A 72,089-nucleotide genomic window follows, 5' to 3' on the forward strand; every position below is an offset into this window, starting at 1 on the left:
CTTAGATAATCTGGTCATTCGTGTATTATATAATTTTGTTGAACTCACCTGGTTTTCTATTAGTGTCTTCTGAGAGATTCTGCATCTTTTTCGATGTTATTTACAATGTATGCTTAGTTGTATCTTGTCAAATCCCACTGAATATGTCTTTAAGCTTTTTTATAACTTCTTCTGCTATGCTTTTGAGTAATTCAGGTGTGTGGTTTATTTTGTAGTTTGGTACCCTCAGGAATTGTTTTGACAGAGTTGGGGGCTTTGAGAGGTGTTTCATTGTACTTTCTTCTCAAGTTTCTATTTTTTATTTGTTTCATTTGTTTTGTTCTGAAATCTGTAGATATTTATAGTCTAAATAATTTGTTGCTAGTATACATATTGATTCTGTTTCTTTTCAATGATGTATTTTGAGCATGGTTCACTATAATCCTTTTCCACACTCCCAAGATTTGACTACCCTGGTTTTTTTGGGAAAGTATTGTGCAGCACTGATAGCCCAGCACCCATGTTCTGTGGAAATGTACACTAGTTTTGTTAATGTCACAAAAGCAATCTGAGTGCTGACTTTCAGAGAAATAGCAACAATTACACGACCCTTTTAATATCAACAAAAGCAGCTACAGTACTACTGCCCAAGATAAATTGGATACTAACATACCATAAGAGTCAGTTATGGACCCACCTTTAATGCTAGAAAAGAAACCGTCAATTATTATATAAACATTAAAATAATGCAGTTATTTATTTACAGCTAATATATATTAACATAACAGCTATATATCTGATAATAGGAAAGAGTTCAATCGCAATTCTACTGAGTTCAATATCAAATAATGACAAAGCATTAGGTTATACTACTAAAGATTTAGAGTAGTTGGATGGAGATATACAGTAGGCAAACTTTGAATTTTTAATCTCTATGATGTGAGCAGAGAGCGGTGATACAAAGAATCTTAACTGGAAGTAGAGTATCTCAGTTACTTTTCTCTTGTTCCTGAGACAAAATATCTGACATACAAAATTAGAGAAGCAAAGGCTTATTTAGCTTACTGTTTGTAGAGGTTTCAGTGTATAGTCAACTGGCTGCAAGGCAGAATTGCATGACTGGGGGAAACTATTCATGTTGACCTCAAGCAACAAGAGCAAAAGGACAAAAAAAGAAGGAAAAGTATGACTCCTTTCCTCCCTTATATTGTATGCCAACTGTCTGCCCCTGGGCCGGCACAGCATTCACACTGCCAATTCCAGCAAATAGACAATGAACCACTTGCAAATGATAGACAGCTACCTTTGAAAGGTCCACCTCCAGTAACTGCATGAGACTTTGGGAGGACATTTAAACACAAACCATAACAGAGACAAACAATAACCAGCATGAACAACTTCTGAACTGAAAGCCCAGAATACTTGATAAAGGCAGTGAATCAAGAAACAGTTGTAAAAATATGTTTTAAGTGAAAATAATAATAGTAATAAATAGTTGTTAAAGAAAATTAGAAACCATCATTTAAATATTCCATAGCCAACTGCGCAAAATCAAGTAACTAAAATTTGAGTTACCCTGATTTCCCAGAAATGCTATTTATATTTCCCATAAAAGAAATGCAGAAATTAAACTCTGCATGCATGGCAGCATAAATCAATAAGAATTTAATCAGCTATAGAGAAATCAACTTAAGTAGGTATTTGCCTTAAATAGAGTATTAATGTATAATAGTTAATCACATAAAAGGTCAAAGTGCTTTCTCCTATATGGTTCATGCTAACAGTGCTATATCAGCAATGACATAAGTTTGTTACCACTCTCAATTTAACACCTCCCAGTTTATAATCTTTTTGTATTTATAGTATTTTTAAACTTTTGTATGCTGATATATTTTCCCCAGAAGCAGAAGTGATTTATTCTAAGGATTGAAACTTGGAAGCAAAACAATAGTTTACTTTTATAAGCCATAATGAACTATTTGAGAGTAAATTATGTATTATAGATATAAAGTGTGATGCAACTAAAAATAAAGTTCTAGAACCAAGATAAATGAAAACTCTTTGGTTTCAGTATATAGAAATAATCTGATTTTAAGATAAACATTTACATGTGTACATTTGTGTGCATATTTGAGTGCTTTTATAGACTAAAAAGGATGAGCAAATCTGAAAAACTAGGGAAAATTTTGAAACATGAAAAATAATAAAACCTCAAGGTAGATGCAGAAGGAAATTACAAGAAGAACACAAGTATAGAACAAACATTTTTTCCTCCAAGAGTAGCAAGAAGTTAAATTTTGATATTAATGCAAATTCTGTAAATTACTGGCCTAATGTTAAGTTATTTTGCTTTATCTAAGCATGTTTATTGACAAAATGATGTCATTATTAAGCTGAGAGTAAAAGGGAATAGGTACAATTGGATAAAAGGGGCATAAAGTAATTGTATGTCAGCTGATAGCAATATTAAACAATGTAGGGCAAATAATAACATGTTTCTAGTGCTATTTTGGCCCCAATTGTGTTAGTAAATATTAATTTATCCAATCGACAGCATTATGTTCTTTTTGCAAATGGTTTTACAAACTGAATACAGGTATAGTGAAGGAAGACTCTTGAAATGTTCACGTTTTTTGTCAGTTATGATTTTGTTAGTTGAATGTGGGAAAATGGTGAGAGTTTAAAGTTGAGAAAGCTTCCCTGAATGTTGTACGGTTAAGCAACTGGTAGCTAAGAGGGGAGAGAAAGAAGATGACTAAGTTGATATAGTGGGGAAAAGCATAATGATCAGCGTATCTAGGTTATTCTCAGGTCAATAGTAATCTCAGTGGTCTGAATTTGTAAGATTTCTCTTTTTTTGTCTTTTTTCTTTTCTTTTTCTTTTCTTTTTTTTTTTTTTTTTTTTTTTTTTTTTTTTTTTTTTTGTCTTTTTCATTTTTATTGGTACCGGGGATCGAACTCACAACCGCCTGCTTGCAAGACAGGTGCTTATGCCGCTGAGCTAAATCCCCAGCCCCTGTCTTTTTTCATTTTTATCAGTACCAGGGATCAAATTCACGACCACACACTTGCAATGCAGGTGCTTATGCCACTGAGCTAAATCCCCAGTCCCAAGATTTCTCTTTTGAAATGATAGAAAATTTGAATTTTTTTAGTACAAGGAATTGAACTCAGGACATTACCCTTGCCAATCAGGCATTATGCTGCTGAGTTATACCCTCAGCTTGAAACTTGAAATTAGGAATAAAGTAATCTTAAGCATTGATCAATCTTAGAGGTGAAAGAAATGTAAATTTGAACAGACAGAAGGTCTGAGTTTGAGAAAGACAAGAAAATGTGAGAGTGAGATGCCTGACATATAAACCAATGAATGATGCACTGACCCAATACCCCAAGATGATTGTAAAATGCATGTGCAGAAAACATGTGTCATAAAGAAATTTAAAGACAGATTATTGTTAGGTGTTCTCAAAAATCAGGTACTACAAGCCCTGGGAAATTTGTCAAATTATGTTTGTCAAATTAGGAATCAACTTGATGACATGATCCTCAGAGTAATGGCATCTTATAACTTCAGAATGGAAGATTTCAAGGAAGAATGAACATACTTGTATTTCAAAAAGTAACGTTTTTAATGATACATTACTTTTTCTATGGCAGCTGCAACAAATTACCACAAATTTGGTTTGTCTTAAGAAATTAGTCATGTTGTGCATAACTGTAATCCCAGCTACACAGAGGCTGAGGTATGATGATCGTATAATTTTTGAGTCTCACCTAAGCAATTTAGTGAGACTCTGTCTCAAAATAAAATAACAATAACAATAAATACAGTTGAGGATGTAACTTAGTGGCAGAGAACCCCTGCATTCATTATCTAGTACTGCAAAAAATTATAGTAGATTGTAGCTGAGGATATATTTTAGTTGTAGAGTGCTTGCCTAAGATGTGTAAGGCCCTAGATTCAAACCGTAGCACCTCAATAAACCAGTCAATCAGTAACTCTTTCACAGTTCTGGGTTACAGACGTCCAGTTTCTCTGGTCCGAAACCAAGATTTTGGCAAGGTAATGCTATCTTTAGTGTTTTGAAGCGAAACTCTCTTCCCAGTTTCTGTTGGTTGTCTACATTCCTAGTCATGTAGCTACACAATTCAGATTTTTGCTTTGTAGTCAGTTTACTTTCACTTTGTGTACAGGGTTTTTTTTCTGCCCTCTTATATAAGAATACATGTGATTAGATGTAGACTCATGCAGATAAACATCCTCACATCAAGACCTTAACTTAAACATATTTTTTGTCATATAATAGTCACAGGTTTCAGATATTAAATGTGTATATCAGGAAAGCCATCATTAAGCATATGATAGACAGCAAAAAAGAGTGTTGTGAGTAATTGTATAGCACATAAAAGCACAAACAAAGCTGTCCCAGACAAACCAGAACATATGACTATCCTATTTGGAGGCAAATATGACAGTTTCAGATTTCTGAAATGCTATTTCATAAATAACCATAAGACAGGAATCATGGAAAATAGCTAATATTCATTCAAGAAAACAGATTACAGAACAAACTACTTTCCATAACATAGGGGCAGGAAGCTGCTACCCCATTCATTAATGGCGTGTTCACCCTAGTGAATACAACTCAGTACCAGGGTGTATTGATTTCATGAATGTGTAGTAGGTACTTTAAGTAGTCATATACATTATTCCTGGAGAGACAGTAGTTTTATGGAAGATGTGGCCATGAATGCTTTATGCAAAGGTTGAAATTCAAAGAAGGTACTGTAGTTGAATCATATATATATATATATATATATATATATATATATATATATTGTAATGAGAATACCTGATTTTGAAATATTTTGCATTTCTTCATTGAAGAACTTTCACTAAATATTTTTTTTGTTTTCAGGGTTTGCAAGGAAATGGAATATAGGACACATAATTTATAGAATAATTTTATAATATTCACCCCCAAGAGACACATGCAAAAGAGCATGGGAGATCTGTCCACACACTAGAGACCCAACTAATCCAGGTGATGGCCTGAATATCACAGCAATGTCCGGCATAGGTCTAGCTGAATACCTAAAGCACATGACAATGCCCTCCGTGAGTCCAAGTGGAGGCCTAGAGCCATGTCAATATCTCATGCAAGTCTGTAACAAGGATCTTCCCTGGAAAGGCCCAAAGGTCAGTGATGGAAAATAGAAAGTCTGCTCCAGCAGGACAGAGGATCCTATGCCAGTAGGCTGAGGGCTCTGGACTAGAGTCAGGAAGTGACACTCAAGGTAAGAACAAGAACCTCCCCCCACAAAGATAACTGCAGCCACCTCAGCAACAGTACAAACCCACGCTCCTCTGATGATGACAACAGCCGAGTTCATATCAGGAAATCCAGCAGAACAAGAACAAGCATAGATGTTCCCTAGATTTTATTTATAATTCAAGGTCCACAACATGAAAAGACATCACATGTGCAGATTTTTATATATACCATCATAGACAAGACTCAGAACCCACAATGAGGAGAGTTCACTTTCCTTTTAGCCACCCTTATCACCCCAAACTCTACCCTATCCTAACCCTCCTTACCAGTAAACTGCTCCCAAGTCTAGAATGGGAACTACAGCATGTGAACACTGGGGAGGTCCATTCCATTTGCCTGAGGCCATCATTCCTTTTTTTTTCTTTCTTTTTTGTTTATTTATTGTTGTTGCTGTTGCTACTAAGTAGTCTCCAAAGTATGGAGATACAGAGGACAGATTTTGAACAGTAAGAATCCAGCACACTCTCCAGCTCTGTTTCTTAGGTATGAAGACTGGTGAGGCTGTCATTCCCTCATACAGGGTACAGTGAAGGTGCTGGTGCTGAGCTAGGTGAACAGGGAAGCTGGGCAACAATTCCATTAACTCTCTTGGAAGTGGGAAGAAGAGGAAAACTCCAAAAGGCACTCAGGCACTGGCCTTCAGTTGTCAACTTATTTCCTGGAAGAAAGGTCTCTTTGAGGGGCTGTAGCAGGACTTGTGGTACCCAGAAATCCTACTCCCACTTGGTGGACTATTATAGTCCACTGGGTAGCCAGGAGCTCATTTTAAGGGAAACTTACTCAAGGTCAAAGCCAGAATATTGTCTAAATCAGGAGTTCTGGGAAGGTCACAATGATATGGAGATACAATGGATAGTGTATGGTGAATTTTGTGCAGTGGTTTGTTCTTCTGCTTTTCACATATTTTGAACAAAGAGAGTGGGTCAAGCGGGATCTAAGACTTCTTCCAATTTTAATTCTATGGATTCAAGTTGACAAGATAAACTCAAGTACACCAAGGTAACAATAATGAGAAGTTCTATTTTGTGTTTTGAAGATTAGGAAAAGACAGCTCCAGTTTGGGGCAGAAAGGGAGAAAACATTGTAACTTTTAAATTGAAAGAAAATACAGAGGGAAATGGAAATGTTACATGAAGTCCTTTTCTGTATTACATCACTATTTGTATTTAGGTTCCACGATCCAGCCCAGAATCACAACAGTGAAATTCACTTGTCAAGTTTCAGGTTCATTTTCAAAGAAATGTGCGTATTTCTTAGACTTTTCACTCTTAGGAGTGGTACTGTGGGTGACTTCAAGATGGCACATGTGCACGGCAGAATCTTGCTTCTAGTCAGGTACTTTTTTCTGAATTTTTGAGATGTCCTTCAGAAACATAATGATCTGCTATTGCAAGGTGACTACTATATGCATGGATCTTTTCAGGTAAGTCAAGTGGATTATTGTAATTATATAAGACAAATTCTCCTCCATATATGACAAATCTTCCTTAGTTAAATATGTACACAGGAATGTTATATCTGTACAGCTCTCGGAATGTATTGTAAACACTGGGGACACTCATTCATGTTATTCTGCCTCTGTCAACTTCAGCAGTGATTCTTTCATATACATGACCTAAAGCTAATTCCTAACTGTACCAGAACTGACTCAACTGCCAATTTCCATCTATTATTCCAGCATTGTATTTATTTTTCCTACCTGCATCAATGCATTGCTTCTGCTCAACATCAAATTCTTTGAGAGTTGCAAAATTGTATTCAGAAAGCTGAAGTGTACCATCTACTTCCTATCCATGCATTTCATAAATTGCCTATATTCACCATATATACCCAATCATTCTGCTTTTTCACTAATATGGAGTTCACTTATTATAGACTTTTCCACATTAAAAAATGGACACCAGGATATTTACTGCAATATTTTCCAGATGAAGATTTTCTTCCACATCTCAGTTCCTCGAGTTTTCAGTAGGGATCACAATTTGGAATAGTTTCACTAAAACAACTATAAATTCTATCCATAAAATTAACAAGTTAATAAAATGTAAAAATATACATCAGCGGATAAAATATTCTGAAACTATCTAGGAAAACCTTTAGAGATTTCATTAGATTTATTTTTTTTTAATTTGGAAAAGAATAAAACCAAATCAAATAAAACAGAATACAGTCAATCAAAACAAAACAATGAACCTGGTACAGAACTTCAAAACAAGATAAAAGGAAATCAATAATGACTGCTATAATGTCTCTTGTCATTTTCAAAATAAGTGCCAATATTATAAAGCATAATAAAATCAAACAAAACAGAACAGAATAAAGCCAGTCAAAACAAAACAATGAAAGCAATACAGGACTTCAAAACAAGATATGAAAACAACAGTGGCTATAATAATACCTCTCGTTATCTTCAAAGTAGCTGCCTATGCCATTCAGCATAATGCAGTCAAACAAAACAAAATAGAATGGAATCAATCAAAATAAAACAATAAAAGCAATACCGGGCTTCAAAACAAGATAATAGAAAACAATAACACATACCATAATGTATTTTGTTACCTTTGAGATAGTAGTCCATGACTTCAAATATAACAAAATCAAACAAAACAAAGCAGAATAAAACCAAACTAAACCGAACAATGGAAACCATATGGGTTTCAAAACATGATAGTAGATCAACAATGGACACTGCCTTCCCTTTTTAGACATTTCCTCCCCTTTCGCTTTCACAATATCTATTGTACATTTTGGATGCCACTAACTATTTAACTATTTTTTATACTAGGGAGACAACATGGTGTTCACCCATGTGACTGAACTATTTCATCCATGAGCATGATCTCAAGTGGTATCCATTTACTTACAAAAGTCTCAAGGTAAAAAAAAAAAGTCTCAAGGTTATCTTACTTTCTAGCTGAGTATCTTTCCACTATATAAAAATGCCATGATTTTCCTATTCATTCTGCAGTTGGGCAGAATTGCCCTTATTTTTTTTTTCCTAGTTCTCTGTCACATTGTTTTCTCTCTTTTGACTGTCAGTCTCTGAATTTTCTTTTGGGTTAAATGTGTTTCTTGTATAACATATATTGATGGATCTTTTCTTTGGATTCACTTTGCCTGTGTTTTTATTATTGAGTTGAGATCATCTACATTAAAGGTTATGACCAAGATGTGCTGGCTCATCTCTACCATGCTATTTTCCTGCCATTGATTATCTACATTTCCCCTCCATTTAATGGTCTTCCCTGCTTGGTGAACCCTCACTGCCACCATTCCTGGAACCATGGTTATTTTTAAGTTTCCCTAGAGAGTCCTTCAATATTCTTTGTAGGGTTAGTTTGGCAGTCATGAATTCTTTCAACTGTTTTTTTTTTATGGAAATATCTTGTTTCACCATTAATTTTGAAAGATAGTTTTGCAGCGTATATCCATCAGGCTTGGAAGTTGTTTTCTTTGAGGACAGGAAATATTTCATTCTGGGCTCTTCTTGACTTGATAGTTTGTGTTAATAATTCTGTCCTGATTCTCATGGGTTTTTCTTTATAGGTGATCTGGTCTTTTCTTTAACAGTTTTAATATTCTTTTCTTGTACTGATTATGGTATCTTGATTATTATATGTCTGTGTGTAGATTTATTTTGGTTTTGCTTATGGAGTTCTGTGTGCCTCACTTATCTGTATGTCACATCCTTTTCTCATGTTTGAGCAGTTTTCTGCTATTTCTTCTGTAAATAGAATTTTAATGTCATTTGTGTTGATCCCTGTTTTTTCACTGACACTTATTATTATTAAGCTATTTCTCTTTGCATTGTCTTGCAGACATTGAGCTGATATTTTCTGGTTCCTTGTTATTTTTGAGTGATCTTTCTTTTTGCAATCACAAGCAGAAAACATGTCTTCAATTTTTGAAAGTCCATCTTCAGTTTCTTTCAAGCAGTTTTTCCAGTTTTCAATGAAGATTTTAATTTCCTGGTTACCTCTTTGAATCTGTTTCATGTATTTTAAACCTTTTTTAATATTGTTCAATCAATATTTTCCTATGGCCCTCTATTTTTTTATCTATGTCTTCTTTAGAAGTGCTTACAAATTCATTTACTATGTTTTTCACTTCTTCTTTTACCTGAGATAGTGTTTGTGATCTAATTTCTTTTATAACCTCATGAAGTTGTTTCTTACTTCAGTTGCCATCACTTCAGAAACTTCAGGCGTGCAGCTCTTGATCTCTTCCATGTTTACATCTCCTGGAATTTCTCTGCTTGGGTTGAGGGCCAGAGACCGCCTTTTGCTTTTTCATCCTGACATATTCCTGAGTTCTTCCAGACAAGTGGGTAGTGGGGTCCCAGATAGTTCCTGTATTCATTACGATTTCTCCAAAGTGTGATTGTTTGATTCTCTTGGCTGGTGCTGGCTGCAGATATCTGATAGTGGCCATTGGGTGCACTGGTGCCAAGCTGGCTGCTTCTTTTCCCAGCTTACACTGGCTCCCCAATGGCGGCTGCAGTGCCTGTGAGGGTGGGGTTAGTTACTGCCAGGAGGACCTGAACTGATTACCACTGAAGGTCTCCCTGATGGAGGATGGAGTGCATCCATTTCGCTTTCCTATTGGAGAAATTAGAGACAACACACACACACACACACACACACACACACACACACACACACAGTTAAAAAACAAAGAAATTTCAAAATAACTTCAAGAAAAAAGGTGAATGCATGAGCAAAAAAATGACTGAGATTCATTTAATATATGTTTTAGTCCTGTTTTATTATGGGAAATATTTTATCCCAGCATTATTTCCTCCACACAAATTTGGAAATGATCACTTGCTCATTCTGGGATAATAGCTCTGTTTCCAATCTCTCTGAATTTTTACCAGTTTTAGGTAGGTATCTTTCCTACTCAATCATAATTTATATTGAATCTTGTCCTTATCCTGGTTGAGACATCATGTCTTCTTTGTTTAATGAATTATTCCATGTTGAGATGGGCCAGCGATGCCTTTAGGGACCACTTATCCATTTCCAGCTAACAAGATGAGAAGGTTTCTTTGATCCCTACATGCTTCTTATAGTAACTTCAGCAGTTACAGGAAGAAGTCTGGGATTAGAAATCAGAGTCTTCAAACCAGTACATCCTCATTTGAGCAGTGAAAAGAGACTGAAAATGCCAGCACAAGCACCAAGGAAATGAAATAACAAGGAGAACATACCATTTTTTTAAACCAATAAGAGACTTCCATTTTTATTGAGAAAATGTATTCCACTTTTGCTTTTAAAGTGCTTTTATTGTATTGAAGTTGTAATTGTGCAGAATGTTCTAGGTGGTACTCTGAAAGAAGAAATAGTGTAGTTTATAATCAAATGAGCTGAAATTTGTTCCATATCCCTTAAATAAAAGCTTTGCTTTTCCTTGCACATTGTCTGCTTCACCACATTAATGACAAGGGTGCAATTAAGGCAGCTGTGATTCGTACTTGTCTCATAAGGATTACTTGATAAAATAAGAGAAAAAAATGGTCCTGCATCTGTCATATTTTTATGCTCTTTCTTTGCCTCTCAGAGTCTATTGAATATTAACTCCAGAAGTTAACAGCTTTGTGGAATGCTGGGTAGGAGTATGAATCATATTTTAGTCATTATTTGAAAAAGTAAGTTACTGTAGGTCCTTTGTCAAGTTTTTTGCTTTTCATGAGTACACTAACAAGGTTGTTTGTGGTAGATCATATTAATTCATAAATGAAGATGTAGATTTTCAAATACAGATAAGTAAAATCCTATGTTAATTTTCTATCATCTTACATGGATAATATATGACTTTTGCACAGAAAACTCACATTACAGGGTTACCCGAATATATATAAAACTCTCTGAGTGCAACAGAGAGATCATGAATTTTTCTGCACATTACTCATATTTTATATTTTGTCTTTCATGTATTTTCCATAAAGAAAAATCAGAGAAAGTGGCTTTTTATGGTGGAAAAGCACGGCATTGTTGCCATATGTGGAGCACTTAAAAGTTATGTGATAAAACACAGCTGTGATTAAATGACTGAAAGGAACAGCAGGGTTGTTTTGAATGGAAAAAAGGGTGGTTTTCCCCTAAAGCTGTACTGTCTTAACATTAAAGATAAGATATAGAGAACCAGGTTTTTGTCTAGCAAATATAAGATCAAAACTACTGAATATGTTTTTGAAGTAGATCTGGTTTATGAGGTAAAATACGAAAACACACTTGGAAATTTTTATCCCTTTATCTGCCTAGTATCTGCACGTTAATTTTACCACTAATTTGAGCCCACAGAAATGGTATGTTTAAAAATATACAATTTTTTAAAAAACAATTTGGTACTGGTAATTGAATTGAGGACCTTCCTTGCACTTGCCAGGCTAGACTGTCACTGAACTATTTCCCTGTCAAAAAATACAAACTCTTGCAGAAAACAAAAGATTACTGGAGTAATAATCACTAATATTTTGATCAGGAATATGACAATAGGAATACGCTGCATTTTGAATATTCATATCCATATTAGGACAGAAAACGATTAAAATTTTTCACTTATTAACCAAAATCATTTTCTGAGGGACACATTTGTTCATTAATATTATGAATTACCCATAAATATCCCTTATTATTATTTTCTGTGCAAGTAGAAATTGAACAGAAGAGAAGAATAGTAATTATTTTAATCTATGGCAAGATTGGTGACTTCAATGTGGAATGTATTGTGCCAGAGACTTGACATTTCACAGAAATATAGAATTTTGCAATAAAAATCTCATCCCCACCCTCATTCCCACAGTTCTGTGTATTCACGAGGACAACATCACATTGATAGGACCAAATCCTTTTTTGCTAGACTTACTCAGGCTTTATTCTGGATCTTTGGAAATAATATTTGTTTCTGTGCTCTCAATAGGCATCCTGGCATATTGGAAATTTTAGTTGATTTTTTTTTCAAACTGGCCATTTGCTTGCAGTCTTTTTCAGTTAATGCAGTAAAAGAGAATTGTATTGTCAAACATAGCAAAAGAAAACCAGTAGCGCAGTAACAGGCATCTTTTGGTGCACACTCCCATATTGTCAATTTGATTGCTCCTTAAACTGCCTGAATGTTGAGAAACTTCTGTCAGCAGACCCCTCTGTGAACAGGGATAAGCAGATACGTGAGATACTCGGAGAGCATTCTCTACATGGCCCTAGAAAGCTCCTACTCTGAATCAAATATGCCCCAATGTTGACTTGACAAAATGGTTCCCTTTATTGTCTTTCATTAGGAAGCAGCGATTTTCTCTTCCTTTGGTACTGCATAAACCCAGGTGTTTTGATTATGTCAGTCATAGTTGAAGTATTCCAATATGCAGATGAGTTATGTTGTATGGGCTAAAAGTATTTTAGTAATAGAATATCTTGAACCTGACTTAGGACTTCAACTTGCCAAGTGCAGTGGAAATACTATGGGGAAATCAGGAGTTGGCATGAGAAAAAGAAAGGCAGTCCTAGATTGCTATGGTGGAAAATTCACTCAAATAACTGGTATTTCCCCTTTTCATGATGTCACTCAATCCTCACTCTGGCATATCTTGTTCTGCAACTTGTGTTTCTGTTGAAAATGTATGACACTCTTGCTCTTCTCCAGCAAAAGAATGTGCTTTGACATTTAGCCAGGTTCAGTGACTCATAAAACTTAATTGATGGAGGAAAAATATCATAACTTTCACACGGACACTGCATTCTGAAGCTATATTACCACATTTTGTTCATTAAGTTGAAATAGAATTCAGATGTTATTTGGGTGAAGCATTTCCCTGTGCCTCTATTCAATTGGTAAAATATTTTGATTTCATTCTCAAATTATTGCCTGCAGATGTTTCTGTCCACAGAGTAGTGGATTGTGAGGACTTAGAAGAAGGCAGAACTTTGTAAAGAATTCCTAATTAAGGGACACTTTGCACTGCCTCTACTTATCTACCTTACCCTAAATTTACAAATTTTTCCCAAAATTTATGCCTAAGACCCATTTTGAGAGTAAGAACTCAAAAAACATTATTTCCTAGTCATTAGGACTCATACAAAAAAGACAACAGAGCCTATATTATTAGAAACTCATTATATCCTCTCTGACCTATAAGCCCTACGGTTTTCATATAAAAGAGAAGACAAATGCCTTTCTTCTTCCATATTTACAGTGATTGCTAGATTTTTATGGTGTCAAGCTAGAACTTTCCAAGTTCTTTCTTTAATACCTTTAGTCATTTGAATATCACATTTTGCAAGAACCTCTCCTCTTAGCCAAATCTCTTACAAACATCAGCATGCAGCTGCAGGTTAACTTTTTATTTTCTTAATTATCTAACAACTAGGTGACTATTTTTGTTTGCAAGAAGCAACTTCTCATGCTTTTGAACCCTCCAAGTCCTAATAGCCTTTACTTGATCCACTCTCTTTTTTTTCAATCCTATGTCCTGTCACATATTCACTTTTCATCTTGCCTTTGTTATTATTCTCCAGACAGTTGTGGGCTGGGGATTTAGCTCAGCAGCATAAGCGCCTGCCTTGCAAGCAGGCAGTCGTGAGTTCGATCCCTGGTATCGATAAAAACGAAAAAGACAAAACAAACAAAGAAACAGACAGTTGTGATATTTGATCTAGGTTGAACCTCACCCTTACTCATTCATGTATAATGCCATGCTAGAAACTTTCTTCATTCAAGGTTCTTACAAAATTAAAGGTCCAGAAAAAGAATTATCGGTTTATTTATTTTCACAGTTTAAAGAATACATGAGTATTCGACATACAATGAAGCATGGAGAATTCAATAACACAGTGGTTAACATTTGCTACTGAATTATTGCCTAAACACTTCATACACAAACCCATGCACATTTAATCTTACTACCAAAGTATTATATTCCTTGCTATTATTTCCTAAAATTATTGACTACACACCTGCCATAGGTCAGATACTGTACTTAGAACTATAGACCATATAAAGTGCAAAAGGCAGAATACCTACTTTAAAGGAGACAACAAACTATCAGCAAAGACTGGCAACAGGAGTTAAAAAATGGTGTGTCATAAGTAACTTGAATTGGAAGTGTTATTTTTTAAACTTAAAAAAATCCTACTATGGTGATTTTTTTGTTACAGAATTATAGTTACTTCTTACTTTAAGTAATTGATGATTTAAATATGATATATTCATAAATCATACAAGTTATGTCAAAATTATCATTCCAAAACATTTTTAAACTTCATTTTGTATATTAGCCTTTTTTATACTCAGATAAATCAATTTTAAGATCTCTTTTTCCCATAGACATGATCTTGTAACACAGCTTTATTATCACAGTTGTTCTCATATGTGTTACAACACATTACCTGAGGCACTTAATAACATAATATTCCCAGGTTTCAGTATGATTCTGATTAGACACCGAGAATCTGCACTTTTTAAAAAGTTTTTCAGATGTTATAGTAGCTATATCTGAAATCTTGACAATCAAGCATCTAATAACATAGCAACCATTCTTCAAATAATAATTGTATTTCTAAATATAATAGTGAAGTAAGAAATTTTTCTAGTTGGTGAAATTTCTGTCTTAGAAAACATCTTTCATCATTTCCCTTCAGAACACCAGAGAAGGGGCCATGTTTAAGCATGTCTCCTTTTCGGACTCATACTGACATGAATTTCAAAAGCTCAAAGCCCCATCTTAAAACAGTAAAAATGTCTTTAAACCTAAAAAAATGAAAATGTAAAAAAATTTCAGAGGTTTATCACTGGCCGTAAATTTATTTTAATAAATTGTGCTACAGAGAAAAATAATGTTGACACTAGACTTAATATGAGTGAAATGCTTATGATTTCTAAATCCTAATCTTTGAACTTTTGAAAAGCAACCAAATGTTCATCCAGTAAGCTTTTACAATGATGGTTATTAAACTCAAATTATATAAGGGCAAACAAAGCCTAAAAATTATCCTGTTCTTGGACTCTTAAAACCAGTACCCTTGGTTTAAAATGGAACCAAATCTAGTTTAAATGTATTAACCATGGTTTGCATAGAAAACAATAGTAGAGATTGATAAGCAGAAGCATACAGAGACTCCCTGAAAGAGACAACTTAGATGCCAGAATTAAACATCTTGGAGAGGTCCGGACAGAGGTAGATGGATCCTTTCGACCCAAGAAGAAACTAAAGGGAAAAGAGCTGGTCAAACATGCAGTCCTGGGGCTACCATTTGAGCAGCTAAGATTAGCGGCCACAGCACTCTCACTGAAGCTGCCCAAACTCATGCCTCTAAGACTTGCCGGAGCCACCCAAACTTGCACTGCTGTGACCCACTGAATCCACGGTCGCGTTGAAGTGAGAGGTCAGCGAGCCCAATGGAGAACAGAGCCAGTGTGGATACCTGCATTAACCCGCAGTGAGTGCAGGGAATAAGACCCTCTCACGGGAAAGGTATAACCAACTGGAGGATGTGTTGGAATCAGGCAGGATGATCAGGAACAAGGAACGGCAGTAACTTCAGTTGGTTGCCCCCTTCCCAGAGCAAATTGGTGGGATCTGCTTGGCCTGGGTCACACCCCTAGCCAGGACCCATCTGCACTCGTGGCACACACTAATGTGGTAAAGGTCCCCAAAAGTTGACTGGGCTGGAGGGGAGGAACCAGGATACACTGCTCCTGCTTGAATCTCAATGACCAACAGCAAACTGGGGAGGGCAGAAATCCCTAGCCAGCATGCTTCAGAAGAACCATAACCAACAAGGAAAGGGCATGGGACCTCCACTATATAACTGTATGGAGGAAACCAAAAATATGACAAGAGAAATAAATAAGAAAAAGCCCCCAGCTCACAACCCTGAGAATATTGATCCAGGAGAGATAAATACAAAATGGACTGAGGGCAGCAAACATGCAATATCAGACATGGCATCAGTGGACATAAAGAGATATCTTTGGAACCTCATAGATGAGTTCAAAGTGAAATATTTAATCAAGTAAAGCAAGATATAAGTATATTAATGAAATAAATGCTAAGCATCTCTCATGAAAACACAGATGGAAGAATGGAGGAACACTAAAAATGAGAGAAACATTCAATGAAGAATATAAAGAAAACCTAGAACACATGAAGCAGATTCAAAGAGATTACCAGGAAATTAAAAATTCCATTGAAAGCTGGCAAAATGTCTTGACAGAAACTAAAGTTAGCCTTTTGAAACTTGAAGATAGATTCACAATGTGTGATCATGAAAAAAAATACCTCTTAAAGATAACAAGGAACGAAGCAATAATACAAAGGCTAGAAGACAAGAGCACCTATAATTTAAGAACAGAAAATGTGAGCGAAGAAGAAGGAGTAAGCACAAATGAATTACAAAGGCTAGTCACAGAAATAATTAAGGAAAACTTCCCAAGCATAGGAAAATGAAATGATATCCAGATAAATGAGGCATACAGAACTCCAGCCAACTACAACCAAAACAGATCTACATCCAGACATATAATAGGCAAGATCCCAGAAATTCACCACAAGAACAGAATATTAAAAGTGGTCAGAGAAAAGAAACAAATTAACTATAAAGGAAGACCCAACAAAATAATGACAGACTTCTCAACACAAACTATCGAATCAAGAAGAGCTTGGAGTGAAGTAGTCCAGACCCTGAAAGAAAATAACCTCCAGCACAGATTGATACACGCTGCAAAACTGTCTCTAGAAACTAATGCAGAAACAAAATGCTTCCATGACAAAGAGGAACTGGGGTAATTCATGACCACCAATCCAACCCTACAGAGAATAATGAAAGACATTCTAGAGAGAGAAAAAAATGTCAGTATATCAAGAACAGTGGCAGAGAGGCCTCAACAAATGGAGCAGACAGTGGAATGAAGGAGAAAGGTAGACAAACAATGGCAGAAAAATAGCATAGCAGAAATGAGGCAGAGAAGGTTGGCTATAATCTCCAACATAGATGGCCTTGGTACACTAAAAAGAAAAAAAGAAACACAGGCAGAGTAGATCAGGAGGTAGGGTTGACTGAGATGCTCTTTATAGGAAACATAATTAATCTGAAAAAGGGTTTATGGACCAAAAATCAAATATGAGAAAACAATGCTCGATGTGACAAGGAACCAGGGAGAAATAGGGGCAACTTGACCAGCACCTGCAGATAGGTTGGAAAGACAGGATACTTATGTGCAGTAGAGAACTGCTTAGCTATAATGAAGGAAAACCTTGAGGCATTTGTAGGTAAAGGAATACAACTTGAGATTAAGTCCAGGAGTGAGAAGGTTCCACTTAGGAACCACTTAGTTAAATAGCAGGTTGCCTAAGTGGTTCCTAAGTGGAACCTTCTCACTCCTGGACTGAGAAACAGGCAATAGTGGACACCGCACCAATAGATATAAAGCGCCATATAGAGAGCCTCATAGACCAATTCAGGAATGAAGTTATCAACGACCTGAAGCTAGAAGTATGCAGAATAGTTAGAGAAATGCTAAGCACCACCCAGGAAAAAACAGATGGTGGAATGGAAGAACAGAAAAAGAGGGGAGAATTGTTTGATGGAGAAAACAGAGAAAGCATAGAGTACGTGAAGCAAGTTCAAAGGGACTATCAAGAAACTAAGAAGTCTATCCAAGACTGGCATAACAACTTGAAAGAAACTAAGGACAGACTATCTGAACTGGAGGGCAGACTTGTAATATGGGAGAATGAAATGAAAAACTTCTTAAAAATAACAAAGAAACACAGCAATAATACAAAGACAAGAAGATGATAAGAGGAGCCATAACTTAAGGATTAAGAACATAAAAGAAGAAGTAGGGACACAAACAAGTGAACTACAAAAGCTACTCACAGAAATAATCCAGGAGAATTTTCCTAATTTAGCAAAAGGTAAAGATACTCAGATGTATGAGGCATACAGGACCCCAGCTACCTACAACCCAAACAGGGCAACACCCAGGCATATAATAATAAAAATTCCAGAAATTCAATACAAGAACAGAATATTAAAAGCTGTCAGAGACAAGAAGCAGACCACTTACAAGGGAAAACCCATCAGAATTACAGCAGATTTCTCTGCACAAACCATCAAATCATGAAGAGCGTGGGGGGAAATAATTCAAGCTTTGAAAGATAATAATCTCCAGCCAAGATTGAGATATCCTGCACAACTGTCCCTGGAAATTGATGGAAAAACAAGGTGCTTCCAGGATAAAGAGGAACTGGGGGAATTTGCAACCACCAATTCAACTCTACAGAAAGTATTGCAGGATATTCTAAAAAAAGAAAAATACAAAGAACCCAGAAATAGTGGCGGGGAGGCCACAACGAATGGAGCAGAGAACAAAATGAAGAAGACAAACTGACAGCTACTGACAGAAAAAGAGCTCAATAGAAATGAGACAGAGAAGACTGGAGGATAGGAACAGCTATTTTGGAGAAAATGACATCTTAATAGGTAATACTGATTTAGTATCATCTTGTTTTGAAGTCTCATCTAACTTTTGTTCTTCTGTCTCCAATGGTCTAAATAGGTTGTATCTTATTGTATTTTATTATGTATGATAGTATAAGCAAAAACCTTTTAAAGACAAGGAGATTATACAGAAACCATTGTTCATTTTCTGTTAGTCGATTCTAAATACTCTGCAATGCTGTCATTCTCTTAAATGGTTTTACATTGTTTTGATATACTTAATGCTACAGTATACGAAGTTGTACTCAAGGACTTCAAGTAAAGAGTCAATATGGTAACTACTTTTGGGTCGGAATTATCTGGTGGTGAAACACTATTCTGCTTAAATGGTTATGTTTTGATCTGAGCTGTTTTGCTGTTATGCCCTCTTTTATCCCAATCTCCACTCCATTATTTACTTTTTTATTTTTATCCGTTTAATTAAAGGGAAAAAATAGCAGGATATATTATAGTAACCCACTTTGACTTTCTATTATCTCAATTTGAAGCCCTGTATTACTCTCACCATCTTGTTTTTGACTGATGTTCCCCTATTCTGTTTTGCTGGATAGTATCAGGTTCGAAAGTTTAGGCATCAGCTGTGAAGATAATGAGATTCATTATAACGCCCATTCTCATTGACTTTTATCTACTTTTGAAGACCTACAATGTCTCCAATGGTTTGGTTTTGTCGGTTTTGTTCTTTACTGTTTTGTTCAATTGTATTATAACTAATGATATAGGCAATTCTATTAGAGATAGCGGGAGGCATTATGGTAACCACTGTTGACCACCTTGTATTATGTTTTTACATTATCTATTATGTCCACCCTTTTGACTTGACTGATTCTGTTCTGTTATGTCACATTTGGTTTTACTCTCTTCCAAAAAAGCAATAAGAACCGTGGGAGCAATGAAACCCAAAATGTGTAATAGTCATTGTACAAAAGAAAGGAAAAGAAAGTGCTCTAAACTATATAACTGCATGTATATTTAAGTGTATAAGATAGAAAATGATATCACAGAGTTTTATTGGATCATTGAACAGAACTGTTTGCAGTATCATTGTTGGAATGTCCACTCTACAAGCTTTAATTTTGTGACTTGAACAATTATTTCTAAGATGACAATATGTAATCCATTAACTAGTGATTTCCTACTGTTCATTTTTTTCCTGTAAATCTGTATAACTTGTACCCTTTCACTGTTTTTTTTTCTTTTCTCCTTAAATAAAATTAAAAAAAATTAAAAAAAAATAGCAGGTTGCCCTCCCAATCTAAAAACTGAGGGAGTTGGTGGGACCCAAAATGTGCAGTGCACCCTGTGGGAGTGAAAGGGGAGGAACAGTCTAAAAAAAAAAAGCAGAGGATATTGCTAATAGTGTATCAGGACTTAAAACCCACATTATTCACACTGCTCTATTTAGATAGATTATATTCTGTTCCAGGTGGTCTACTTGTACTAAATTTGAGGGCACAGACAGCTATCCTGAAAATAGCAGGGTATAGTACAATAATCATCCTTAATTTCCTATTAACTTAATCTGAAGCCTTGTATAACTTACATTGTTTTATCATGACTGATGTTAGTTGAATCTGGTTTGTTAGATTGCTGTTTTGAATTGATAGATTTTATTCCAATCTGTTATAATTGATAATATCAAGTCTGAGAGTACAGGCAACTACACTGAAGATGGCAAGATTCACTAGGATACCCATTCTGGTGTGATTATTTCCTGCTTTTGAAGTTTTAGACTGTCTACAATGTTTCCTTTTTATTAATATTGTTATGTACTTCTATATTCAATTATACTATGCCTTATGATATGGACAATTCTATTGAAGATAACAAGAAACAACACAGTAACCATTGTAGATCACCTTGTACTGTGGTTTTATATGACTTTTTCATTTCATATTTTTATAGTAATTTGTTTTGCTTTGTCTTGCTTTGTTTTGTTTTTCCCTCTAATATGTAAAGGATGGAAATACATGTAGAGACTCATGCATGCATAGAACTTCTTCTAAACAGTTTATGAGAATCAATTATATAATGCTTGATGAAATGAACAGAAACTTTGGAGAAAAAGAGACACTAAGATACCCAGTGCTGATTCCATAGCATCATCTGTGAAATCCAGCAATATGATTATTCTTTGTTCAGAGTGATTTTAGCCCATTTGATTTTAATTTCAACATACATGAAGGTATGGACAGCTATTTGGAAGAGAATGAGAGACATTGTGACAGCCATTTTTGACTTCCCTATTGTCTAATCTTGAAGACCTAAAATGCATTCCTCATCTTATTCAGATCAGTTTTATACTATGTTGTTTCATGTGAATTCTCTGTATGTGAAAATGTGGACAACTATTTGAAAGAAAACAAGAGACAATATGATAGATAGTGAAGATCTCTGATTGTCTTGCTTTGAAATTTATGTCTCTTACATTGCTTTCTTATGTTCAGTGTTGTTGTTTTTAATTTTACCCTCTTTAAAATAAAAAATAAAAAACCAATAGTAGTCAGAAGCATTTATTATAAAATGGGCTCTGTATCAATTAAAAAATGTTATCAGTCTCTTGACATCAAGCAGATGCCACACCCACAGATGGCTAATGGAAGTGAAGCTAATGTACGGGAATATATGGGGAATATTAAGGAAAACTAATAAGGAATATTGAAAAAATGCATTGCTAGTAAAAGAAACCATAGAGAGCAACTATGTCTGGAGATTCCAGAGAAATCAGCCACTGGCATTCCAAGAAATCCTGTAGCTGTAGAGGTGATTTACCCAACAGTAATTCGAATACTTGGAAATGGAATGCAGACATTGCCTAATTTTTTTAAAATTTTATTTAAGGAGAAAAAAAAAGCAGTGAAAGGGTACAAGTTATACAGATTTACAGGAAAAAAATGAACAGTAGGAAATCACTAGTTAATGGATTACATATTGTCATCTTAGAAATAATTGTTCAAGTCACAAAGTTAAAGCTTGTAAAGTGGACCTTCCAACAGTGAGACTGCAAACAGTTCTGTTCAATGATCCAATAAAACTCAGTGATATCATTTTCTATCTTATACACTTAAACATACATGCAGTTATATCATTTAGAACACTTTCTTTTCCTCTCTTTTGTACAATGACAATTACACATTTTGGGTTTTGTTACTCCCACAGTTCTTATTACTTTTTTGGAAGGGAGTAGAACCAAATGTGACATAACAGAACAGAGTCAATCAAATCGAAAGTGTGGACATAATAGATAATGTAAAAGCATAATACAAGGTGATCAATAATGGTTACCATAATGCCTCCCGCTATCTCTAATAGAATTGCCTATATCATCAGTTATAATAAAATTGAACAGAACAGTAAAGAACAAAACCGACAAAACCAAAACATTGGAGACATTGGGCCAGGAAAATAAATAAATTGATAACCTCTGCTCCCTGGAATTGGGATATGGAAGTGTGTAGACTCTTGGGGAAAGAGCAAAGAGTTCATTTGGAAGACATAGACTAGAATGTCCACCACTATTAAACATTCTTTTTTACTGCCTTTGATTTGTGCAAAAATATAAATTATTTTAAAACAACATGAATTATTTCTCTTTCTTGCTTTTCTGTTTGGTGACATTGCTTACTAATTTTACCAAGTTATTTTCCAAGACTGACATAACATCTGTGACAAAATGAATTAGCCTTGAATAATATTCATTCTCAAAGTTTCTCTTCTTTACATTGTTTCAATTGTACCAAGTAAACCTATAGATAAAAATAATGTGTCTTCCCAGACCTTTTCCCAAAGATTTTTCACCTCCTCTTTAATCAGCATTAAAATTTCCTAACAGGAATTGAGATGGAAAACTGCTTTGAATAACTTCTATTAATCACGCTTCACAGGATCCTAAAACTAACTGTGATCTCCTGGGAGTACACTCCCAGGTATGCTGAAGGATAGAGATTTCTTTTCTAGCCTAAAGATGGTAAACATGGGTACTCCCTCTAGGAACATGATTACTTCATAGATGAACTTGGGATTGGGATTGGGATTGGGATTGGGATTGGGACCAGAAAACTCTGATAAAGTAGCTTTGGAGACTACTCACTCTTCAAAAGTAAATCTAGAACTAGAGGTAATTTGGATTTGGAACTCGGTGCTTTCTAATAAGTTAGAAATAAAATTTTGGCTTTCAGAAACCTACATTTGTATTCCTGGAAGTTTGTCACAATTGGGATCAAGCCCCTTGGACTCTTGAACACTGAAGTGCTACTCATAGTGACAGTCTCTATACTTAATTGAAAGGGGACCAGGAAACAGCACATATTGTTATACTAAACAGATATTTTACTGTAGCCTCTTTTTGCTCTTACCATTATAGGCTAGATAAATCTTCAAGTAATAGAGTGCTAAAGGCAAAAATATTTATCTTAGAAATGTGACTTTAAACCAAGAACCTTAAGCTCTCAAAGAATCAATGAATTGAAAATATTTTTCTTTGAAAGAATGAACAAAATAGATAAACTCTTACCTAAACTTATCAAAAGAAACAGATAAAGGGACTTACATACATGCAATTAGAAATGAAAAAGGCAAGATAATGATGAGCATTGTTGAAATCCAGAAGACAGTAACTATCACAAAAACCTGTATTCCAAAAATTGGAAAATCTTGAAGAAATGGATGGAATCCTAAAATGATATGAATTACTAAACCAAGAAAATGTAAAAGCTTTTTAAATAATCGAATAATAAGCAACAAAATTCAAGCAGTAGAGAAAAAAGCCCTACCAACTTAAAAAAATGTCAAGGACCTAATTGACTCTCTTCTGAATTCTTCAAAACCTTTAAAGATATTCAATCAGAAATTCTCAAACTCTTTAAACAATATTAAAAGGAATGTAGTGTTTCCAAACACTTTTTGCAAACCAATATCACTCTGAGCCCCAAACCAAAGATCCAACTAAAAAATAAAATTACAGGCCACTCTCCTTAAAGAACACAGATGCAAAAATCTTCAGTGAGATTTGACAAAAACAATGCAACACATTATCAAAAAGATCATATATTATAATTAGGTTTCATTCCAATGTTACAAGTATGGTTTATCAGATGCAAATCATAAATGAAGTACACCACATAAAGAGAAGCAAGAACAACCACATGATCATATCAATAGAAGTAAAAAAAGCTTTGGACAAAATTCAATATTCATTCACAATAAAAACTCTAAAGAAAATAGGTATAAAAAAAACCTTAGCTGAATCTGGTGTAAGCCACTTAACACAAACCAAACTCCAACAATAAACTAAATGGGTAAGTACTGAAAGTTTTTCTCTAAAATTAGAGAAAAACCATTCTGCTCAACGCAGCATTCAGAACAATAGTGAATCAACAGTGAAAGAAATCAAGCAATACAGGCAAATAAAGGATAATGATGAGAAGTAAAATTATCATTATTTGAAAATGATACAATGTTCTACATGAAAGATTCAAACATTCCAACAAAGACTCTTAGAATTAACTAATTTCAGCAGTATAACAGGATACAAAAACAATACACAAAAATCAATAACATTTATCTACACCAATAGTAATCTCAAAGAAAAGGAAATTATGAAAACAATATCATTTACAAGGCATTAAGAAAAATAAAATACCTAGAAATTAAACTGACCACGCAAGTCTAACACCTACACAATGAAAATGGTGCTGAGAAAACTGGCTATCTATATACAGATTTAAGTTGGACCCATAATTCTTGTCATGTACCAAAATAAAATCAAAATGTATCAAGTACCCAAACATTAAAATTGAAACAGTAAACCCACTGAAAGATAAAATAGTTAAAATTCTAGTCGTGGGTCTAGGCAAATGCTTTCTAAACAGCACTCCCACTGCACAACAAATAACAGCAGTATTCAACAAAAGGGATTATATCAAATAACAAAAATTCTGCATTGCAAGCATAAACAGAGTGAAGAGACAGCCTACAGAATGGCAACAAAATTGCCAGCTGTTCCTCAGACAGGGAACTACTATCTACTATCTAGAACACATAAAAAAAATTAGGCAACTCAAAATAAAAACCCAGTCAAAAAATGGGCAAGTAAATTGAGCAATTCTCAGAAAAAGATGTAAAAATAGCTGATAAATATATGAAAAAAAAATGTTTGACATCTCTATTAGAGAAATATAAATTAAAAAAATGCTAATTATAAGCCTCATATGAGAAAGAAAGGCGATCATCAAGAAATCATATAATATCTAATACTGGCATGGTGGCAGTGATAAAGAAAACCTACATTGCTGGTGGGAACATGAACAAGTACAATTATTATAGAAATCTGTATGGAAAGTTCTTAAAGCACTAAAATTAGAAATTCTATTTGGCCCAGTTATTCTCCTTCCAGTTATTGCCCCAAAGAGCTGAAGACATCATATTGAGTGACACGCACATTCCAATGTTTGTAACAGCATAATTTGTAATAGCTAAATCACATAAGCAGTCCAAATCAAAGGATTAATGGTTAAATAAAATATGATATCTATACTTAGTGGACAATTACTGAGCTATAGAGAAGAATAAATTTGGGTATTTGTAGGAAAATGGATGCGTCTTGAAAACATAATTTAAATGGAATAAATCAGATATACAAACTTAAATACCATACAATTCCTCTCATTGGAGTAAGGCAAAGTATAACTAAAGGGCAAAATAAAATAATGATAAAGGAATATAAGGAGATAGATCTTTTGCTATTGGGAAGATGTCAAAGAGAATGGGGATGAGGTAAGCATCAAAGGAAAGAGGACATTAAAAAATTTGAACCATGTCATGTAAATTCCCCAAATACAATGATACAAACATTATATGTCACAAACATGAACTAAATAGTACTTGTAATAATAATAATAGTAATAATGATGTTGATGATGATGAAAAAGGGTAAAGGGATTGTTGGGAGCCGCAGCCCCGAGCCCGGTCGCCTCACTTGGCGGACGTGAGGCCTGTAGTAAAGAGTAAAGCCTGAGGTAGATTACCCCTCCCATCGAGCACGTTGGTTTCCTGCTTACCGCGTAAGCAACCCGCTCAACAATATAGTCTGCCTGGCAACTGATGATGTTAGCCAATCAGCTTGCCTTGCTCACTTTAACATGATTGGACACTGTATCCGTATATATACTGGTGCCACCCCTGGGGGGGAAGGAGAAGCCCGGAAGTAGAAGCCCAGAAGGAGCCGCGGGGAGCGGACCAAAGGAGGCTTCGCTGGGAGTGATCCCAGGGCAGGCTGTACGGAGAAGAAAAATAAAAGAAAAGGTTGTCCACTGCCAGACTTTGTCGTGTGTCCTTCCTGCCGGCCAGGAGCGACATCGACATTTGGTGGCCCGTACGGGGACTGATCACCCCCGAGACGTGACAGCGGACAACGCTCCAGTACAGAGCTGCGAGACAGGTGAGTTGGGGATAAGCCTGGGCTCTGGGTGGCGCGCACCTACAGGGCTTTTAGACTCCCCTCAGGCTCACGCGTAAGTGGCGGATTCCTTGGGCCTCACACGGTGAGTAACATATTTAAAAATGGGAAACATGCTAGGTAGTAACATTAAGAGCGAGGGTGGTTGTGGAGAAAGCTCTCAAGAGCTTACAAAAGTACGCAGGGTATTTGAGCAGGCCCAGTCAGGGAGCTCCCGAGAGGGGCCCGTCAAGGGGAACAAAGATGCTAAGGAGAAGGACGGGGCTCTAGCCTCGGAGTCGTCTGACTCCGAGGACGAGGGAAAGTTGAATGGCAAGGAGGCCAAAGAGACCAGCTGTCAGGAGCCTAAGTCGCTCGATAAGGAGTCGCAGGGTTCTTTCCCAGCGTTGCGCCGTGAATTGCGCTCCGCTCAACTTGGTCTGCGGAGGAGTAGAGAGCTCCTGAGCGCTCCCCGGCGCGAGAGGGAGGCGAAGCCTTCCGCCCCACCTTGGGGGCTGTTCCCGGAAGCGATCCCTCGCCACGAGGCGGCCGCCCGGGAGCTCCCTTCCCCTTCGCCAGAACAGGAAGTGATACACGGGCCCCCATTTTCCGCCCAATCACGGCCGCCGTCTTATGCTCCGCCGCCGGCGGGTCGGTATTTTTACAGGCGGCTTTGGCAGGGGGGACGTTTGTCTCATGAGGTACATCCACCACCTGGGATAGATAGTGGCCCCTACGGGATATTTCCTGTACAAGTAGCTATGGGCCAGGGACGTAATGCATGGGAGCCTTTTGAGATAAAACAGATTAGAGAACTTAAAAATGCAGTTACAACCTTTGGGCCGACTGCGCCTTACACCATTGCCATGCTGGAGAACCTGTCTTCTGGGCCCCTCACCCCCGCGGACTGGATTCAGCTGGCAAAGGCGTGTCTGCCCTCGGGTAGTTACCTGGATTGGCGAGCCTGGTACGCAGAGTTCTCTGCAGAGCAGGCTGAGAAAAACGCCAATCGGGGAAACCGGGGGTGGAACAAGGAAATGCTTATGGGAGAAGGTCGGCACGCTGATGATCAGACTCAGTTCCCCGGCGCTGTCTATAAACAAATCAATGCCATAGGGCTCCGCGCCTGGAAGCAGGTAAGTGGTGCCGGAACAGCCTCCTTGTGTCTTTCAAAAATAATTCAGGGTACCACAGAGCCATTTGTTGACTTTGTGGCCCGAATGCAAGGTGCTGCCGATAAGATATTTTCTGATCCGGGAGTGGCTCGACCGCTGGTAAGGCAGCTGATTTTTGAGCAATGTACAAAGGAGTGCAAGGCAGCGATAGCTCCTCATAAGAACAAGGACCTCAACGCCTGGATTAGGATATGCAGAGAGATAGGGGGGCCGCTCTCCAACTCGGGAGTGGCTGCTCTCCTGGCCGCGGCTGTACAGCAGAGGGGACCTCGCGGGTTAGAAGGGAAATGTAAGGCTAAAGGGTGTTTTGCCTGCGGGGAGCCAGGACACATTAAACGTCACTGCCCAAACAATACAGATGCTAGGCCTCGCCCTAGGAATGAAGAACCATATGTTTGTGGGCGATACAAGAGGGGATCACACAAAGCTGAGGAGTGTAGGTCGGTCTTTGATGCTCAGGGCAACCGTATTTGTGGACGAGATGTTAGAGGGCCAAAAAACGGCCAGAGGGGGCCCCCTTCACAGGCGGGCCCCCGCCCCAGAGACAGGACAGCTCAGGATGGCAGCCTTCAACAAGGGCCACCCCTGGGTCAGCAGGTGTGGACCTCAGTGTCGCCTCCAGACTTATATTAGTGCCTGATATGGGTGTTCAAGTGGTTGAAACCACCTTTAAGGGACCGTTACCCGAAAATTCCGTGGGTCTGGTGATCGGGAGATCCTCCACGGCCCTTCGGGGTCTCATAGTAGTCCCGGGGGTCATAGACTCAGACTACACAGGACACATTAAAATTATGGTTCAATCTCTTGTGGGTACTATGGTAATCAATAAAGGAGACAAGATAGCGCAGCTCTTGCTGCTCCCCAGTCTCCACAGGAGATTTCCCTCAAAGCAAAAAATTAGAGAAAGTCAAGGTTTCGGTTCCTCAGGGGAAGTCTTCGAGGGACTCCATATAATACTTGATAAAAGGCCCATGCTCTCACTTAAGGTCAACGTCAAGAGTATAACAGGGCTCCTAGACACAGGAACCGACCATTCCATTATCTCTAGAAAGGATTGGCCCTCCAACTGGCCCACCAACACTGCAGATAACACGCTGCAGGGCCTGGGGATGGTGTCAGCTCCTCAGGTTAGTGCTTCAACCCTGTTCTGGTGCGATGAGGAGGGTCATCAGGGCCATTTCCAACCATTTGTGTTGCAGTTGCCAGTGTCTCTATGGGGAAGGGACATCCTCACTCAGATGGATGTCACGCTTACGTCAAACTGCTCCCCCCAGGCTAAGGATATACTCAGGAACCAGGGATATACCCCCGGCAAAGGCTTGGGCAATGCCCTACAGGGTCGGACATCCCCAATACCAGTAGAGAACAAAAAAGGTAGGCAAGGGCTGGGTTTTTCTTAGGGGCCGCTGAAGAAGCTCTCCTACCCACTTTGATCAAAATCACCTGGAGGTCAAATGATCCGGTTTGGGTACCTCAGTGGCCCCTGCCTAAGGAGAAGCTATTAGCCTTGTCAGAAATAGTCAGTACACAACTTAGATTAGGACACATTAAGCCGTCAACCTCCCCATGGAACACCCCCATTTTTATAATTAAAAAAAAGTCTGGCAAGTGGAGGCTGCTCCATGATCTAAGGGCGGTCAACGCACAGATGCAGTCCCTGGGGGCGGTCCAGAGGGGGCTGCCAGCTCTCTCAGCCATCCCTCAGTCCTGGCCAGTTTATGTTATAGATCTTAGAGACTGTTTCTTCTCAATCCCCCTACATCCAGAGGACACTCATAGGTTCGCCTTTACTTTACCCACCATTAACCAAGAAAGCCCTGATCTCAGATACGAGTGGATAACGCTGCCCCAAGGTATGGCCAACAGTCCCACTATGTGTCAGATTTACCTTGATTCCCTACTGGCCCCCCTACGGAAATCCTTTCCCAAGATAAGATGTGTGCATTACATGGACGACCTTTTGCTCAGCGGCAGGGACCCAGACATGCTAAATAATATGCTCGGCCAGTTGGTCGAGGCCCTGAGACAAGCTAATCTGCATGTTGCCCCCGACAAGATTCAGGGAGGAGAAATGGTGACCTACTTAGGCACAAAAATCTCCCCTATGCTAGTCTCTCCACAAAAGGTCACCATTAGGACGGATGGCGTTAGGACCCTAAATGACATACAAAAACTATTGGGAGACATTAATTGGATTAGGCCATATTTACATATACCAAATTCAGATCTCAAACCCCTGTTCGACCTTCTAAAGGGAGACCCAGATATAGCCTCCCACAGGAGGCTCACTCCTGAGGCAAGAGCTGCCTTACAAAGAGTGAAAAAAGCCTTAGGTGGGGCTACCTTACACAAAATTGAACCAGGGCGACCCTTTGATGTCTGTTTGCTACAGACTAGTCTACAGCCCACAGTGGTGATTTGACAAAAAGGACCATTACTGTGGATACACCCTAAGGTCTCACCTGCAAAAGTCATAGAACATTACCCGGAGGCAGTCGCTTCATTGGCCCTTGAAGCGCATGATAGAGCTGTCCAACATTTTGGCTCAGGACCACAAGCCATCCGAGTACCCTATACCGCCAGCCAGATCAAGACCCTGGCTGCCTGCATAGATACATGGGCCATTCTGAGATGTGTTTTCCATGGGGATATAAACAATCAATACCCTAAAGACCCTATCTTGTCATTTGTCACTCAGCACCCTATAATTTTTCCAAAGGTTACTGCCTCTGAGCCATTAGTCCCAGCAACTACAATATACACAGATGGCTCCAAGACGGAGATAGGCGCCTATGTGATCCTAGACAAGCCCCCGGTTACCATACAATTTGAACCTGATCAGCCTCAGGTGGTGGAACTGCAGATCGTTAAAATGATTCTTGAACGGTTCTCAGAAGCCATTAATATTGTCTCCGATTCTAGGTATATGGTCAATGCTATGCAAGTGCTTGAGACTGCCGGTTTAATTAGATCCACTTCCACAGTGGCTGGGCTGTTCCTGTCTATCCAGACATTGCTTCAGAACAGACACCATAAGGTCTTCACCACCCACATAAGAGCACATACATCCCTGCCAGGGCCTATGGCACAGGGGAATGCGGCTGCTGATACTGCCACTCGCCCGTTATGGATTTTTACCTTACTAACACCAATCGAGCGAGCCCGTGCCTTCCATGATAAGTTTCATGTCAATGCCAGGACACTAGCAAACCATTTCCATGTTTCCAGAACAAATGCACGAGATATCGTGTGACTATGTGACTCCTGTGCCACATACAAACCTGCCATACCGATGGGAGTAAACCCTCGAGGTTTAATCCCTGGTGATGTTTGACAGATGGACATCACACATATACAGGAGTTTGGGACTCTTAAATATGTTCATGTTTCCACAGACACCTGTTCTCACGTCATATTTGCAACAACAAAAACAGGTAAAAAAGTGTCTAATGTGATCAATCATTGCCTGGCGGCTTGGGCCGCATGGGGCAAACCAAAAATATTAAAAACTGATAATGGACCAGCCTATATAGGCAAAGCCTTCAATGAGTTCTACAAAATGATGGAGGTTCAATTAAAACATGGTATCCCATACAATCCCCAAGGTCAAGAAATCATTGAGAGGGCTCATAAAAGCCTCAAAAAAATTTTACAAAAACAAAAAGGGGGAGTAGGCCAAGGCCTGGCCCCAAAGGCACGATTATCCATGGCACTATTCACACACAATTTTTTAAATTTAAATAATGATAATTGCTCCCCAGCCGTGGAGCACTGCAACCCTTCCCCCAACCATAAAGGGTGGGTGAAGTGGAAAGATGTCCTGACAGGACAATGGATGGGCCCGGATCCAGTGGTCAGCTGGAACCGAGGCGCGGTTTGTGTTTTCCCACAGGAATCGGGACGAGAACCACTGTGGGTACCGGAAAGACTGACACGGGCGACAAAGCCCTCGACTGAAGATCAGACCTGCCCTACCGGAGATCCATCACAGACCAACCAACAAGATGAATAAAAATAGCGGTAGCCCGAAATGGACAAGAAGATCCTCAGGCATATGCATGACTCGCTCGCCTAGCCTACGACCGAGTCTAGGGGCGGTGAGCTTCCCACACTCCTCCTCTAAAAAATTATGACATAGCTGGGTAGGAGAGTCAATGACGGGTAAGAGCGTACTCCCCCGGTGCGACTCAACCTAAGCCAGGCCCTACCCCATCCTGCACGTAAGCCGCTGGACTGTTAGATGCTGCCCAGGTCTAAATTTCTCTCCGAGGGGATTTCTTTACGGAGAGAAAATGAGTGCAAGCTTGTGTGCATCCAGGTTCCGTCCAGTTTGTGCCTGGCCCTAGAAAAAGGACGAGGGCCTCAGGGCCTTGGCCGACCATGGGACGGCCGACCAGGGTCTAAGCCAAGGACCTACGGTGGGCCTACGCATAGGGCATAAGCCTCTGCACCCAGTCCAGAAAGGGCTACGATGCACACATTCATAAAAAATAAAAAAGGGGGAGATGTTGGGAGCCGCAGCCCCGAGCCCGGTCGCCTCACTTGGCGGACGTGAGGCCTGTAGTAAAGAGTAAAGCCTGAGGTAGATTACCCCTCCCATCGAGCACGTTGGTTTCCTGCTTACCGCGTAAGCAACCCGCTCAACAATATAGTCTGCCTGGCAACTGATGATGTTAGCCAATCAGCTTGCCTTGCTCACTTTAACATGATTGGACACTGTATCCGTATATATACTGGTGCCACCCCTGGGGGGGAAGGAGAAGCCCGGAAGTAGAAGCCCAGAAGGAGCCGCGGGGAGCGGACCAAAGGAGGCTTCGGCTGGGAGTGATCCCAGGGCAGGCTGTACGGAGAAGAAAAATAAAAGAAAAGGTTGTCCACTGCCAGACTTTGTCGTGTGTCCTTCCTGCCGGCCGGGAGCGACATCGACAAGGGATCTAGAAACAGAGGAAGGTAGGTTAGCAGGAAGTCAAACAATAATAAAAAAGGATATAAATATATGTACCTACTCCTTTTATATATATACTCCTGGTGGTGAAAGTAAACTTCATGTACTGCAAATATTTGCTAATTCAATAAAATTTTTAAAAATTTGTTCCTGTTGAAGACTTCCTATTTATCAGTTGGGTGTAGTGGTGTATGCCTGTAATTCCAGCACATGGGAGACTGAGACAGGAGGATTGCCGTGAGTTCAGTAAGGGTCAGCCTGAGCTACAAAGTGAGTTCAAGTCCAGGTTGTACTGCAGTGAAATCTTATCCCAAAAAACACTTCCTACTTATTTGTTAAATATCAGAGAGAGAAACTGATACAGAGACAGAATAAACATACTCAGAATGGTACTCAAAAATATAATGCTGATATTAGTCATAAGAACTGAATAGTAAATCCTTCTGCTAGTCCAGGAAACTAAAATGCTAGGACTTTCCTTTATGTTTTTTTCTAAAATTCTTGAAACATTGACATGTATTTAATATTTACACAAGATATTTCTGTGCAAAGCATGATAAAAACATCATTGTATCTTAGGCATCCGGACATTTATGATACCCTAGAAGTCAAAAAATGACTCTCATATGACTGAAGATTTCCTATAGTGGAAAGGGAGATGGCAGTGTCTCCTCTCCATGTGGAGCAGTATGTGCCCTGTGGAAGCCACACCACAGAAGCTCATTGAGAAGCCCTCAAACATCCAGTAGTAAAGCTAACTCAGGAGGAACTTTGGGAGGCTCTACTCTAAGTGATGTACACTGTCTCCAGAAGGTCGAAGCCTACTTTCGGGTATAGTCTTTTTTTTAAGAGGACTCTGTGAGTTTTAAGATGACTCAAAGTAACCAAAGCCAAAATAGGTAAGTTTTTTAGAGAAATAACAATAACCCTAAAAGTCATCTTTTATTGAACATTTTAAGTTTGTGTGGATTATAGTACCGAATCCTAATATAGTCCACAAAGCATAATTCTCATTGTCCCCACAGAATTTGTGCTATTGAAACTGCAATTCTCAAAACTCTAGAGTATGACTGACCACCACCTACCATTAATTCAGAGCAGCTTTTGCCAGGTCATGATGTGAAGGGCTTTGTGTGATTCATGTAGTGAAAACTGATTCCAAAGTTGATTTCACTCAGCTCCCCACAAACATATGGGTTTTAGTGTTTAAAATGAGATATAAACTTAGGCTTTTCTCTTGAGGTATTCTATTCTCATTTTCCTACAACTGACTGCCTCATTTAGTTCCCTGTAGGAGATTGTCCATGTGACCATTTTGGTTTCCCAAGAAATATTCACTTAGAAGAAGTAAAATATAAAGTGGAAACTAGATATTGCCCAGCTATATATTTCAGGAATGGAAACGGTGTAAAGAACATTAACAATACAATTTGATAAATGCTAGAAATTTCCTGAGGTATTTAACTCAGGTTGCATCCTCTAAATTTGGCAATAATTTAATATTATCTGTCAGTAAAGCATTCTATCAATCAATATAAAATAATTTAAAATTCAGTTTTTCTGTATTTTTTCCACCCTTTGCCCCAAACATTGGCTTCTTTACACTTAAACACTGAATCAAAAATGAGACAGCTATTTGTTGATATCTTCATGTCCAATTCGTAGATAGAAAGACAGGGATTGAAACACATGTGGGTCAAAAAAATATAAGCTCCTCCAGAAAACTACAACCCATGTGTCATTTACCAGAACTATACCAAAAGGGCACTTTTGTTACAGGGAGCCTGAGGAAGTAAGTGTTTCAACTGGGCATATTGCTGCATCATTCTAGTAGTATTTAGCAGTATCTTTTCTTCCTACAGTATGAGATATGATTGACTTAGCTTGTGTATTCTCTTTACCAGATGCATAAATCTGCCATTTCAGTAAGAACCCCTGGTTTTTCACTTTTTAATCACTGTTTTTACTTCTATTACAATGGGGTCGTTCTCATTTATTTCCTACTTCTTCCTGTGTTTTCTGTGGTGGCTGTTTACAATATTAGCAGAACATTGTAACTCCTCTTCATTTTAAAATTTTGATTTTCTATTTACTCAGTGAGTTAGGCTGATTCAAATTGCATGTCCCCCTATTTTCAAGTTAACACTTCCAATTTTCCAGTCACCTTCTCTTAAGTTCTTCCATTGTATTCTCCAGTGTTCCTGTACTGTTATTGCTCTTTTAAGAAATTGTTTCCATTAGTTTTCTGATAGCTCTTTTAGTTCTTACGTATTGTTCCATTGCAATTTTAATCTGCTTTGTAGATGCAATTTTAAGATGTTTTTCTATTCTCTGTAGGAATATATATTGTTTCTTTCATCTTTTAACCTACAGTACCTTTATGTGTAGGTAGAGATTTCTCATTTCCTGTTTTTCTGTATTAAAATAAGATGGATTTTCCTAGACTTCTAGTACAAAGATTGAGTGAGGATCCAGGTGGACCAAAACAGCATTCTCATCTTCACAGGTCACATTTCTCTTCTTTGTCTCTATAATGAGTGTCTCAAAATACAGTCTTTTATATATCTATCCCTGTTCTGACTCTCAAAGTCACACACAGTTGAGTTCAACTTCCCCTGCCAACCTGATCTCCTAGCTCCCTTGACAACCCTTCTTTTCATTGTCATTTATTCGTACAAGCCATTTTTTGCTATCTGTCATTTATAAGCTCCATTTTGAACTTGTGTCTCTCTTCCTTTCACAGATGTTTTGAGGTGATCACACTAAATTGCACTTATAGTGAGCTCTTCTCAAGCTAACTGCTCTCCTTTGGGAGGCAACTATTTGCTGAATGTGTGTGAGACCTGCTAGGCCTTAGAACTCCTCTGCCCTCTCTGCTCTTAACCACAGTGCCTTCACAATCACGTGAATTCTCTATGGTTACACTTTTGACAAAATGCATATGCAACTCTGAGTTTGGTTGTTTATTTGCTTGATCTCTTAGTTATGCTAAAAATACAGTCCTAGGGTGCATGTATCTCTCTGTGTGTAAGCTCTGCTTCTTTTTTTTTCCCCATACTTTTTCCAGGAAAAAGGAGATACTCCAAAATTAGTGATTTGATTTAAAGAAGCTCTCAACTATAATTTTCTTACTTTGGTTTCTAATCTTCTGTAAATTATCAGAAGAATAGGAATCATTTATTAAGGCTACTAAGACCCAGGCTCAGGAGTAATTGCCATCATTATCACATTTTCCTTTTCAGTAACTAGGTCAAAGAATGTTAAGTAATTAGCTTGACCTGCCACACAAATGATTGAAAGATCCAGGAATCAAAATCAATGTGTTATTTTTTTTTTCAAATCCATTTTACTCAAGGATAAGATGAAAAAAAATTACAAGAAAATTCCAAAGCATGTCAATCAAGGGGCAAAAATGGTACATGCATTGTTCATTCTCATCCACAAATCATTTACCCAGAACACAAGACATCTGCATTCAATTGTCTGAACAATACCAGCACAAATCTTTCTCTTCAATGAGCTATGAGAAATCACTAATATAGTATCCTAATTATTTATATATACATATGTGTACACATATACATTATTTTTCTTTCCGCTTGTCACACTAACAAAACAATAAGATGTTTAAATATGTGTGTCTTATTTATTTGATTATGAGTATATTCTCAAGGTACATACATTTATCTATAATAGTGTCCAGTTTATCATTCTTTATGGCTCAGAAGTACTCCATGGTATAAAAATACCACATCTTTTTTTATCCATTCCTCAGTCAATAGGCATTTAGATTGTTCTCAAGATCTGGCTACTATAAACTGTGCTGCTATAAACATGGGTGCATATATGTCACTGTGCTTTGATGTTTTTATTCTTTTGGAAAAATACCCAGAGGGGTATATCTGAGTTGAATGGGGCCTCCAATCCTAGTTTTTTTGAGGAGTATCTACACTGATTTCTATGGTGCTTGAACCAGTCTCCATTCCCACTGATGGAGGAGAAGGGTCCCTTTTTCCCCTTAGCCCCTCCTGAGTTTGTTATTGGTTGATTTTTTTATAATAGCCATTCTTTCTGGGGTGAAGTGGAAATTTCAGTGTTGCTTTAATTTGCATCTCTCGAATGACCAGTGGTATTGAATATGTTTTCACATATTTATTTACTGCTTGTATTTCTTCATCTGAGAAGTGTGTATTCATCTCAGATACTCATTTTTGAATTGGATCTTTACATCTGGGAAGACTGACTCTTTTGAGTTCTTTATATGTTCTCGATAGAAATTTGAATTGGATCTTTACATCTGGGAAGACTGACTCTTTTGAGTTCTTTATATGTTCTCGATAGTAATCCTTTGTCTGAGGAACAGCTGACAAAGTTTATCTCCAATATTGTGGATTGTCTCTTCACTCTGTTGGTAGTTTCTCTTGCTGTGCAAAAGCTTTACAGTAGGATGAGATCCCAGTTATTAATTCTTTGTGATAGTTCCTATACAATCAAGTTCATAAAGTCTTTGCATACATCAATGTCTTTAAAAGTTTTACCTACTCTATCTTCCAGGGGATTTAATGTTTTAATATTAAGAACTTTGACCCACTGTGATTTTGGCTTAGTGCATGGTGCAAGGTATGGATCCAGCTTTAATCTGCATGTGTAAAGCCAGGTTTTCCAGTACCATTTATTAATGAGGCTATCTTTCTTCCAGTGAATGTGTTTGGCACCTTTGTCAAAGATAAGGTGGCTTAGCCTGTCTGTAGTGTTTCTGCAAAAACCAATGTGTTCTAAATGCAGAGCTCAAAACCTAATCCCATTAGATGACGTGTCATTTTTTCCAACAAATTCAATTTTTCCAGGATTAAAACTATCTATGCAACTTTTTCTGTTCTTTATACGGAAGTTCATACTGTCTCAATCTTACATGGACCAATCATATAAAGACCTTAATTTATAAAACGCTTTGTGATTGCCTGAGAGCTTCAATATGGTTCTCATTTAACATTGAAAAGGAAACTCTGACACTTAATGTTAAATAAGAAATGATTAATATGTCCTATATTGCAGACATATGTTTTAAAATAAAAGTGGAGCTATTTATTTTTTGTTTAACTCTTGAACACAATTCTGAGTTAAATATAAACCTAAGAACAAGTGATATATTTTAAACATTGGAAATGCTAAAGTCCTATATTACTATATCAGTTTACATAAGTTGGTCTCTTTAATAATGTTTGACTATTTATGTGTCAAAATCATCATAAATTTGTAAGCAAAATATTGTGCTTCGGTAATAATCCATGTAACAACTGCTGTTTCAAAATTTTACATTTGTATGTTTTAATGGCAAAGTTTGAAACAAACATTTAGCAAGCACATATTATATGGCACAGATATTTAAATTAAATGAATACAAAGAAGTTCTCAATGTAAAACTGATAATTAACAGGGACATATATTAGATGGTTAAGTGCATTTGGTATTGTAAATGCACATATTTCTATAATATATGTATATATATACATATATATATCATGCATATTATTTTATATTCATGACAAAAGGGCCCTTAGTCTTCATTTTACAGACAACCAAACTGAGGATCAAAGAAGCTAAGGAACAAGTGCCACTTGACTTATCAGTGTCAATGCTGGAGATTGCAGGGAATGCAGGATTCTCTGACTTCCAAGACCTTCCCAATTTACTGGGCTACATCAAAGACTTAAGATTTAAAATAAATAGAAATTTAGTTTTGCAAATCTATAAAACATAAACAAATAAAACTGAATTTTTATTTAGTTTCTAATAGGAATATTTTTGTACTGGGTTTTGAACTCATGACCTTACACTTACCAGGCAGGCATCATGTCTGCTGAGCTATATCCCAAACCCTAAAATGGGAAATTTAATATTTTAGTGAATTCTGGGATGTGACACTAAATCATCATTTTAACCCAATCATCTAGATTTATTTAGGAAGTAGCTACCCAGTTAAAATGCCCTAGACAATATCTGTTCTTTTTGATCATAGTATTTCCCACATTAGTTCAAAGACAAAAGGCAGAAGTAGCATTGCTTGGAAGTCATGTACACTGAACACTAGTATATTCTGTCATAATATCAAATACTCCCTATGATGCAACAGCATTAATTTGTGTTCCACCTAATATAATATTTAGTAAGACCAACTTCATAAAAATAATAGGAAATGATCACTTTTAATTTTTCTCTACACTATTAAGTGGACATCAGCTGAATAAATGAACTTGAGGTGAGAAAGATAATTTCCAGCTAGTTCCCTACAGGCGCATGATGACAGGTTTTATGGGGCTCTAATTTATATAGAAGGAAGGATAATTTCATTTTTCCCAATATTTGGAAAATTTTGAGCTCCAATAGTTATCATAGGGAAGAGAACTGAATTGTTATTGGGACATTTATCATACACACATGCTTGACTTACTGCACATAGTTCAGAATATACACCAGTGTACTTAAAGTATAAAAAAAATACAAGTTATTTAAAATGACAAAGGAGAAATAATGGCACTTTAATAGTCTGTGAAAATACTGAAATGCTATCATATTTTGAAAGTGAGTAAATGGCGTTTGTTGTTAAAACTAAAATTCTTACTTTTGAACATAGTCGAATTTTGTTTGCTAAATTACATTTTTATAAGAGACAAACCTTTAACTGCAAAATTAATCCATACCCCGTTGAAAACTATTTATTCAATTGTAATATAATTAAATGCTGAAGGTTAGGTGATAAGGACAATAAAAAATATATTTCAAACACAGATCCACTTGTCAAAGATTTTACCAGTCTGGGAACACATGACAAAGAATACACACATTTATGCATATATAAAACCCCTCAATTGTAAATTAGACTGTTTCTTGCCTCTAATCAGAATTCAATTGGCTTCACATTTCCATCAGAGTAAAATGCCAAGTCCTTAGCAGAGTCTATAACTCCCTACATGATCATCATCCCCACACCCACCCTCAGCATTTCTTCCATTAATTAGTTCCTTGATCTTTCAGTTCCTTTATCTTTTCTATCTTATCTTCAGTTTACTCCATCCTCAAAGGATTCCTTGCTACTCTAATAAAATGCAGCAAAGTTCCAACTGGTATGTTGATTTGAGGGCAAAGAGTTTCAGTGAGGTTTGACTTTTCTAAGGTGGGAAGTAACATAAAATTTAGAATTGGAGTTTAAATTTCAAATTCATATATTGCCTATCTTTTAGTATACCATCCCAATTTTCTTCCATCCAAATCTAAAATGAAATGCCGTTAAGTTCATAATAAAAAATATCTTACAATTGCTTTCATTGCTGACTTAATTTGAGCTATAAAGCTATTAAAACAAGTAAAGCATTAAGAACTTAACACTGATAACTTACAGATGATCTTGTTACAATTTTAAGCATTTCTAAACAACGAATGGAGTTAGAGACTGTCTTAGCTCATTTATTTGTTTCTAGTACTAAATATCAAAGACAGAGTAATTTGTAAAGAATGAACGAATGTTTATTCAACTCACAGTTCTGAAGGCTGGGAGGTTCAAGATCAGGTAGTTTTATCCATTGAGAACCTTATTTGTGGGGACTCTACAGAGGTTGAAAGACATGCAGGACATCACCTGGAAAGATATACAAAGTTTGTGAACTGGGCCCCTCTTTCTTTCATATATAAATATATATATATATATATATATATATATATATATATAGTCTCTATCATTACATAGCCTCTTTAATCCTAACTACCTCTCAAAGGTCACCTTTAAATACCATTAACTTATGACTTTGGGAGTTAAGTTTCAGAATGAATTTTTGAAGAAACAAACATCCAAATCATAGCAGCTAGTTATACACTGTGGACATCTTTTAACAATTGCCTGTGTATGATTTGAACTGGTAAAAACTTTTCTCAAGCATGCTGTTCATGATATCAGATAAACATAAATATTAGGTATTAATTATCTAGTTTTCATCACATAATACTTTCTTGAACTACTTTATTGCTTTAATTTAATTTTTAACTAATAGAATGTTTCAAATATATATTCCATATATATTCTAAAATGGCTAAATGAGATAAGAAATTTTGTATTACATCACCTAGCTCTCCTTTTTAGAGTCAGAGCAAGTAAAATTAGCATCTTTCTATTTTTTTTTTTAATTTTTGTTGGTGGTGTGGAGCAAATTCAGGTCCTTGCAGATGCCAAGCATTCATTCTGCCACTGAGTTACAACCCAGGCCAAAATTTTTCAATAATACCAAACTTCTTATTGACCATAGTCACAGTGTCAAAAGTTATACAATTTTAGTTTAAAAGAATGAATATATTTCAGAGATCTATTGTCTAATATGATTAGTATAGTTAGTAATAGGTTATATTATTTAATTGAATATATTTTCTAAAAATAATAATAGAACAGTTGCTAAATCTCTAGGCTTCTTTAAGGTATAAATATTGCAATTTCCATGACAATTTTATTTCAGAAACTCATTTATAGTAGGAGGACAAGATGATAGATCCACTTTGAAAGCCAGTTTGACAATTTCTTACAAAACTACACAGAGTCTTACTATTCAATGCAATAACAACACGTCCTTAGTATTTATTCGTAAGATCTGGAAACTTATGTCTACACAAATACCTGCATACGAAGAGAGATTCAACATAGCTGAATAGAGAAGGAACCATTTTGAAACTACTCATAGAAAGTGAATAACCCAATCTCTGCTAATGAACTTGAAAATGTAATTAAGGCCTTACCCACCAAGAAGAGCCCAGGCCCAGATGGATTCACTGCAGAATTCTACAAGAAATATAAAGAAGACCTAATGCCGACACTCCTCAAACTATTCAATGAAATTGAAAGGGAAGCAATCCTTCCTAAGTCATTCCTGGAAGCAAATATTACTCTAGTACCAAAACCTGAGAAAGACCCAACTATAAAAGAGAACTATAGACCGATCTCCCTAATGAACACAGATGCAAAAATCCTCAATAAAATATTGGCAAATAGGATCCAGCAAATCATCAAGAAGATTATACACCATGACCAAGTGGGATTCATCCCAGGAATGCAAGGATGGTTCAACATACGCAAATCAATAAATGTAATTCACCATATCAATAAAGCCAAAAATAAGAATCACATGATCATTTCTATAGATGCAGAAAAAGCCTTCGATAAGGTCCAACACTTATTCATGATAAGAACTTTACAGAAAATTGGAATAAATGGTCTTTACCTCAATATAATAAAGGCCATTTATGACAAACCAACAGCCAGCATCATACTAAATGGCCAAAAATTGAAAGCCTTTACTTTAAAATCGGGCACAAGACAAGGATGTCCTTTATCACCACTCCTATTTAATATAGTACTGGAAGTACTAGCCAGAGCAATTAGGCAAGAAAGAGAAATAAAAGGGGTAAAGATAGGAAAAGAAGAAGTTAAGTTGTCATTGTTTGCAGATGACATGATACTCTACATAGAAGACCCCCTAAACTCCATTGAAATACTCTTAGATACAATAAATAAATTCAGTAATGTGGCTGGATACAAAATCAATACTCAGAAATCAATAGCATTCCTATACACGAACAACAAAATTACAGAGAGGGAAATAAGAGAAACTGGACTATTCACATTAGCAAGCAAAAAAATGAAATATTTAGGAATTACTCTTACGAAAGAAGTGAAAGACTTATACAGTGAAAATTATAATACACTGAAAAAGGAAATTGAAGATGATCTCAGAAAATGGAAAGACATCCCTTGCTCATGGATAGGAAGAACAAACATTGTGAAAATGGCCATTCTCCCAAAACTGTTATACAGATTCAATGAAAACCCAATAGAAATTCCATCAACATACCTTATAGATCTAGAGAAATCACTCCTAAATTTCATCTGGAACCAGAAGAGACCTAGAATCGCAAAGGCAATTCTAAGCAGCAAAGACAAAGCAGGAGGCATCACAATCCCTGACTTGAAGTTATACTACAAAGCAACAGTAGTAAAATCAACATGGTATTGGAATCAAAACAGAGCTGAAGATCAGTGGAATAGATTAGAAGATACAACCACAACTACGAACACACTCAACCACCTTATCTTTGATAAAGGAGCCAAGCAGGTTCACTGGAAGAACGACAGTCTCTTTAATAAATGGTGCTGGAAAAACTGGCTCTCCATTTGCCGAAAACTAAAGCTAGACCCATGTCTATCACCATGTACTAAATTAAAATCTAAATGGGTCAAAGATCTGAATATTAAAACAGACTCACTAAATCTATTGGAAGACAAAATAGGTAGAAACCTTGGAGACATAGGAGTAGGTAAAGAATTCATGAACAGGACTCAAACCGCACGGGAAATACTTCCCAGAATCAATAACTGGGACCACTTCTTATTAAAAAGTTTCTGCATGTCAAAAGAAATCTCCAGCATAGTGAAAAGAAAACCCACAAACTGGGAAAAGATTTTAGTGAACTCTCTCTCAGACAAGGGCCTCTTGTCTAAAACATATAAAGAATTAAAGAAACTCAGACCTCCAAAATTCAAAGATCCAATCCAAAAATGGGCATCTGAGATGAATACGCAATTCTCAGATGAAGAAATGCAAATGGCAAATAAATACATGAAAAAATGCTCATCATCATTGGTCATTAGAGAAATGCAAATTAAAACCACACTGAGATACCATCTCACTCCTGAAAGAATGGCCAGGATCAAGAAAACCGACAACAAATGCTGGAGAGGCTGTGGGGAAAAAGGAACTCTCCTGCACTGCTGGTGGGAGTGTAGACTGGTACAGCCTTTGTGGAGATCTGTCTGGAGATTTCTCAAAAAGTTGGGACTAGAAATCCCATTTATTCCAGCTATTCCACTTCTAGGCATATTCCCAGAAGAACTGAAAGCATCATACCACAGTGATATATGTGCACCTATGTTTATAGCAGCACAATTTGTAATTGCCAGATCTTGGAAACAACCCAAGTGTCCATCAACTGAGGAATGGATAAAAAAGTTGTGGTATTTCTATACAATGGAGTATTATTCAGCTATAAAGAAGGATCACATTGAGATATTTATCAATAAATGGTGCAGCTTGAGACCATACTCATAAGTGAAATAAATCAATCTCGCATGTGTGAATACCGAATAGTTTCCCTAATGTAAGTAATGATTCAAATATATAAAAATATGTGGTAATCATGATTCCCCATTAGGTGGCCTTGAAGCCTTATAAAGTTTTCACTCATTAATTAGAAAGGCTTTATTCTGGGCTTCTTGATTTGAAAATATTTGAAGCTAGAGTATATGAAGTTTTATCCAAATATTTCAAGGAAAAAGACACTATGGTAACTACTATTAAGTCAGGTTATATGGTGGTGAAGTACTAGGTTGTTGAAACAGTCATGCTGTGACCTCTATTGTTATATTGTTATGTCCTGTTTTATCTCAATCTCCCCCTTATTGTTTTAAAAAAATTATTTAGTCATTTCTTATGTTTGTCTTAATTAAAGAAAAAATTCAAAAAAATTAGGATATATAAATAGTAACTCTTTTTGATTTCCTATTAACTTGTTTTGAAGTCCTGTAGTACTCCCACGATCTTGTTTTGACTGATTAGACTCTGTTCCATTCTATATGGTAGTATCAAGTTTGAAGACATAGGCAACTACTTTGAAGACAATAAGATTCACTAAGATACCCATTCTGGTTTGACTATTGTCTTCTTTGGAAGTCCTGTAATGTTCACAATGCCTAAGTTTTATTGGTCTTGTTCTCTACTGTTTTGTCCAACTTTATAATATCTAATGAGATAGACAATACTTTTTAAGGAAACAAGGGACAACGTTGATAACCATTGTTGATAAACTTGTACTATGTTCTACATCATGTGCTATGTCTATCCTTGGTATTGACTGACAGCTTTGTTTTGCCATATTTGACTGTATTCTTCCCCCCCCAAAGTAATAAGCACTAAGGAGTAATGAAATCCAAAGTGTGTGAATTTTGTTGTAAAAAAGAGAGGGAAAAAAAAAAAGAAAAAGAGCTCTAACGGATATAACAGCAAGTGTGTTTAGGGGTGTTAAATAGCTGACTGTATCAATGTTTTTGGATCATTGAACACAGCTGTTTGCAGTCTACCTGTTTGAATGTCCACCTTGTATTCTTTGATACTGTGATTTGAGGAACTATTTTCAAGATGATAATATGTAATATACTAACAGGTGATTTCTTACTGTTATGGTTTTTTTTTTGTTTGTTTGTTTTGTTTTTGTTTTGTTTTGTTTTGTTTTGTTGTAGTTCTGTATTACGTGTACCCTTACACCACTTTGGTTTGTTTTGTGTTTTTCTCTTTTTCCTCTTAAATAAAAAAAAAAAAAAAAGAAAGTCAACTAAGAACACAGGTATTTGGAAGAAATGGAAGGAGGTACATCCTGATGCCAAAATCAATCTGAAATAAGACATGTGTAGATCAAAAAATAGATGTAGGACTTAATAAAACAGTAATCCAGCTCACAGGGCTGGGAATAGGACACTTGCTGGGTGGAGCAGGACTGCCATTGTGGGCGGGATTTAAAAAACTGATGGACTGAACTAGTGTGATTAACTCAGGCCACACCGCATAAATTTGGGATAGGCCTCTTGCTTTTTTACCTTCTTCCAAACAGATGATGCTATTTTCTAGCAAAAAATCCGGCTAACATACACAAGGATAGCTGACTAGGGAGACTGTCCTTTGTCCAATGGCTTCCAGGACTGTTTTGTTGTGTTTTGTTGTTTTTTTCTGTATGCTGGAGAGAATAACTGGAACCTATAGGAATAGCAAAGTTAGGGACCACAGTGAAGGTGACAGTGAGGGTAATGAGTGGAAAACAGCATGACCCTTTTTGCTCCACAATGAGTGGCTTGAAAAAGTATGCCAACACATGGGATTTAAGCAGATTTGAGCCAACGCACAGGAATAAATGGGAGGTTGACACTCCCTCTAAAGTAGAGGAGATTGAATGAATGAGATGATCTGTCTCCCTGGCAGTGTCAATAGTAGTGAGTCAGGAAGGTTGGGGACCAAAATTGTGGTGGTGAAAGTAGTGAGTGGTTTTATTCTGTTTTGTTTGATTTTATTATGTGTGATGAACAGCTACTTTGAAGAAAACAAGACAACATGTCAGTCATTGCTGATTTAATATCATCTTGCTTTGAAGCCCTACCATGCTTTTGTTCTCCTATTTCCATTGGTTCTGTATGTTGTGCCTTATTGGATTTTAATATGCGTGATAGTATAAACAAAATTTTTATGGAAAATGAGATATTATAGTAACCTTTGTTCATTTTTTGTTATTTGGTTTTGAATGTCCTGAAATACTTTCATTCTCTTGAATGGTTTTATACTATTTTGTTATGTTTGGTACTATTGTATGTGAAGATATGCTCAACTATTTCGAAGAAAGAGATATTATGGTAGCTACTGTTAATATCTGGTTTTCTTGTTATGAAGTGCTATATTGCTTACATTGTTCTGTTCTGATTTGCTTTGTTATGTCCTCTTTTGCTTTATTATCTTTAAAATAAAAATTATTAAAAAAAGAAAGTAATGAGTGGAACAGCACAACAGTTCCTGTCCTCTGACAAGTAGCTAGTGAGCGGGACACCAGCATTCTGGATTTAAACAGCTTTGGGCCATGTTGCAGTAGTGGGACATTGCCACCCCTGTCCACTCACTAGGAAATGGAGGTGGGACTAAGCAGCCTTGGAATGTCTCTGTAGTAGTGTAAAGAGCAGTGAATAATCCTGTGGCACTCTACCCCACCCCGCCCTGCAAGGAGTGGCCCAAGGGAACAGAGGCATGTGAGTAGAAATAGAATAGAGAAGGCTTTGCATGGGCTGGGATGACCCAGCTGTACAGAGGCCTGGGAGAAGCCTTGGGCTGTGTCTGTCTGAATGCATCACAAAAAATGAGACACTGATGTACAGACAAACACAGTGAAGATTGAGCAGGCTCCCAAGGACATACCAAGGGTTACTGGCTGAAGAGTGGTCCCAGCCCCCACATTTGAAGGCCAAGATCAGTCCCACACATAGCAATAAACCTACTGCAGTCTTAGCAGGGTTACCTACCACAGATCTGGACTCTGACTTGGACACTACCACAGAACAATGGACACCGGAGAAACTATTCTCTCTGTCTCTCTCTGTCTCTCTCTCTCTCTCTCCCTTCTCTCTCTCTCTCTCTCTGTCTCTCTCTCTCTCTCTCTCTCTCTCTCTCTCTCTGTTTTGTTTTCCCATTTATGTCTCTTTTTCTTTCTTAGGTTTTTGCTTTTATTGTTTGTTTTGCTCACTGATTCTTTCTCTTCCCTCAACTTTCTTTCTTGATTTATTAGATATAATTTTTTTTTATATATTTTCAAGCAAGTGAATGCTGTCTCTGGTTTTTCTGGTTCATTTTAGTATTTTTCTGCTTTCTCCTTCTTTTTTTTTTTTTTTTTTTTTTTTTTTTTTTTTTTTTTTTGCTTTTGTATCAGGGATCGAGCTCATGACCTCGCATTTGCCAGGCAGGTGCTTATGCCACTGAGCTAAATCCCTGGCTTTCTCCTTCATTCTTAATCTCCTGTCCTATTCTCCAGTTTTCCAAAGTTTGGACAATCATCCTTTTTCCTCCATTTTTGTTTCTACTATATTTTTCTTCATTTATCCATCACTTTGTCTCATAAAAAAGGTAATAAAAAAAGACTCAAATATTCATGCAAATAGGATTGAAAATGGTAAATTCAAAATGGATCTGGCAGAAATTTAAAAGACCATAATATGAATTTTGAGAATGCTTATTAAATAAAACAGAAGAAATGAACAGACTCCTAGATATATATGAAATTTCAAAGCTTAATAAAAAAGATATAAAATTCTAAATAGCCCAAAATCATTCAATAAAACTGAAGGTATAATTAAAGTCTTACCAACAGTTAAAAGCCCAGATCTTGATGATTCACTGTTGAAATATACAAGGAATTTAGAAAATATATAATGCTAGTACTCCTAAAACTTGTCAATGAAATTGCAAGGGAATAAATATCCCCAAAGTCATTCCTAGAAAGAAGTATTAAGCTGATACCAAAACCAGAGGATTCAACCAAAAAAAGAGCACTACAGGTCAATCGCCCAAATAAACATAGATGGAAAACTCCCCAATAAGATACTGGCAAACAAAATACATCAAACTATCAATCATCTTGATGATTTAGTGCATCAACCTATCATGACTATGGGAAGTGACTGAGCTGGAGATCGATCACATATTCATGTATACAGCTAGGCCAGCCCTGAGAACACAGAGTGCTAGAGGTGGACAAGCTGAACAAGTTCCTCCAGTCCCCAAAACACAGGGTGTCCAAGATGAACCAGGTAAACATGTTGATAGGCAGAGAGACTTCACCTGCCATCTACCTGTTGAGGACATAAATAAATGTGCTGTAGTCATTTGGTGATTCCTCTTCTTCCAGCAGGAGATGGGGTTCCACCTGACCTCAACTTTCTGCATTCTAACTCTTGCCTCCATTTCTTCAGCCTCCATAATCCTTCCCCTCCATGAATTTCAGGAGCTATGCTAGACACTGCACACAACCAGGTAGCATTAATCCCAGGGATACAGAGATGGTAAAATGCATACAAATCAATAAATGTAATACACCATATCAGCAGAGTGATAGACAAAAATCACATGATCATCTCAATAGGTACAAAAAAATCATTTGATAAAGTCCATCACCCAATCATTATAAAAATGCCACAGAAAATTGGAATAGATAGTCTTTAGCTCAATTGGATAAAAGCCCTCAATGACAAACAATCAGCCGACATCATACTAAATGGCTCAAAACTGAAAACTTTCAATCTAAAATCAGGAGCAAGACAAGGATGTCTACTATCATGCCCTTTTTCAATTTTTATTTTAAAGAGGATAAAACCAACAAAATCAAGTCAAAACAAACTGATGTAAGTGACACAGGACATCAAAATAACATGAAATCAACAATAGCTACCATAATACTTCTTGCTGGCTTCAAATTAGCTGCAGAAGCAGGGCATGGTGGCTCACGCCTGCAATCCCAGCATTTGGGACACTGAGGCAGGAGGATCATTGTGAGTTTCAGATCACCCTAGGCTAAAAGTGAGCTCAAGGCCAGCCTGAACTGCATAGAGAGATACTGCCTCAAAAAGACAAAAAAAAAATTAGCTACAGATACTCTCAGAAATACTGAAAATCAAACAGAACCAAACCAAATGGAACCAACAAAAACAAAACAATGAATGCAATAAAAAAAACTTAAAAACAAGACAATAGTAAATACAAAATGGCTACTATAATACATCGTGCTACCTTTGAAATAGATGGTCTTGCCATCGGATGCAACAAAATCAAACAAAATATATAGAACAAACCTCAACCCCAAAAAACATTGAAAATGATATAGGAATTCAAAACAAAGCGATAGAGAATTAACAATGGTTACTACCCTTGGAAGGAATCGCCCCCTAGATGCCACATATCCTCTGAATAGATGATCAGACCATTGGCCCTAGACTGGCAAGGTCATTGAAACACCAAGACACTACAGTCATCAAATTGCATTTCACCTCAATAGCTATCATTGCAGAATGTGTTTCACCAGATCAGCTAATCCTTTATGGGGAGGGAAGTTGGGCTCTTCTTCTTTGCCATCCCATCTACCAGAAGGGGTTGGAGTCTGGGTGTCCCTACTCTGGCAGTGGCCTGTGCATGGTGCTGGTTAGCAGGGAGGGCTTGCCTCTTGGTAAGGCTTTGTTCTCTCCTCCCACCTATCCCTCTTATTCAATATAGCTCTGGAAACATTAGCCTGAAAAAATTGACAAGAGAAAGAAATGAAACAAATAATTATAGGAAAAGTATGCAAATTATCATTATTTATAGATGACATGCTAGTCTACACATGAAATCCAAAAAGCTTCACCAAAAGACTTATAGCTTTAATAACTAAATGTAGTCATGTATCAGAATATGAAGTTAATGCTCAAAAATCAATGGCATACCTATACACAAACAACAGACACTCAGAGAAATAAATTAGGGAAAGCACGCTTTTCATAAATAACACTGAAAATAATGAAATAATTAGGAATCAATCTAACAGAAGCAGTAAAGATTTCTACATTGAAAACTATAGTGCCCTGAAAAAGATGATTAAAAATGATATCACAAAATGGAAATATATTCCTTGTTTTTGTGAGTAGGAAGAATCAACATTGTGAAAGTGACCATACTTCCAGAATTGTTATATATATATTTAATGCAACTCCAATAATAATATTAATAATATTTCTGACAGAATTAGAGAAAACAATTTTAAAATTTATTAGAAACTACAGGAGACCTAGAATGGCAAAAGCTACACTAATAATCTCTGTTAGTTCATCAAAAAGATGAGTTTTTGCTTCCATTGTTCAATTGTTTGATCATTTTCATGCCTATATTTTGTAGTCTGAGCGACTACTTCGAAGATGACAATATGCTCCCTTTTTTTGTCTTTTTGAGACAGGGTTTCTCTATGCAGTTCAGACAGGCCTTAAGCTCACTTTGTTAGCCCAGGCTGGTTTTGAACTCCCAATGATCCTCCTACTTCAGTCTCCCGAGTGCTGGGATTACAGGTGTGAGCCACCACACCCGACGAAGATGACAATATGTAATATATTATCCAGTGTTAATCTCCTATTATTTTGTTTTGAAATTTTCTAACATCATTTTTATACCTTTCTGTTTTTAAAATTAAGTAAAATAATAAAAATTCAGGAGAATATAAAGGGCAAATATTAAGGAGCAAATATTTGGCCCAAGATAAATATATTGTAGTAATTTTGTGTGACAACATACTGAACTGCTTATAAAATGAAGATTTTACAAGACTTTAAAAATATCATTTTATTCTGATAAAGAGTTATGAGAAATAAATTGCAAAAAAATTCAGGGGAACAAAAGCCAGTTAGGAAGCATCACAATCCCTGACCTGAAATCATACTACAAAATTATTATGATTAAAAAAGAGGCATGGTACTGATAAGAAAAAACTTGAAGACTAATAAAGCAGACTAGAAGATGTATAAACAGCATCAGTCATACTCAGCCACCCTACCTTTGGCAAAGGTGTTTACCATGTTCATTGGAAGACCGACAGTCTCTTTAATAAATGATACAGAAAAAAGTAGCTATACACATGCCAAAGACAATAATTAAATTCGTGTCTCTCATCATGCAGTACACTAAAATCAAAATGGATCAAAGTTCTAAATATTAAAACAGAAACACTAAATCTTCTGGAAGATAGTATGGCAGAACTCTTGAATGCATAGGTACAGCCAAAGACTTTGTGAGCAAAACCTAAAGTGCAAGAGAAATATTACAAAGAATCCAACTGGGATCTGGTCTTATTAAAAAGATTTTGCACAACAAAAGAAATCGTGAAAGAATGAAAACATAACATAGAGAGTGTAAAAATTTTCCTGTTGTTCTTCATGCAAAGGACTAATATCTAGGATATACAAAGTCAAAAAATTTCAGACCCCTCAAATTTACAGCCCCAATCCAAAAATGGGCATTTGAAATGGTCAGACATTTCTCAAATGAAGCATTAGAAATGGCAAATAAATATATGAAAAAAAGTTCAGTATCATTTGTCATTTAAAATATGCAAATAAAATAATGTGGAGAGTCCATCTCACTCAAAAAAATAGCTATTATCAATAAATAGCAACCAATAGCAAATGCTGATGTGATTTGGGGGGAATAGAAACCAATTCTTCATTATTGAAGATAGTGTAGACTGGTGCAACTAGTGTCAAAATCTGTATGGGGACTCCTCATAAAACTAGGACTAAAAGTTTCATTTCACCCAGCTATTCCCCTGCTGAGTATCTTCTGGAAAAAATTAAAAACATTATACCATAGCAGTATATGCACATTCATGTTTATATCAGCACATTTTGTAATAGCTAAATCTTGGAAACAGCCCAAATGCTAATCACCCAATGAATGGATAAAGAGGATGTGTTTATTTTAATATAAAATGAAATTCTACTCAGCCAGAAAGAATATATTTGAAACATTTATAGGTAAATGGACTTTGAGACCACATTCTTGAGTGAAATATATTGAACACACATCTGTAAATATCAATTTGTTTTTGTGGTGTGAGAAACAAAGTGTAAGTAAGGATCACAATGCGTACTAGATATGAAATAGGAATAAAACCCTCAGCCGGGAAAGGGAACAAGGGAGGTGGGAGATAGAAAGAAAGGGAAAATGAAAAAAGAAAGAAAATGGAAACAAAATTTTGTAAATATGGGAGAAGAGGTATTGAATGGAGGATAAGAGAATGGGAAGAAAGAGGAACTAAGATAAATAATGCATAGGTACAAAGCCTCTGCTGAAACTGACAATTATGCATATATAAAATATACCAATAAAATTAATTAATAAAAAGCTTGCACAGGTATATTAGGAGGAACTCTATTCATAAATGCCAAAATTTAGATGTTCTTTAGTAGGTGAGTGGAAAATAACTGGCACACACGGTAATGAAACATTATTTGGTACTAAAAACAAGTGACCAACCTAGTTATGAAAAACTTGGATGAAGCTTAAATACATATCACTAAGTGAAAGAAGGCAATGTGAAAAAGCTCCACACTACAGACATTGAACTATATGATGTCCTGAATAAAGAAAACTACAGTGGCAATGCAATAATCAGTGGCTTAGAGGAAGAAAGGGATAACAATTTAGGCACATAAAGTATTTTCAGGAGTTGAAATTTTCTGTATGATACTGCAATAGACAAATTCATTATATTTTTATCAAAACCCATAAAACAAACAGCACCAGGATTGCACTTCAATACAAAGTATAGAATCTGGGTGACAGCATATCAAAATAGGTTCATCAACTGTGACAAATGTACTATTACTCTGGTAGGGGACATTGACAGTGGTGGGGATGTACAGATATGGGGTACAGGGACCACATGGAAAGTCTCTGTAATTGTTTCTAAATTTTGATGTTAATCTAAAACTTCTCTAAATAACTGGTTTATTTTTAAACATTCAATTTCAGCACAGATACCTCTGGGAAAATTCTTCTTACCAAAAGACTAAAAATTTGGAGTTTATCACTCTACTGGCAAATTAACCTTAGGATATAAAAAAGTTTAAAGTACTTACTAAAAATGAGGAGTAAGTTATATATTTGAAAATGCCTAGCAATATGTAACTGCAGTAGGTATTCAACAGTTATGCATTGAAAAATCACTACAAAATCTATATGGTTAAATAGGGACATTTTTTAATACAAAGATTCTGAGTTACCATGGCTGAGTGGTGTATAAGGCTCTAAATTCAAAGCAGTTTCTCAGGCAAGACCTATGCTCCTGTGGCAAGAATTTCTTTGCAAACCAATATGTCTGCAAAGATCACACTTGCTTAATGGTACTTGGAGAAGAAAAATTTCTGGAATGAAAGAAGAGTTGGAAAATGATGAATACATGGTTCCATTGTTGGAGACCCCAGCGTATACAGATATAATGAAGGTTCTGTGTAAATTGAACCACTGGGCTTTGTACAACTCAGAATTCTGTAATCGTATAAGACTATAGGACATTATTCACTTCCTGATAAAAAGCAGAAAATCTCCCTAATATTTCACAGTATGCCTTTCATAGATTGTTCACCTATATAGATTAATAAAATTAAAATTGTACAATTATATGTAAGAATAATTTAAATCCAATAAAAATATTTTAAATCTAAAGTATCCAGCATCATTATTCTGATTCCCTGTAAGTAAAGGAACTGACAAAAGTGAGTGACAGATGAAGCATTCATGGCAATGACCTCACCTAACTACACAATAAGAAGAATAAGCTGGGAACAAAAGTAGATTTTAGATTCTCAAACTGCAAGATCATTAGAGAGTGCCGAACACACAGTATCTCAGAGTGTTTGGCCAGATGCATGTCAGAAATGATTAGCAAAGGAAACAAAAAAAAAGTCCTTCACTTTCTTGACACAAACTGTCAGGTAAAACAGTATGAGATTATCTGTTTCTGCTGACTCAAAAATGCTCTTTGTTATATGTCTTTTCTTCCCAAAGCAAAGCAACCAGGGTGTACTTTATTCAAAGTTAAATGTAAAACAGGTATGGATGCCTAGATCTACCCTTATCTCATCCCAAGTCCTGGTGGAAGACAGTTGTGATTATCTAAATGTGTCTACCTTTTAAAAAGTGTAAAATTACATTAGTTTCCCAGTGTGAACTAGATGTAAAGAGACCGGCAATATTTTTAGAACACATAGTGTGATATTGCATTAGCACTTCATTTTCACATGTATGACCAAGAGGGAAAGTCCATTGTGAATTAACTCTTGTTATGGTTTTTATCTGGAATTACCTCCAAGACGTCATGTATTTGGAGGGTGAGTGGATCATGGAGGTACTGTATCAATCATTCCACCGATGAATCCATAGTGAAATGTGCTGTTAGGACATAAGTTCAGGTTGGAACAGGTGGATCACAGTGCTATGACTTGGAGTGGTATATCTCCCTCCTTGGATCCCCCCTTCTCTCTTTCCTTTCTAGCCACCATCACGTGACCAGCTTTGCTTTGCCTTACTTTTTCTTCCATCATGCCATTTGTTTCAAGGATCTAGCCAGTTTTGGACTTTAACCATGAGCCAAAATATACTTCTCTCCTTTAAATTGAAAGGCAGGTTATGTTGACCCAGAGATAAGAAAACTGGCTATGACAGGCCTTGAATTTTTTTTTTCTGAAAGTACAAGCATAAGATATTTTAGGCTCCAGAGATCCAAGTGTTTATGCATTTGAGAAAATCATTAAATGGAGTGTGAAAAATTTGACAAAATAAAAATATTGAGTATATAAATGAAAAAAATATGGGATAGTCCAATCCACTTTTAAAAATAACATGTGCTGGCAAAATGTGGAGAAAATGAAGACCCTTTATACTTTTGATAAGAATTGAACCAGTGTAGTCATCATAAAAAAACGCTAGAGAGGTTCTTCAGAAAATAATAATTGAACTATCATATGATCCACTGATTTAATTGCTGGGTATATATCCAGAGTAAATAAAATAATTACATGAAAGACACATTTCCACTCCCAAGATTATTGTCTAGCTATTCACAGTAATCAAGAAATGAAAGCAACCTAACTGTCCATCGCTGATGGCCAGACAAACAAAAATATGATGCAAATGTACAGTAGGAAGCTATTTGATCAGATAAAAGAATGATATTCTGTCATTCAGGACAGCATGATTGAATATGGAAAGTCAAGAACAGAGAAACAAATATGACATCATCTTATTCATATGTGGATTATCAAAGCATTGATATCATAGAAATTGAGAGTAGAACAGCAGTTACTAGAGGCTGTGGGCCATAGGGGAGAAGAGTGTCAGGGGAATGTTGATCAGTGGTTTGATCAGTTCCACGAAAACAAGCAGTTCTGGAGTACTACAGTGCAGTGGGTGGGCTATAGATAATAATAATGCACTGCACTTTTTAAAAAGCTAGAAGTAAGAATTTTGAAACTTTTAATCTCAAAGGTCTGATAAATGTCTCACAAAATATGTGTAAAGCAATTTAAACATTGCATAATATATACATGTATCAAACAATACATGGTACTTCATTAATTATATACATCTTTCATATTTTTGTGTATAAGTTAAAAATTTTACAAAGACATATTTAGGAATTTAAAAATGTCAAAAAGCCAATCTTCTTATTATTTCCACTGAAAAATACGATTATTTCCGTTAAAATTTTTATTTACAAAATTTAAAATAAAATGCATCCTAAACAATATAGAAAATAAAAGTAAAGCACATTGAAGTGTAGAAGTCCACTTGAAAATTGTCATAATAAAAGACTGGAACATTAAGACAGGCGCCGTTGATATTAAATATCATTTCTAGTCTTACTATTCAGAAATAATCACAGTTAATTTTTGTCATATTTTATTTCACATATTATTTCCTCTGCCTTACAGAATTTTTCACTCATATTAATGAGCTCTTCTTGTGTATGTAGCTTTCTGTAACTTGAATATTTTCTATATTATTAGATGTTTATTTGGAACATAATTTTAGCCAATAGTATATGTGTGCATTTGCCATATGATATGTTATTTGTTAATTATATTTTCACACAGATTTCATAGTTTCAAAAAGAATCATATAACCCCCTAAATGACTAAAGTAGAAACAACTATTTTAATATTTTTCCACCCTGCAGCTGTTTTCAGATAGCAGAGAATTTGAGGATTGGACCAGAACAACAACAACAGCTCTAAATCTGTATATTTTTGAAGCACACAATTTTTTACTTACATCTTTACGTGGAGGAGAGAGAGTAGATTGTGAAGATTAGAATCCGTGCTTTAGAAATAAGTAGAACACGGTTTTATTCCTGGCTTTGTAATTTAACATGTACCTTTAGGTAAGGCGTTATTTTACCTACGTCTTAGTTTTTGCATCTGTAGATTCTACATACTAATCGCATATTTCTTATAGAGAAAGCCATAGCTAATTAAATAAACTCAAGTTTTATTTTGTAACATCAGATTATACAAGTAGTGCTATTTACCAGATTTTTTCAGCTATTTTCTGAAAAAAACAAGATCAATCTAGCCGATTATGGATCTCTAACAATGTGCCTGGCTTGCTTTCAATAATAACCGTAGCATGATAAGATTTACGATAATGATTGGTCGTAACTTCTTATGAGAACTATGTGAATATCATACTACCTATAAAAATATGTACAGACACAAAAAGACAGAAGTGTCTTTAACATTAGTGTCCATTTTCCTCTCTGTGAATACTTAGTGGTAAACTTTAAGCCACTTGGAGAGCAATCTCTTCACTGGTAGAGCTCTCTTTAACTATGTTTTGATGATTTTTTTCCTGTTAGTTCCATTTCCCTCAGGAGTCACAGAAATGTTGTTGAAATGATACCCTCATTTTAAGGACTGTATATAATTCCTGTTTAAATAAAACTTTTCCTCTTTCATATAACCTGTCCATGATGGGACTACCATGACTGTCTCTGTCCTTTCTTTTCTCCCAAACTGCATTCTATACAGACATCAAAACCAAGTTTGCTTCCTGACATCCATCCAGCCAAACACAAATTTCAACTGTAGCTCTTAGTTATGAGCCCCCTTGCATTTTAATGTCATATTATACCTTGTAGCAACGTAAATATTTACATTTTATTTCTTTTTTGATTAAAAAACCGGGAGTGAGTACAATTTTAAAAATAACTGCAATTAAAATAATTTTCTGATTTAGTTGCGGATCAACTGCATAAACACCAGCAAACTGTCTGTGTTCCTGCTTTGAACATCTATTTTATCCAACAGTCCACCAGGAATATTCCCATGGAAATAACCATGCCCAATATTACCTCAAATGCATTAGTGCTCTGTGCCACTTCAGAACAAATTACATTTGTCTAAGACTTACCTGCCTTATTTCTCTTAAAATTAGAATTCTCTTAATAAAACTGGTAATATTTATACAACACATTTTCATCTTTCTAATCTATGAAGATGTGGTTTATATTAAAATGTAGATGGTTACATTTTAAGAAAATTTAATAATTTTTATTTAGTAATATCATACGTATTTGATAATTTTGTATTCTTTCAATTCATATGTTCTTAGATTATTAAAAAACCTGGATATTTTTAAAAGTTAAATTTTAAAATTTGTAAATTAACATAACCTCTTAGTATCACAATCATATATCCCATTACTTTTGAGAGTAACAGATTTAGTTAATCTTCTTGAATATAGGAAACATAAGATCTAGAATAATGCTATGCAATACAACTTTCTGGGATTATGAGAATTTCCTATAATTGTTCTGTGTAAAACAGTTGCCATTATTCATGATTTGTTACTGAGCAATAGAAATGGGCCTAGGGGCCTTCAGTGTGGAACCTATTCCATGCATGCCACAGCAGGCATGCAGAGCTATCTCTCTGAACTTTCTCTGAGCACACTCTCTCTCTCTCTCTCTGTTGCCATGCAAGCCAATTTACTACCATATCAGTGTTGGGTAACAGTCATTTTTAAACAAAAACTTGAGTATCCAAGTGTAATTGCAATGTTGGCAATTTGCAATAAATACTGGGTTTTGATTGTAGTTTGGGACTCAATTTCTAAAAGTTTCACTGTCAGTGCCTTAGGGAAACCGAGGAACTTATTTTTAATTTACTGTAACCCCAGGGGTATTTAGAAAATGTGCATTATGAGAATATGTAATGCCCACGTTTATTTTAGGAGTATTCCTATTTTTCAAATATTAACTTTAAATTTATGAGTTTTACTATGTGACACAATGTGTACCTAAGAGGAAAATGAAACATAATGCAATATAATGTTACGAGTGTAAAATATAAACATCAACATTTTCAAATTCAACCATTTACCTGTTTACAAGATCTAAAAAATAACAGTAGAAATAAATGCCTCTGTGAACTACAAGGGATACACTAATAAAGTATATTACTTTACTACTGTGAACTACTACAGAAATACTCATTGCTTCAATTGTCAAACTGACAGTAGTCTTCACACATGAAAACAGCATGTCCTATATCCAAGTCTCCGTTACACTGATAGCATGTGTGCTTAGCTTTCTTCTCCTGTTTGATAGTTCACACTTGTTACCTCTCTTGTCTTTCTCTTTTGTCAGTCATTTTATATTATAGGATACAATTTCTCCTTAGCAGGAAAACGAAATACCAATAAAATAAAATATCAACTACACACTGAGTGATCAAAATTTTTTTACATCAACTGTTTATTTGCTTACTAAATCTGAAAAACAGTATGAGAAAAAATCCTATGTGAACTACAATGAAAGTACAAATAAAGCTTTAACACTGTTGTAGTCAGGGGTTATACACAGAGAACAATTCAGGTCAGGACATGGAGTTTATAATATTTTTATAATGGTCACTGAATTTTAACACAGGAAAATGCAGGAAATCTATCCGCAACACCAACGACATGGATTATTTAAGTCAAGAGCCTAAACCCCACAGCAATGTCCCACATGAGTCCAGATAAAAACCTAGAGCTCAGGACAATGCCTCCACGAGTCCAACTGGAAGTCCAGGGCCCACAAGGGCTCACGCCAGTCTCTTTTATGGATTCATGCCGGGAAGACCCAAGGGTTAGCGGTGGAAGCCAGAAAGCCCATGCCAGCAGGATGAAGGAGCTGTGCTAGTGGGATGAGGGTTCTACACTGGAGCTGAGAAGTCACACTCACAACAAAGAGCGGGGCTGTCCTGAAAGGAACCACAGCTGTCCTCAGCGACACGGAGGCCCCGAGCTCCTCCGACGACAAGCACAGTCGGGAATGTGCCAGGAAGCAGCGTGAGGAGTTCACCCTGGAGACCAGGCAGCACATGTCTTCCCCTCCGGAGCCAGGAAGCAATGCTCGATGTGAAGACCAAAGCTTCTCCAGGAGAACCAACAGCTCAGACAGCAACTTGTAGGAGAACCAACAATGCCTCCATAACGCCTTAATCCCTCTCTACATCTCTCTTCTTCTCCACCTATTTATCCTGGCAACCCTCCTCAGGTGGAGCATCTTCTCTCAATGCATGCTGATGTAATCCAGCCGGCGTTAAGTTGACCACTAGTTATCGAACCATAACAAACACAGAAATAATTTTACTTCAGTTATCACGCTTAAGGCAGTTTTTACACAAGAGAACAAACACGTTCCACATACAAGTGTCCCTTACACTGATAACACATTTTTCCTGTTTCCTTGTCTTCATTGGTAGGATGTACTTAATGTCTTATTATATTCTTCCTGTTTCTTAGGTGTTTCTTCTTACTTTTCACCTGTGTATTCACTGGTCTGCTCCAGAATTCTTTAGAGGACTTTAGGCATACACATACTATTCTTCTTCTATTGTAATTGATTATTTATCATCTCCAGTCTCAACCATCTAAGAAAATTTTTGTGATATCTTGTGTCAGTTGTGTTCTTCGGAAACTATGAAACTATTCCAGAAATGTTTACAATTGTGTAAAACACAACTTTTGTCCAACACTTTGTGTTTTGAGTGAAACCATAGTTGCTGCATAACTTGTGAATAGCATGTAATCTGCCTTTCATTTAATTGTAAATTGTGAATAATTCTGACTTCACTTCTAGGCATATTCCCAAAAGAACTGAAAGCATCATACCACAGTGATGTATGTGCACCCATGTTTATAGCAGCATAATTTGTAATTTCCAGATCTTGGAAACAACCTAAGTGTCCAACAACTGAGGAATAGATAAAAAAGTTGTGATATTTTTATACAATGGAGTACTACTCAGCTATAAAGAAGGATCACATTGAGATATTTGTAAATAAAGGGTCACAGCTTGAGACCATACTCATAAGTGAAATAAATCAAACTCACATGTATAAATACCGAATAGTTTCCCTAGTATAAGAAATAATAAGAATACATAAAAGTATGTGGCAATCATGATTCCCAATTATATTGGTTTGAAGCCATATAATGTTTTCACTCATTAACTGGAAAGGTTTTATTCTGGGTTGTTTGGTTTTATTCTCTGGATCATACAAGCAGTTATTTTGAAGAAAACAAGACATCATACTAGCTAGTGCTGATTTAACATCATCTTGTTTTGAAGTCCCATCAAATTGTTGTTCTTCTGTTTCCATTGGTTTTAACATGTTGTATCTCATTGGATTTTAATATATGTGATAGTATAAACAAAAGTATTTTATAGGCAAAGAGATAATATAGAAACCGTTGTTCATTTTCTGTTAGCTGGTTCTAAATACCTGTAATACTTTTATTCTCTTGAATGGTTTCACAGTGTCTTGATATGTTTGATGCTATAGTATATGAAGTTATACTCAAATATTTCAAGGAAAGAGGCACTATGGTAACTACTATTATGTCAGGTTATCTGGCGGTGAAACACTACGTTGCTTAAATTGTTCTGTTCTGACCTGTGTTGTTTTGTTGTTATGTTCTCTTGTATCTCAATCTCCCCTTTTAAAAAAATTAATTCATTATTTTTATCATTTTTTGATTAAGAGAAAAAATAAATTAAAAAATAGCGGGATATATTATAGTAACTTTTTTGCTTTCCTGTTAGCCTGATTTGAACCCCTGTATTGTTCTCTCCATCTTGTTCTGACTGATTTTACTCTATTCTCTTTTGTTTGATAGCAAGAAGTTTGAGGGAATAGGCAACTACTTTGAAGGCAATTAGATTCACTATGATGCCCATTCTGGTTTGACTATTATCTTCTTTTGAAGTCCTGTAAGGTCTCCAATGTTTAGGTTTTATTGGTTTTGTTCTGTACTGTTTTGTTCAATTCTATTATACTTGATGATATAGGCAACTCTTTTTAAGATAGCAAGAGGCATACTGGTAACCATTGTTGATGCCCTGGTATTCTGTTTTTACATCATGTACTATCTCCATCCTTCTGTTCTGACTCTGTTTTGTTTTGTCACATTTGGTTTTATTCTCTTCAAAAAAAGTAATAAGAACTGTGGGAGTAATAAAACCCAAAATGTGTAATTGTGATCTAAATGATATAACTGCATGTATATTTAAGTGTGTAAGATAAAAAACCATATTACTAAGTTTTTGTTGATCATTGAACAGAACTGTTTGCAGTCTCACTGTTTGAACGTCCACTTTATATGCTTTAATTTTGTAATTTGAACAACTATTTGTAAGACGGCAATATGTAACCTATTAACTAGTGATTTCTTACTGTTTATTTTTTTTCTTGAAATTCTGTATTACTTGTACCCTTTTACCATTTTGTTTTTTCTCTTTAATTAAAAATTAAAAAAAAAACAATTCTGGCTTCATTTCTGTTGAGGAGTCACTATCAATCTGTGTTTGTGGGTGTGTGTATGTTTTTTGTTTTTTTTGTTTTTTTTTTTTGAGACAGAATCTTCCTATGTGGTGTAGGCCAGCTTGGAAATCACAGTGTACCACAGATTGATCTTAAACTTACGGAATCCTCTTGCCTCACCACCCCCCATTTCTAGGATTACATGTGCAGGATGCCTAACCTCACTATCAATCTTATCATCTTGGTGTAATGTTGACAGTACCAATACTACTTTGTTTTTCTTCTCCATATAGGAGACCAATATTAGGTCTTTATGAAATCCAAAGATTGTATGATACATATCTCTATTGAGAACTTGTAGCATTTTTTAAGGAACCTTGTCTTTGCTCATGTGAATACTTCTTGTGCTGATCAGTTGTGGTTCTTTCAGCAAATGTAACATCAATGGGTAACCAGTGAAATAATTGATATTTGGATTACTTTTTGAAATAGGTATAGATCTGTTCAACGTAGTCATATGATTTATTATTTCAAGAAAGATGCAGTGGCTGAATTTCTGGATAATGTATTATATTCATGTTATAAAATGACGCCACATCAACAAGGGCCTATATTTTTATGACATGTTTGGAAGATTTGTGTGACATATAGTGCCAAGAAACACCAATGAATGGTGCATATTGTTCATCAATTGTAATGTATTTGGACACTATATACATTGCTTGACATTTCAAAACACAACTTTCAACAACTGAATGAATGACAGCAAAATTGTTCAATCATTTTATTTATCTTGGCAGTCCTCTTTATTTTAAAGAGAAAAAACGAAAATAACACTAAAGCAGAGTTTCAAAACAGAGAGTTACACTATTCAATACATTGTATATTGTTGTCTTCATAGTAGTTATTCAGAGTACAATATATAGGCATAATAACTTGCCCAAAAGCACTAGCACAATCCTTTATTTTCAATGAAATGGGACAACACCTATAAAAATGTGTTGTATATATTTTTTTTCTTTTTCCCTTTCTTCCTTTCCCCTTTCCCCCATCACAGTTTCTCTTTTCTTTTGAACAGTTACTTCTCAATTAAAAATATCTATTATACATTTTGGACCTTATTTACTCATTCAGTTACTTACACTAGTAAGACAATATGATGTTTACACGTATGGGTCTGATTTATTTCACTTATCAGTACGGTTTCAAGTTGCATCCATTTACTTACAAAAGTCTCCCATTTATTCTTCTTTATGTGTGAGTAGTACCTAATTATATTTTTTAAATGACATCTTTTCTTTTATTAATTTCTCAGCTAATGGGTGCTTGGGTCGTTCCTGAAATTTAGCTATTACCAACTGTGCTGCTATAAACATGGGCACACATATATCTCTTTTTAATGATTTTTTTCCTACTTTTGGAAAAATACCCAGAGAGGAAATAGCTGAGATCAATGGAAGTTCTAATCTGAGTTATTTAAAGAAATCTCCACACTGCTATCCACAGTGGTTGCAACAGTCTATACTACCACCAACAGTGGAGAAAGTCTCTTTTTCCCCACAGCCGCACCAGCATTTGCTGTTAGTTGATTTTTTATGATACTCAATCTTTCTTAGATGAGATTGCATCTTGTTGTTATTTTGCATTTTTCAAATGACCAGTGATGTTGAACATTTTGCATATATTTATTTGCCACTTTTATATCTTCATCTAAGAAGTGTATATTTATCTGGATTGTGTATTTGAATTTGGAGAGCCTGATTATTTTTCAGTTCTTTATATTTTCTACATATAAGTGCTATGTCTGAGAGACATCTGGCTATTATTTTCTCCACTCTATAGATTGTCTTTTCACTCTGTTGGTGATCTTTGTTGTGTAAAAACTTTCTAATATGGTAAGATCCCATTCACCAATTCTTGTTTCCATTGCCCTCTGAGTTTTATTCATGGAATCTTGGCCTACACCTATCTCTCTGAGATTTCTATTTTCTCTCCCAGTATCTTTATTGTTTCTGTTTTAATATTTAAATCTTTGATCCATTTTGACTTCAGTTTATTGCCTGAGGATAGGCATGAGTCTAGTTTTAGTCTTTCCCATGTAGAAAGTCAGTTTTTTCAGCACCATTTACCTAAGAGACTATCTTTTTTCCAGTGAATGTTTTGTAGCTCTTCTGTCAAAGACAAAATGGCTAAGTGTATTTGGGTTGCATCTGTATATTCTATTCTGTGCCACTGGTCCTCAGCCTTGTGTTTTTTCCAGTACCATGCTGACTTTATCATAGAAGCTTTGTAGTATAATTTCAAGCCAGAGATTGCAATGTCCCCTGACTTGGCCCTTGTTTCCCAGAATTGGCTTTGCTGCACTAATTTTCTTCTAGTTTCAAGTGAATTTTAGGAATGTTTTCTCTAGATCTATGAAGATCTATGTTAATAGTGTTTATTGAGATTTTATTAAATCTGTATAGAAATTTTGGGAATATGATCATTTTCACTGTTAGTTTTTTTTTCCTATCTAACAACAAGGGATACATTTTCATTTACTGATATCCTCCTTTAACTCCTTTTTAGGATGTTGTAATTTTCACTGTACATGTATTTTATGTCCTTTGTTAGATTGAGTTGCATTTCTCTTATTTTGATGCTATTTTAAAGGGTTTGCATTCCTTAATTTCTCTCTGTGTGAGTTTGTTGTTTGTGTACAGGAATGATATTGATTTTTCAGTGTTGACTTTGTATCCTGCTACATTACTGAGTTTGGATATTAAATCTGGAAATTTTTTTGTGGAGTTTTTGGGCTGTTCTAAGTAGAGAGGAACATGTTATCTGAAAATAATGATTGTTTCATTGCTTCCTTTCCTATCCTTATTCCTTTCATTTTTTTTCTCTCTTTTCTAATTACCCTATCTAATGTTTCCAGAACTATAATAAATATGAGTGGTGATAATGGACATCCTTGTCTTTTCCCTAATTTTAGTGTGAACACTTTCAGTTTTGAACATTTAATATGATGTTAGTTTTTTGGTTTGTATAGGGCTTTGTTAACATTGAGGTGAAAAACATCTATTCCAACTTTCTGTAGTTTTTTTTTTTTATCATGAATGGATGTTCACCTGTGTCAAATACTTTTCCTGCATCTACTTAGATGATCATGGTAGTTTTGTCTTTTTTAGTGTTAATATGATGTATTGCATTTATTAATTTCTGTATGTTGAATCATCCCTGAGTCCCTGTGATGAATCCTACTTTGTCATGATGTGTAATCTTCATGATGACTTACTGCATTCTGTTTGCCTTAAGCATTTTTGCACTACATTTATTTGGGAAATTGGCTTTTGCAGAGTTCTTTTTGTTGTTGTTGTGGTTTTGTTTTGTTCTCCTTTGGTTTTGGAATCAGGCTAATACATGCATCCAGGAGTGATTTTGGAGTTACTGTCTCCCTTTCAATTTCTTTAAAGATTTTCAGCATTAGTAGCATTAGTTTTTCTCTAAATTTCTGGAAGAATTCAACAGTGAATTCATCAGGACTCAGGATTTTTTTGATGGCAAGTGTGTAATTACATTGTTAATTTCATTGGATGATATCGGGCTATTTAGCATTTTATATTTCTTGCATTTTTGGAAATTTGATAGTATCTAGGAATCTGCCTATTCCTTCTATGTCTTCCATCTTAATAGAATACGGCTTCTTATAATGGGTATTGATAATATCTTAGATTTCTGTGCCATTTGTTGTGATTTTCCCTTTTCATTCCTAATTGCTTGAATTTGTGTTTTTCCTTTCCTCTTAGTGATAAGGGTAGTGAATGTTTTATCAATCTTTTATTTTTTCAAACAACCAACTTTTTGATTCAATGATTCTTTGTGTTGTTTTCTTTGTCTGTATTGCATTAATTTCTGCTCTTATCTTTATATTTTTCTCCCTCATATGAGCTTTGGGATTGATTTGTTCATCTTTATCTAGAAGTTTGAGGTTCAATATTAGGTTGCTTATTTCAGCTTGTTCTGTTTTCCTGATTTATGAGTTCATCATTATAAATTTTTCTTGCAGGACTACTTTCATTGGGTCCCATAAGTTATATCTTCTTTTATTGGCATTATTGTCTAAGTGTATATACTGCTTAATTCCATCTTTAGTTTCTGTGACCCATTGGTTGTTCAGAAGGCCATTGTTTAATTTCCACGTGTCAATACAGTTTTGTGATTACTTTTGTCATTGATTTTCAGTTTCATTGTGTTATGTTTAAATCGTACACATGGGAAAATTTCAGTCCCTCTACATTAACTTAAACATACTTTACTAGCTAATATATGGTCTTTTGAAAGAATGTCATATGTGCATTTGAAAAGAATGTCTATTCTTTTTTGGGGGGTGGAACACACTATAGGCCTCCACCAAGACAAATTATTCACAGGCTTGGCTTAATTGTAATATTTCCTTTTTGATATTTTTATGTATTTGTGAAAATAGGATATTAATGTCTCCCACTACAGTTGTGTTAGTGCTTATTTAGTTTTTCATGTGTGTTAATATATTTTTATGTAGTTGGATGAACCTGTGTTTGATTCATAAATATTTATGATTGCTGTCTCTTATTCTTGGAGTTTTCCCTTAACAAGTATCCAATGACCTTCATTTCTTTTGATCAGTTTTGGCTTAAAATTTGGATTGTCTGCAAATAGAGTAGATATCCCTGATTTTTCCTGGATTCCTGTGTCATGGAGAACTGTTTTCCATCATTTGACTTTTAGTCTATGGAATTTATTTTTGGGTTAAATGTATTTTTTAATGAAGTATTTTGTATGATCTCATTTCTTAATCCATTTTTCCAGTCTGCTTCTTTTCATTGGTGAGTTTTGCATTTACATTGGTAGTTATAACGAATATGTTTTGGCTTATCATTGTCATGCTATTTTCCTGTTGTTTTTTCTGTCTTTCTCCTCTACTTAATTGCTTAACCCTGCCAAACAGCTTTTTTTCCATTAAACATCCATGTGTTTGTGGTCTTCATTATCTTTTTCTAATAAATTTATTTGGTTGTTCTTTGTCATGAAGTGTCTAATTTCTTCATCAATTTTGAAAGTTTTGTGGGGTTATTCAATCTGGCTTGAAGATTATTTTCCTTTAGGGCTTGAATATCTCACTCTATACTTTTCTTGATTTTAAGTTGTGTGTTGAGGAGTCTATTGTGATTCTGATGAACTTTCCTTTATAGGAGATATGCTACTTTTTTCTGACTGATTTTAGTATTTTATTCCTGTGCTGAATTTCTGGATACTAATTATTATATGCTTTGCATACATTTATTTTGGTCATTGCTAGTTGGAGTTCTATATACTTTGCTTATTTATATGTGAAATTATCCATGTTTGTGATGTTTTTTTGCCATTGTTTCTGTGAAGAGGTTTTTCTAATGGCTTTTGTGCTGTCTCCAGCTTTCTCACTGACTACTAAATCTTATATTGTTTTTCTTTGCTTCATTCTGTATTTGTTTGATTGGATTTTCATATTCTCTTTCTATTTTTACAATATATTTCTATTTCTTGTCACTACTCATAGTCCTGGCTTTTTAGATCTGATATTCTATCCTCGCCTTCACTCAATCATCTGCATATACTTCTGATAGTGTTTCTAATCTTCTGAATTTCTGGTTGGATATGTTTCATGGATTATTTTCCTTAGCTATATTTGACATTTACAGTTTCCATCATTTACATAAGCTGCTCTATTTGTTTATCTGTGTCTGCTTTGCTATCTTTCATTTTGATAGTTATTTCTTTTTTCATCTTAGAGATTATTTCTTCTATGGCCCTTTCTATTTTTTCTCACTTCTGCTGCTATCATTTCAGAGATTTCCTTTTGTTGGATTTTTATTTCCTCTATCTCTTTGTGCTCTGGACTTGTCTTGGGTGGACTGGACATGTGGGGTTGCATCGTGGTTCTTTACCTTGTCATTTTCTATTTAATTTTGTTTTCTCTGGTGATGCTTGTAGTTTTCTTATGTTGGATAGTTTTATCACAGGTGGTGAGGCTTTCCTAGGAGGTTTCTGTTCCTCCAGATATCTTCCAGATGTAGGCAGTTCTTAGTATTTATGTCTATCTCGGAAAGACCCTATATTAAGACTGAGAAGTTGCTATCTATTTGACTTAGGGCCTATTCCTTTGTACTGGACTATGACGATGATGGCCTTACAGTTGCAGTTCTGTCACAAAGGGGGAAAATCTGGTAATAACATATATAACATCCTAGTTAAAATAATTCAATCAGTAATAACAATAGACTCAAGCAAAGTCTTGCTACTGAATAAATGGGGTAACTATTAGCCTGATATCTGTAACCAAAGAGGAAGGGCTCCACAAATATACTATAATCCAACTTATTCCAGGAAATTGTACGCAAAATTTTTCAATTTAGCAGAGTGATTTTACCCTGTTCAAGGGGTAGGGTGGGGATGGGACTCAAGAGGATAGGTGAAGATGCAGAGATAAATGTGGTTAAATATGGAAGGAATAAGGTTAGAGGACTCAGGATCATCATCCAGATTTTGAGTAATTGTAGGACACAGGAGGGAAAGTTAGGAAGAGAAGGTCTAGGAGTTTTGAAGTGAACCAGAAAGAGAAGAGACAATATTTACTCACATGAAAGTATCATAAAGTCAAGCAAAATAGTTGATTAATGAGAGGAAGAGGATAGGTTGAATAAAACAAAAAGAAAGATTAGAGACCACCTGTTTGCTCATATTGGTAGTGTTTCATGATATATTTCCACACCTTTAGTTCTACCTGTCCATTGTGTGCACTTTAGCCAGGGTTCTACTGTGTCACTGCCATTCCCACAGGTCTCCGGTCCGTGAGTCCTAACCGTGGAGGTATATAAGGGTGGATCTCAGACTGCTATCACTAGCATCACTGTCCCAGGTCAGTGGAGGAAGAAGCCAAACTTACACTCTTTTTGCCATTCATGCCTTCCTGGGTCAATAGAAGAAGGGAAGAGCCAACCTCAGACTCATGTAGCCAGTGGAGCAGTCCGAGCACAATGAGGGGCAGGCCTTTTGTCATCAAAAGACAGGTAATTTTAAAAGAAACCAAATTTCTTGAGTTTTATTACTATTCTAAAATTCTTAATGCCACTTTTGTCACTTCCCCATGAATCCTTTAGATTTTGAGGATTATAATGATAAAGTCCTGCTATGAAAGCTTTTATTTCAGGTAGTGAGATGTCATGATAAAAATATTTTTGAGTATTACTATGCATGTGGAAATTTTGTATTTCATTATTAATGTATTTCAAAGCATCTTGCTGTGTATCATGCATTTCTGTCGATGTCGCTCCTGGCCGGCAGGAAGGACACACGACAAAGTCTGGCAGTGGACAACCTTTTCTTTTATTTTTCTTCTCCGTACAGCCTGCCCTGGGATCGCTCCCAGCCGAAGCCTCCTTTGGTCCGCTCCCCGCGGCTCCTTCTGGGCTTCTACTTCCGGGCTTCTTCTTCCCCCCCAGGGGTGGCACCAGTATATATACGGATACAGTGTCCAATCATGTTAAAGTGAGCAAGGCAAGCTGATTGGCTAACATCATCAGTTGCCAGGCAGACTATATTGTTGAGCGGGTTGCTTACGCGGTAAGCAGGAAACTAACGTGCTCGATGGGAGGGGTAATCTACCTCAGGCTTTACTCTTTACTACAGGCCTCACGTCCGCCAAGTGAGGCGACCGGGCTCGGGGCTGCGGCTCCCAACATCTCCCCCTTTTTTATTTTTTATGAATGTGCGCATCGTAGCCCTTTCTGGACTGGGTGCAGAGGCTTATGCCCTATGCGTAGGCCCTTGGCTTAGACCCTGGTCGGCCGTCCCATGGTCTGCCAAGGCCCTGAGGCCCTCGTCCTTTTTCTAGGGCCAGGCACAAACTGGACGGAACCTGGATGCACACAAGCTTGCACTCATTTCCTCTCCGTAAAGAAATCCCCTCGGAGAGAAATTTAGACCTGGGCAGCATCTAACAGTCCAGCGGCTTACGTGCAGGATGGGGTAGGGCCTGGCTTAGGTTGAGTCGCACCGGGGGAGTACGCTCTTACCCGTCATTGACTCTCCTACCCAGCTATGTCATAATTTTTTAGAGGAGGAGTGTGGGAAGCTCACCGCCCCTAGACTCGGTCGTAGGCTAGGCGAGCGAGCCATGCATATGCCTGAGGATCTTCTTGTCCATTTCGGGCTACCGCTATTTCTATTCATCTTGTTGGTTGGTCTGTGATGGATCTCCGGTAGGGCAGGTCTGATCTTCAGTCGAGGGCTTTGTCGCCCGTGTCAGTCTCTCCGGTACCCACAGTGGTTCTCGTCCCGATTCCTGTGGGAAAACACAAACCGCGCCTCGGTTCCAGCTGACCACTGGATCCGGGCCCATCCATTGTCCTGTCAGGACATCTTTCCACTTCACCCACCCTTTATGGTTGGGGGAAGGGTTGCAGTGCTCCACGCCTGGGGAGCAATTATCATTATTTAAATTTTAAAAATTGTGTGTGAATAGTGCCATGGATAATCGTGCCTTTGGGGCCAGGCCTTGGCCTACTCCCCCTTTTTGTTTTTGTAAAATTTCTTTGAGGCTTCTATGAGCCCTCTCAATGATTCCTTGACCTTGGGGATTGTATGGGATACCATGTTTTAATTGAACCTCCATCATTTTGCAGAACTCATTGAAGGCTTTGCCTATATAGGCTGGTCCATTATCAGTTTTTAATATTTTTGGTTTGCCCCATGCGGCCCAAGCCGCCAGGCAATGATTGATCACATTAGACACTTTTTCACCTGTTTCTGCTGTTGCAAATATGACGTGAGAACAGGTGTCTGTGGAAACATGAACATATTTAAGAGTCCCAAACTCCTGTATATGTGTGATGTCCATCTGCCAAACATCACCAGGGATCAAACCTCGAGGGTTTACTCCCATCGGTATGGCAGGTTTGTATGTGGCACAGGAGTCACATAGTCGCACGATATCTCGTGCATCTGCTCTGGAAACATGGAAATGGTTTGCTAGTGTCCTGGCATTGACATGAAACTTATCATGGAAGGCACGGGCTCGCTCGATTGGTGTTAGTAAGGTAAAAATCCATAACGGGCGAGTGGCAGTATCAGCAGCCGCATTCCCCTGTGCCATGGGCCCCGGCAGGGATGTATGTGCTCTTATGTGGGTGGTGAAGACCTTATGGTGTCTGTTCTGAAGCAATGTCTGGATAGACAGGAACAGCCCAGCCACTGTGGAAGTGGATCTAATTAAACCGGCAGTCTCAAGCACTTGCATAGCATTGACCACATACCTAGAATCGGAGACAATATTAATGGCTTCTGAGAACCGTTCAAGAATCATTTTAACGATCTGCAGTTCCACCACCTGAGGCTGATCAGGTTCAAATTGTATGGTAACCAGGGGCTTGCCTAGGATCACATAGGCGCCTATCCCCGTCTTGGAGCCATCTGTGTATATTGTAGTTGCTGGGACTAATGGCTCAGAGGCAGTAACCTTTGGAAAAATTATAGGGTGCTGAGTGACAAATGACAAGATAGGGTCTTTAGGGTATTGATTGTTTATATCCCCATGGAAAACACATCTCAGAATGGCCCATGTATCTATGCAGGCAGCCAGGGTCTTGATCTGGCTGGCGGTATAGGGTACTCGGATGGCTTGTGGTCCTGAGCCAAAATGTTGGACAGCTCTATCATGCGCTTCAAGGGCCAATGAAGCGACTGCCTCCGGGTAATGCTCTATGACTTTTGCAGGTGAGACCTTAGGGTGTATCCACAGTAATGGTCCTTTCTGCCAAATCACCGCTGTGGGCTGTAGACTAGTCTGTAGCAAACAGACATCAAAGGGTCGCCCTGGTTCAATTTTGTGTAAGGTAGCCCCACCTAAGGCTTTTTCCACTCTCTGTAAGGCAGCTCTTGCCTCAGGAGTGAGCCTCCTGTGGGAGGCTATATCTGGGTCTCCCTTCAGAAGGTCGAACAGGGGTTTGAGATCTGAATTTGGTATATGTAAATATGGCCTAATCCAATTAATGTCTCCCAATAGCTTTTGCATGTCATTTAGGGTCCTAACGCCATCCGTCCTAATGGTGACCTTCTGTGGAGAGACTAGCATAGGGGAGATTTTTGCGCCTAAGTAGGTCACCATTTCTTCTCCCTGAATCTTGTCGGGGGCAACATGCAGATTAGCTTGTCTCAGGGCCTCGACCAACTGGCCGAGCATATTATTTAGCATGTCTGGGTCCCTGCCGCTGAGCAAAAGGTCGTCCATGTAATGTACACATCTTATCTTGGGAAAGGATTTCCGTAGGGGGGCCAGTAGGGAATCAAGGTAAATCTGACACATAGTGGGACTGTTGGCCATACCTTGGGGCAGCGTTATCCACTCGTATCTGAGATCAGGGCTTTCTTGGTTAATGGTGGGTAAAGTAAAGGCGAACCTATGAGTGTCCTCTGGATGCAGGGGGATTGAGAAGAAACAGTCTCTAAGATCTATAACATAAACTGGCCAGGACTGAGGGATGGCTGAGAGAGCTGGCAGCCCCCTCTGGACCGCCCCCAGGGACTGCATCTGCGCGTTGACCGCCCTTATATCATGGAGCAGCCTCCACTTGCCAGACTTTTTCTTAATTATAAAAATGGGGGTGTTCCATGGGGAGGTTGACGGCTTAATGTGTCCTAATCTAAGTTGTGTACTGACT

The sequence above is a fragment of the Cavia porcellus genome, unplaced genomic scaffold (genome assembly GCF_034190915.1).
Source record: "Cavia porcellus strain 051 isolate PalLab524CR breed Dunkin Hartley unplaced genomic scaffold, mCavPor4.1 scaffold_3, whole genome shotgun sequence".
NCBI classification, from domain to species: Eukaryota; Metazoa; Chordata; class Mammalia; order Rodentia; family Caviidae; genus Cavia; species Cavia porcellus.